A 62,251-nucleotide genomic window follows, 5' to 3' on the forward strand; every position below is an offset into this window, starting at 1 on the left:
TATCCAGGGTGTCCAATGATGGTAGATGGTGTAGTTATGCCAGCTAATCTTATCCCATTAGATATTGTGGATTTTGATGTTATTTTAGGGGCAGATTGGTTGCATTATAATCGTGCCCATATAGATTGTTACGGGAAATCAGTTACCTTTCATCGTCCTGGACTACCAGAAGTTACTTTTGTGGGTGAAAGAAGTGGGGTGAGACATGGTTTTATTTCTGCCATGAGAGCAAAGAAGTTGTTATCAAAAGGTTGTCAAGGATACTTAGCACGTGTGGTGTTAAATGATGTTGTTCCTAGCAGTGTGGAGGAAGTTGGAGTAGTCAGACACTATCTTGATGTATTCCCAGATGATTTGCCTAGATTGCCGCAAGACAGAGATGTGGAATTTTCTATTGATTTGCTTCCAGGTACGGATCCTATATCTTTGACTCCATATAGAATGGCTCCAGTTGAATTGAGAGAGTTAAAAATTCAGTTACAGGAATTAACTGATAAAGGTTTCATTCAACCTAGTACTTCACCTTGGGGAGCTCCGGTGTTGTTTGTAAGAAAGAAAGATGGAACTTTGAGATTATGTATTGATTACAGACAATTGAATCGGGTAACGATTAAAAACCGTTATCCATTGCCTCGTATCGATGATTTGTTTGATCAGCTTAAAGGTGCATGTGTGTTCTCTAAGATTGATTTGAGATCTGGCTACTATCAGTTGAAGATTAAAGAGAAGATGTACCTAAAACAACTTTCAGGACCTGTTATGGACATTATGAGTTTTTGGTGATGCCATTTGGATTGACGAATGCACATGCAGCTTCCATGAGGTTAATGAATGAAGTATTCCAGCAATATCTTGATAGGTTTGTCATTGTTTTTATTGATGATATTCTAGTATACTCTAAGTCGAAAGCAGATCATATTCAACATCTTAACTTGGTATTAAAGAACTTGAGGGAACATCGGTTGTATGCCAAGTTTAGCAAATGCCAATTTTGGTTGAATTAAGTGGCATTTTTGGGACATGTAGTATCGGTTCAAGGAATTCAAGTAGATCCTTAAAAGATAGCAGCAGTGGAGAATTGGGAACAACCACGAACCGTCACAGAAGTACGGAGTTTTCTTGGTCTAGCAGGTTATTGTCGACGGTTTGTTCAAGATTTTTCTATGATTGCTTTACCACTAACGAAGTTAACCAGGAAGGATGTTAAGTTCGAGTGGAATGAGAATTGTGAGCAAAGTTTCCATCAGCTGAAATATTGCCTCACTCATGCTCCAGTATTGGTACTTCCTGGCGATAGCGATAACTTTGAGATTTACTGTGATGCTTCCTTGAATGGTTTGGGATGTGTCTTGATGCAGCATAATAGAGTGATCCCCTATGCTTCTCGACAATTGAAGATTCATGAAAGGAATTATCCTACTCACGATCTTGAGTTGGTAGCCATTGTCTTTGCTTTGAAGTTTTGGAGACATTATCTTTATGGTGAGAAATGTAAGATCTTCACAGATCATAAGAGTCTTCAGTATCTTTTTACTCAGCATGATCTTAATCTTCGTCAACGAAGGTGGATGGAGTTTCTAAGTGATTATGATTGCACTATTGAGTATCATTCGGGTCATGCAAATGTGGTAGCTGATGCATTGAGTAGGAAACCTCAAGGTCGACTTAATGCTTTGTATGCTTGCCGTGTTCCTCTTCTTGCAGATTTGAAAGCTACTGGAGTAAAGTTGGAGTTAGAAGAACGAAGATAAGCTTTTCTTGCTAGTTTCCAAGTCAGGCCAGTTTTGGACGATCGTGTACTTGAAGCTTAGATGGTTGATGAAGAGATCCAATAAATGATCCGATTGAGAAATGAAGGGAAAAAGAAAGATCTCAGGATTCGAGAATCGGATGGCATGCTTATGCAAGAGAACAGAATGTATGTGCCAAATAATGAGGAATTAAAGAAGGAAATTTTGGATGAAGCACATTGTTCGGCTTATGCGATGCATCTAGGAGGAACTAAGATGTACCATACCATTCGACCATTTTATTATTGGTCGGGTATGAAAAGGAAATTGTAGAATATGTAAGTAGGTGTATTGTTTACCAGCAAGTCAAAACAGAAAGAAAGAAGCCTTTTGGACGGATGCAACCACTTCCCGTTCCTCAGTGGAAATGGGAAAATATAACTATGGATTTTGTGTATAAGCTTCCTCATACACAGAATGGATTTGATGGCATTTGGGTGATTGTAGATCGGCTTACCAAGTCAGCACACTTCATTCCAGTGAGAGAAAAGTATCCCCTGAATAAATTGGCTAAGTTGTTCATCACGAAGATTGTGAAGTATCATGGAGTTCCAGTGAATATTATTTCTGATCGAGATCAAAAATTTACTTCTAAGTTTTGGATAGCTTTTCAGGAAGCTCTTGGTACGAAATTGCTTTATAGCACTGCTTATCATCCTCAAACCGATGGACAATCAGAGAGGACTATTCAGACGTTAGAGGATATGCTGAGATCTTGAGTGTTATAGTTTGGTGATTCTTGGCATGATCGCCTAGACTTGATGGAATTTGCCTACAATAATAGTTTTCATTCGAGCATTGGTATGCCACCATTTGAGGCACTTTATGGTAGAGCTTGTCGTACGCCATTGTGTTGGTCAAAGGTTGGCAAAAGAGTGCTAGAGGGCCCAGAGATTGTGGATGAGACTACTCAAAATGTTCAGGTGATTAAGTCTAACCTGAAAGCGGCCCAGGATCGATAGAAGAGTTTAGCAGATAAACATGCCACTGATCGAGTATATGATGTGGGTAATTTAGTATTATTGAAATTGTCACATTGGAGAGGTGTAGTGCAGTTTGGAAAGAAAGGCAAGCTAAGTCCTAGGTATATAGGACCTTATGAGATCACTGAAACGATTGGTGAAGTTGCTTACAGATTGGAGTTGCCTTCGGAGTTATCTAAGGTGCATAATGTGTTTCATGTCTCGATGCTTCGACATTATGTTTCAGATCCTTCACATGTGATTCCTCCTCAACCTTTGGAGATTAATCCGGATTTGACGTATGATGAGGAACCAGTGACTATCTTGGATTGGAAAGACAAGGTTCTAAGGAATAAGACAGTGAGCTTGGTAAAAGTATTGTGGATGAACCACTCAATAGAAGAAGCTACTTGGGAGACAGAAGATCGAATGAGAGAGATGTATCCAAGGTTGTTTTATGAGTATTAGTGGATTGAGTGTTGTATGAATTTCGAGGACGAAATTCTATAAGGAGGGTAGATTGTCACAGCCCGTCCTGAAATTTCATTTATCGTGGATGTGAAATGACGGAATTGCCCTTAAAGGTTGCTATGGTATGTGTGACATGTTTATTCGAATATTGCATACTCTCCTAAGTTCTTGGAAAATAACGTAAGTGGATTAAAATTGTATACATTTTTGTGTGGTTATGGACTTAAACAAAATTGGATTGTGGTTTGTTATGGGTGGACCACACACACACGGGACACATACCCTCACCCCGTGCCCTCTCTCTCATCTCTCTCAGTTCACTCTCTCTCTCTCCCTTTCGAACTTGTACTGACAAGAGCAAAACCCCTCAAAAATTCACAGATCGACGTCAAAAAGGTGAGTTCCTTCATCCTTGTAACCTCCTGAATCGATTGGTATTATTTTTAGAACTGGAAACCCTCGAAATCACGTTGAAATCGTAACCCAGTTTGATGTCACAGTTCATGCACACATGAAATGTTAGTTTTCAGGGAATTCTAAGCCTATAGGGAGCTTAGTGAGGTCTCAAGGAAGCTCGGAGTACTTAGTTTGAAGGTTTTGGAAGTCGGGATCGCAGGGTTCGAAGTTGGCCGGTTTTCTTAGATTTTCTCCGGTGAGATTTCATGTGTTTTTTAGCCTTAAATTAGTACATCGTGATTCTTCATGTTTAAGGCTTCATTTTGGTGAAAATTTCGTGAAAAATGGTGCAAAATCAAGCGAGAAAAGGGCGATTGCAGGGGATGACACGCGTGGGGGCGCGTAGGTCAGTGCCTCTCCCGGCGCGTGGGGGCACGTGCGGCATTGAAATTTTTTTCTAAAAATACCTCAACGTCCGTGACGTCGAGTAGGTCATTGTGGTATATTCATATACCTAAATTGAGTATCGTATGAGAAGTTATAACGTATTATTGGTTGTGCTTTAAAATAACGTTTTTATAGTTATTTCATATAGGTGAGACCTATCTCCAGGACGAGTGCGTTCAAGGACGTCACGGGGTTACGACCCTTCGACATACCAGTGAGTGGGCAGCTATTTTCTGTTTACACCTATATACTACTGATTTTTCCCTGAAATTGAATTTAAATGGAAGTATGTTTTAAAATGCCATGCATACATAATATATGAATTATATGAATTAGTATGTGAAATGGTGTTGTGGACGCACAGGTGAGTATCAGGTGAGTTTTATGTGTTCATGTGACTTATTAATGATATGAATTGTGTTGAGAGCTCATAACCTGCACCCCTGGTGTTAGTGCTTATGTTATTCACCCCGCACCATACGCTCACCTTGGATCCAAGTAGGTGCATGTCGAACAGACCATTAGAGGTGGTTCCGACTTGTAGGTGACTTTAGATTATTATACAGTTGTTGATGAGAGAAGCACTAGAGCGTATTCTTACACCATTCTTGTCGTACAGACTACTTCTGGTAGTTCCGATTTATGTGCAGAGTAGTGCCGTACAGGTCATAATGGTGACTCCGGTTGGGTTGGATATTGAGCTATAGAATTAACCGTACAAGACAGCTGCAAGGTCTCTAGTTGATTCCTCATTTCACTTGTTATATTGATGCATCCTTATCATGTTTGAAGCATAGCATGGCATATTTCTTGAAAAGTGTTAAAGACTTGTGATTTGAGTTTTGCTGTTATATATGGTTATTATATATGGTTATATATATAGTATTTTTCTGGGAAAGTATACAGGTTTTACAGTGAGGGATTAAAAGTGTTGTTAAATGAAATATTTTCAAAAAGCGTTGTTTTACTAACCCACTTAATCTTGTTTTGCGCCCCTCCAGGTTCTGGTTAGCAGTGTTGGTGGCCCATGAGGATTCCCACGGTGTACTGATAGACTACTTAAATGTAGGACTCACCTTCGGGTGTTGTAATTTAGTAATGATCCTACTTGACTGTACTTAGTACTTATGCTCTGAATATATGTGTTTCACACTTAAACTCACTCTAGCATGTTAGTTGGATATTATTGCTAGTAGTTGGTTTTTATTCCTTTGTATTTCTTTTATTTTTTGATTCCGCATCGCACTTTTGGTTACGTCATGCCCACGTGACGGCCAGCACACCTTGATTCTAGGATCGGGGTGTGTCAGTTATAACTGATAGGAGTGCTTAAGAATAAAATTCAAATGCAACGGCTAGCTGACGTTAGCTAGCTGTTGCATTTGAATTTTTTTTTTTTACATTTTGATTATTATTTTTTATTTACAAAATTTTTCCTATAACTTCTATTTTTCATAGTTTTGTTTTAAATTCTATTTTTTTTCCTATAACTTTTATTTTACAAAATTTGTTTCATATTTTTTTTTAAATTCTATTTTTTCCTATAACTTCTATTTCACAAAATTTGTTTTATTTTATTTTAAATTCTATTTTTTTCCCATAACTTCTATTTCACAAAATTTGTTTCATATTTTTTTTAAATTATATTTTTTTCCTATAACATATTTTTAAATTATATTTTTTCTATAACTTCTATTTTACAAAATTTGTTTCATATTTTTAAATTATATTTTTTTCCTATAACTTCTATTTTACAAAATTTGTTTCATATTTTTTTTTAAATTACTTGAACTTCTTCATCAGACTCCTCATCTTCTCGTCTCATTTGCTCCCATTTTGCTTCTCTTTTAGAATATGAGGACCCCCAGTTGGAATTCATTGCAAACTAGAATTGAAAGAGATTGAATCGAAATAGATTGAATTCAAAGTTGTGTGAATTATAGCCCAATATCCACCCTATTTATAGCAAAAAAAATATAAATTCAAATCTAACGACTAGCTGACATCACCATGATGTCAGCTACCAACGGCTAGCTGACGTCACTTAGCCGTTGGATTTGAATTTAAGTTGTTGTAGTTTTTAAATTCAAGTTAATGTTGTTTTTAAATTTAATTTGTAGTTTTTAAATTTAATTTGTAGTTTTTAAATTTAATTCATCATTTTTAAATTTAAGTTGTAGTTTTTAAATATAATTTGTAGTTTTTGAATTTAAGTTGTTGTAGTTTTTAAATTTAAATAATAAATTATGTTTGGCCATTTGGCCCTTGGTTGGAGACGGTTTTTTGTGACAGGACTAAAACGAGCCCTATAGCCCTTTGACCCTTTGGCCCTCGCTTAGAGATGGAGGCAAATATGACCATGTACTGTTCATTAAAATATTAATATCTTGGAGGGCCAGAGGGCTAAAACGAGCCATCTGGCCAGCCATCAGTTGGAGATGGCCTGAGCTCACTCCTCCTAACTCCTCAGGAAACAAATTAAACTTCCCACCTCCCAACTCCCACCCACTTTCCCTCCACCCTCGATTCATATATATATATATATATATATATATATATATATATATATATATATATATATATATCTCTCTCTCTCTCTCTCTCTCTCTCTCTCTCTCAAAATAGAGCACAACCCAAACACAACCCCACTTTCACAGAGCAGTAGCCGAAGAAGTGAACCAACACCGATTCCAACTCACCCGAGTTCGGGTTTTGGAGAAACCGCTCTTGCCGTCAGCTAAATAGAAACTCTTAAATGGGTGATAGTGCCATTCAACTAGGTCTAGTAGCAAGTTGAGGTCCACATAAGTTTTCTCCTTCTTCTCCTTTTTTTTTTTTTTTTTTTTTTTGTATTCAACAATTAATCAAAGCATGTCATACTTATTATGGCAAAATCTCAATATCCAACATGCTTAAAATAACAACAAAGTATCCATGATCAAAATTATGAGAAATTATTAAATGTACCTATATAAAAACACCTCTTTACTTTTAAATTGTTTGTTAAATTTTTATATTATTGAAATTAAAGGTTTCATTTGTATTACATTTATCGATTTTGAAATTGAGGGACAAAAATAAAGATAAGCCGATTTCAATGATCATTTGTTATAAAATCCCGAAATAGAATGCAGCTATACTATGACAATTTATTTTGTATCATATATAGATACATGAATTAGGCACGCCAAGTTACGGTACTTGTTTTAAACTTATCACATGTCGGCTTGTGTTTTGACGTTCCCCCACGGCACTTGATAGGGTTTTATGTCTAGTAATAAAAGAACCAGTCTGCGTGCTCATCTTTATGACTATCTATTCTAGATCAAAGTATAATTTTGAGCATCTCAGAATAAAAAGAGCATAACTTTTGAGCAGATGCTTTAACTAAGAACACATACAGGTAGACCCTTAAAGAGAAAATATGGGCCCTTTCTTCATCGCAAAGTGTTCACATGAGAAATGAAGAAAGACCAAAAAGCAACCAATCCCTCACTCTCACTCTCTCAAACCATCACCACCAAACCACAAAACAAAAACAATACAAAAGGAAAGTGATACCAGATCGACAAAAAAAAGCAAGGGAAAAAAATGGTCATGAACAACCTTCACTTACACTACTCTACACAGAAAACAATCTTAGCCCAGAGAATAATAACCTCCTCTATTTTCTTTCTCTTTTCTACTCTAATCACTATCCATGGCTACCCAATCAAATCCCGCATCTTCATCTATGCAGGCTGCTCCCAAGAAAAATACCAACCAAACTCACCCTTTGAAGCCAACCTCAACTCTTTTCTATCATCAGTCGTCAGCTCATCCTCTCAAGTCTCTTACAACAATTTTGCAGTCGGAAATGGAAGCTCAACACCAGAAGGATCCATCTACGGTTTGTACCAGTGCCGAGGTGACTTAAAGATTTTCGACTGCTCAAAATGCATCGTAAGCGCAGTGAATCAAATCACTTTGGTATGTCCCTACTCGTATGGGGCTTCCCTGCAGTTAGACGGATGCCTTATAAGATATGAGCATGTTGATTTCTTGGGCAAGCTTGATACAAGCCTAAGGTATAGAAAATGCAGTAAAAGTGGTGGGACAGATGATGTTGAATTCTTTCGGCGAAGGGATGATGTGCTTGCTGACTTGCAAGGAGCAAATGGTTTTAGAGTTAGTAGCTCTGGTTTGGTTGAAGGGTTTGCTCAGTGTTTGGGCGATCTGACCCAAAACGACTGCTCTTCTTGCATTGCTGATGCTGTTGGAAAGTTGAAGAGTTTATGTGGATCAGCAGCAGCTGTGGATGTGTTCTTGGCTCAGTGTTATGCTCGGTATTGGGCTTCTGGCTACTATAAAGCCTCAGGTACAATTATACTCATCTTCTCTATAGTGGCAGCATTGAAAGCAAAACCATGATAAAATCAGATTAAGATTGTCCTTTGGATCATAAATTAAGAATGATGTAATAGAGAATAGGAAATTATCTAGGCTTTTTAGCCAAAATGGTCCCTAAGATTGGCATAACTTCTCACTTTGGTCTTTGACATTGAAAATCGATAGAAGTTATCCATATGTTTGTCCACTATCAATCATTTTGATCATTCGGTAGAAAATCTTTGTTAATGGGAAAAAGCAAGTTAATGAGTTGAATGGACAAAAATACCCTCAATATAAAAGAAATTTTTCATAGAAGGACAAAAATGATTGACGGTGGACAAACGGGGACCAATTGTACCGATTTTCAATGTTAAGGACTAAATTAATTGTTATGCTAATCTCAGAGATCATTTTGGCTAACTTCATTTGTTAGATAAGTTTTTGAAATTAAGATAGTTCAATTATTAGGGCCAAAATGTTATATAATTAAAATAACATGTTGACCACTTTAATTATTGAAAGCAAAACAGGAAAAATTTATCAAACCAAGGTCAATAAAGTAAAAGGCCAAAGCACTAAAGGGGTGGTACGTAGTAGTAGTTTCTTTGATCATTTTCTGATTTGCTTCAACAATTTGCTAGCCTTATAGTTGATTATAAGCTTTGATGTACTGATCAAAATGTGTTGCTCTATTCTTTTAAGTAACAAAGAAGGAAAAGTCCACATATTCCACACTCACTGATTTCTAGATATATATACATATATCCCCGTGTATTAAGTTTATTAGTGAATCCCTTAAAGCTACATTTTGTTGAGAAGGAGTGCTTCAAAAATGTTATTTAGACTGTCTTAAAATAAGATTATGTGTGACTTAATGACATGTGTATTATTCATTTTGTGTTATCATGAATGCACTCAGGTCGGAACATTATATAAGGTAAAATTAGGTGTTAATATGTTCCGCTCAAATTGCTTTTAAGAGAGGCTGAGTAGCAATTCTCGAGATAGAAATTACGGATTTATTAAGGAAAAAGAGAGTATTGAAAAGTTGTAATCACTCTTGTACATGCGATGGTGGCAGCTTTTGCTTATCTTCAATCAAATGTTTACGTATTATGGATAAATACTACTATTCCTCTCACTTTTTCTTTTCATGTTTGTATAGATTTCTCTAACGAAGACAATGCGGGAAAGACAGTGGCCATTATTGTTGGGGCAGTAGCAGGTTTAGCTATTCTAATTGTTCTTCTCTCAATTTGCAGGAAAACGATGGGTAAATAAAATACAAATATTTTCCCTCCACTTTAGTAGTTAATTGTGTGTGTATATATTATCATTAATCAATCATTGATTATGGGAATTAATCATGCTTACAGGTTAATTAAGCGGATGGAGAGATCTCTCTGGTACTTAGAAGATATGGAGAATGCATAATCATTGTGATGGAAGACCACAAATTGGTGTTGGCTTTAATATTCTTGTGAAAGCTCTATGCCCTCAGTTTTTTTTCTCTTCTAATACGAAACAGTATTCTTCAAAAGAAGGTGGTGTTATCCTATAGCATAAAGTAGCTAGCACTCAAATTTCCATCAACTTTGAAAGGGCTGCTGATTCTGTCTAGCTTCATGCTGTCCAACAAAAACCCACATCACTTTATTTTAGGTATTTAAGCAACTTTTCTTTTTGTAAACGGCAAACCCATCATCTCTTTGCTTTTTCTTTTGGTGGCCGAAGTTCTCTAAAATGTGTGTCTTCGTGTGTACTTTTCTTTTTCCTTTTATAGTTTTTGACTAACCTCACCGTCATGGGAACTTTCAATTAATAATCGAACTCGAAGTATAATTTCTTTTTTGAAGAACAATTCATTAAAAAGAGAAACTATGAATACAACTGTTTCCATAACTATAAGTGTAAGAACAGAAGAGGCAAAACTTGGGGTACAATAATCCCAAATATAACAATCCGAGATCAAGAGACCCTAACGGGCAAAAGTATCAACCACAAAGTTAGCTGTTCTGAAAATGTGGTTCCACTTGATGCTACTAAATTTGGCGGCCAGCCACCTGATATCTTTATTGATATGAACAAGATTCGAGGGGATCAAGCATAGACCTTGAACTGTAGACCTGGTATTCGTGTCGTTTTCATGTCATACCCGACACGAATAATAATACAACAACATGTTAAGTAAAATTTATCCTGGTAATGATAATAAGGAACTCTCATAATAAAAATAAATAATGACTAAAACTTTTTTTTTTTAACTTATATAGAATAATAATACAAAACTATATATTTAATATAGAATATATTGTATATATTAATATGGCTATTGTATTTTATAATAAATCTTTTAGTAATTAAACTTTAAAATTATCAAAATAATTTTTTTCTTAACAGGTCGAAACGGGTTACTCACATGTTACCCGCGTGTATACCCGTAAAGAACCCATTAATAACGGGTTCATAATGGGTCATCCGATAATGACCCGATTAGTTATCGTGTTGACCTGAAATCTGTTATTTTCGTGTCGTGTCAGAAACTGCCGAATCTATTGAAATGCATGAATGACAAGCTTAGAGTCGCCTTCCACCATAATATTTGAAATTTCTTTCCTTAGAGCAAACAAAAGCCCCTCTCTTAAACCCCTCGCTTCCACTTCCGAGATACTAGCCCCATGAAAGTTAACAGCACCACCACCAATAAGATGTCCAATGTCATTTCGGATAGCAAAACCAGTTGTTGCTTTGTCCAGAGCTACCAAAAAACCATCAAAATTTAATTTGACGTAGCCATGATCAGAGGATGTCACTTAATTATCGTGGAGTTATCACAAGTACTTTTATTTACACTTCTTAGCATTGGATTTAAGATACATATCACCAGTAGAGATAGCCAATAAAGTCGCACGGGTCGGAAATGGGCTGATATTCCGGATTTGCCAGCAAATTAAGATAACCCCGCTAAGGTCACTAAGCTTCTCTCCATCAGAGTGATTAGATGCAAATATTGGAAATTATGTAACTTAAATTAAGGGAACTCAGCAACCCGGGTAGGATTAGCTACCACTGACACAACTCGACATAATATCGAGGCATGCTGACCATCATGTGAGGGTGACGTAGCCATGTGCACAGTGCGAAAGCAATAATGATATAAGAAATGCGAATAAATAAAAACCAACTGACTAAAACACTAGATGAGATAAGGTGAAAGTGCGATATTAAAAGTGACTACACATAACCAGAGTGTAGGTAACCTAAGTGTAGTCCAGCAGGACGAATACTAATTATACAATACCAAAGATGGTCTTACATTTGTGATAATCTGTTAGAGCTACCGTGAATTCCTCGTGAGCCACCAACAAGCACTCTTAACTAGAACCTAGAGGGGCGCAAAATAGAAAGTGTGAGTGGGCAAAAATAAAGCTTTTCAAAACCATTTCACTATCAAAGTAGTAACCCCTCGCCGTAAAAGCTGTATATAATTCCCAGAAAATATCATATACGAGTATATCTCAAAATCATATTCAAAATAGCAAGTCCACCAAGTATACCATGTCAAATCTCAGAAAGAAATAAGTAAGTCAAGTGCAATAAATCAATATAAAATAGTATGCCAGCCGGAGTCACCTAAAGTGACCTGTACGGCTGGGCCCACAACTCATTAATCAAATTCTGCACACGAGTCGGAACCACCTAATGTGGTATGTACGACAGGCTAGGTGTAAATAAATACGCTCAAGTGCTACGGTCAAGTGAAGGCTGTGCGAAGTATCACAAATCACCTACGAGTCGGAACCACCTAAAGTGGTCTGTACGACAGGCTGGCACCTGCCTTGGATCCAAGGTGAGCGTGTGGTGCGGGAGGTGAACGATCACGTGAAGGTTAGGCCCTGTCCTCGGGCGAAGCACTAACACCGGGGTGCAGGATAATAAGCTCGAAGTACATCTCAGCACTAATATATTCACAACCATCAATATACTCACTTGAAGCTTACCTGAGCGTCCACAGCGTCGAGCAACAATATATATAACCATACTAATGCAAAATCAAACATAGAGAGCATTTGACATGACATTTCAAAGTATCAAACCATTTAATTAAGTTTTTTGGGAAAAAATACCAAGTGTATATATATACTGAAAACCAAAAGCCCACTCACTGATATGTGGAAGGGTCGTAACCCCCGAACCTTGCTTGACTGCGCTCGTCCTCAGGACAGGTCTCACCTATATGCGAAACAACTAATTAAACGTTATTTTTAAGCACATAATCAAAACTAGGTAATAACTTCTCTTACATTGCTTAATTGGGGTGTTTGAATATACCAACGTGACCTACTCAACCTTAGGAACATTCCCATATTTTTAGAAAAATTTTCCGATCACTCACGCGCCGTCACGCGACGGCCAAGGCATGACCAGACGCGCGGCCCACACGCAAGCACGTGCCTGGCACATTGACGGATTCCTTAACGGCATTATGGAATATTCCGTTAAATATTAGAATATGCAGTTAAATATACCTGACACCGTTAGAATATTTTGTCAAAGTTGACAGAATATTTGCCTTCTTCTCCGGCGAGTCACTTGATTCCCTCGCCGTCACCGTCTATGTCACCGAAAACTGGAAAAACTTCAAACCTTAATATCTCTTCCATTTCTCAACCAAATTTAATGAAATTTGTACCAAATTGAAGCTTAGGATGAGAGGAACAAAACCTTACCACTTTTAGGTCCTAAAACTCACGGGATCTCGCCGGAAAAATTACGACAATCCGGCCACCTCTGCAACTCACTAAACCCCGAGAGTTCTTACATCAAAACTACTCCAAAATTGATCCAACGTGCTAGAAAAGCAAGAATAATACCTTCTTAGGTCTCAAAACAACCTAAAACCTTCGCGATCACGTCGGAGAAAATTCACCCTTCACCAGAGCTCGGTTAACTTAAGTTCTACAAGTCCTCACGTCTAGCCAAGGGTATGCTTCGACTCTTGAGCTTGCAAGGAGTCCAAAAACCACCTAATCTAACTCAATCCGCGACTGGTGAAGCTCGTTGAGAGATTGACTGTACAATTGTACGGAAAAGGAAAGAAAATCCGAGAGGGAATGAGAGAGAGAGAGAGAGTCATTGGATGTATGTGTGTGTTGAAATGTGTGGTCCAGATTTGGGCAGCCAAACCAAAAACAAAGAAAACCTAAGTTCTAATTGGATCCAATTACTTAGGAAGAAAATAAATTGGTCCAAATCCTTAGCGCATTTACACACACCACCACCAAACACTCAAGGGCAAAGTAGTAATTTTCATGCTCTCGAGGACAAAATAATATAAACATTCGGGACGGGTTGTGACAACCACCCTATCAAGCCTTTCAAAGATTACTGTATTATCTAGATGGCCATTAATCCAAGTAAACGGAACACCAGAAGACCCTCAAGGAAACAAGGCTCCCAAGAATAAGAAAATTGATGAAGTTACTCATGTCCGTAGTGGTAAACTGACTACCACTAGCCCGGCAGTTGCTGACACGACACGGTGACACGACACGAAAATAACGGATTTCGAGTTAACATGATAACTAAGCGGGTCATTATCAGGTGACCCGTTAAGAACCCTTTAATAATGAGTTCTTAACGGGTATACACGTGGCTAACCCGTTTTGACCCGTTAAGAAAAAAATTATTTTGATAATTTTGAAGTTTAATTACCAAAAAATTTATTATAAAATTCAATAGCCATATTAATATATACAATATATTCTATATTAAATATATAGTTTTGTATTATTATTCTATATAAGTTAAAAAAAAAAGTTTTAGTCATTATTTATTTTTATTATGAGAATTCCTTATTATCATTATTAGGATAAATTTTACTTAACATGTTGTCCAAAATTAAAATAAACTAGTATAGTATTTGTATAGGCAAGAACTAAGAAGACATACATACAAGTATGAAAAATGTGAAAGAATATATAAACACTTGTGATTCATCATTATTCTTCCATGAGTAGATAATGGATACACTTACATTATCGTTTAGATTTTTAAAATCCTCCAAACCCTCATGTTTTATATTTGAGGGCAAAATTAATAAAATTAATAATAATTATTGTAGAAGTGTAAAAAATGTAAAAAATAAATATACAATCACTCATAGTGACAAGCATTACAACTTTCATGAAGGGGTCAGCTTCGAAATCCAACACTATAATCCATAAACCTTAAATTTATATTTACTCATCGATTGTCATTTACGCTCTATTCTTTTTACTGAATTTCATTTTTAAAATTTTCTTTTTTGAAAACATAATCATCTGGCGGATGTAAGAAGATGAACGGTTCAGATTTTTGATATCACGTTTCGATATTTACAGTTCACTGAAATATGAGTCAATGTCATATAGTTTGTAGAAACTTTATAAATATCAAACAATATTTTCACTAACCGTAAAACTCTGAATATAATATTAACAATTCAAACCGTTCATCTTCCTGCATCCTCTAATAGATCATGTTTTCAAAAAAGAAAATCTGAAGAAAAAAACAAAATTTGATGAGAACAATGAAGCGTAAATGTAAACAACAATCAACGATTAAATTTTGATCTATGATTTATGTGATTATAATGGCAAATTTCGAAGTTAAGCTCTTCATGAAAGTTGTAAAGCTTGTCATTACGAGCGTTTATATATTTTTTCTATATTTTTTACACTTCTAAATTAATTAAAAAACTATTAAAGACTTTACTTAATTAATTAAGCTATTAATTAATTTATACCCATTTTGTTTTAGAAGCAATGGATGCTAGAGATTCAGATTCAGTAAACCTTAGTGATGAGGAGCCCGTGGAGATTATAATGGGAACAAAATGAGATCTTGGAAGCGAAAGTATAGACAATACAAATACGAGTCTTGCAAAGAAAAAAGCTAGAGCAATCAATTTAGGTAAGCGAAAATATACTTAAAAGAAAAATGCGTTTTTATGTTTTGAATGTGACAATATGGTATGTATATACTTATTTAGTATTATGTTTTTCATTTGATTATTTATTGGTTTAAAATATATTTTCCTTAATGAGTAACGGGTCGGGTCGTTTTACCTGTTTATTTTAACGGGTGTTACACGACACGACCTGTTAAGATATCAGGTATGACACGAAAACGACACGAACACGAAAAACACGACACGAATGCCAGATCTAACTACCACCAGCCTTCTCAAAGAGGTTAACAATATTATTAAAATCTCATATTAGGCACCAGGGTTTATTCATTGGATTCAAACTAAGTATCTCTTCCCAAGAGAAGGTTGCATATGTTGTGGAAAAGCACAAATAAAGGTAACTACTTGTTCACGATTATTGGTTAAATTTTTAATCACACATTGAATAAATTTAGTAGAAGATATAATATTAATAGCAACAATAGTATCATTCCAGCATAAGCAAAGACCCCCAGTTCATCCCACAGAATCACAGCAAAATACATTGTCAAAATGATTAACATAAAAGTTCTTAGGGACCTTATCAAGGGACACCTTAACTTCAAGCAAGCAAAAAAAGTCCAACTTAACTAAACTCCATAGAAAATTAAAATTACTACTAAAGTATTTCCTCCTAATACCCCTACAATTCCACGATAGACACCTCATAAATCCAGTTCTTTGAGATAGCTAGTTCCTTCCTGAGTTGCCAACTCCTCTCAGATTTTCTTCCTTGGGCTCATCATTCCAACAGTGGCTCTAGGAGTAAGCCAAGACCCCTCAGCAGCCAAACTTGCATTCACAGCATCCCTAGAAGACTCACCCATGTTCTCAGCAACCCTACTTCCTCCAACAGACCCTCTATCCTGATTTTGAACAAAAACACACATAACAGCTCACTAAGTAATTAACATAACTAGCCAAGCTAAACGTATACAAAATTAAAAAAAAAAAAGAAAAAAAAAAAAAAAGACAATAGAAGCACTCCATAAAAAAAATACCTATGCAATGAAATTGAACATACACCAAACAATTAACGAACCCAGGGGGAACAAAGGCCCCCATAAATTCCACCCTAAATAAATTCTAACTATCTTGCCTTCGATGCACAATAAAGCAATTGTAGTTATCAATAAGACTTACCTTTTGCATATTCTCAGCATTCTTTGCAGTACTCCTCCAATCTTTAACTAAATCTGGGCGTAGCACCCATTTGTTCTTAGCCACCTTCCTTACTTCCTTACCAACATCTCTATGAATTTTAATCTTCTCATCTTCCTATGATTCAACCCCAGTCATTTGTCCAACTACCTCCATCTCAACATTATCTTCCTCATGATTCACCACAGATGGAAAACAAAACACAACATCTTTTTGCAATTCATCCTTCACATCGTCATCAACCTTAAAATCTTCAGGAAATATTAGTGGTTCATCGTCAAACACCCTGTCAATCAAGAAACATCCACCATTCACCTCTAGCTCAGAACACACATGTCCCTCCATTCTTCTTCGACCACAGTAGAAACAAACTCAAATAACTTTCATAGCTAATCAGGATAGGATGATCCTTATCCTGATTAACAATCATCACCCTCTTTAAGGGGAACCGTAAATCAACCTCCACCAGCACTTTCACAAAGACCTTATTTAGTCTCAGCGTAACCTCATCCACATGTAAAACGTTTCCTAGAGGCTATGTAATCACCCTTGATAAGATTCTCCTCCTTAAATCTAGGAAGCCTCACCCAAACCATTAACTTATTATTTGAATCCAGATCACCGAACTCCATAGTCCAATCATTCAGATAGAATATTTGGCCAAAAACATACCTGGGCTGATTACCCATGGCATACTTTTTATCGGCATCATCATTCATAAATTCAACCGTAAACCACTTCCGCCTAAAGTGGTCCAGGTAGAATGTATTCTTGACTTCATACTTCTAGAGGAGGCCAAGCGTCCACTTAATTAGCCTTGGTTCCGAAGGTTGTCCAAACATCTTGCCCATAGGCACCCTACTTTGCATATTCTCAACATTTAGAGTAGAAGAAAGGGTGTACGTACTCACCCTGGCGAGATAAGGAAAATAACTGTTAGGGACTGTTGGTCTATTCTCTCTCCTAGATTAGATCACAGCCACACATCTAACAAGTAATCAAAACATAAGAAATTCACATGGCTCTCATGGCCTTTACAAATCAAAACTTTACACTTGGCATTCTAAGCATATGTGGATACACCATTTAAATTATAAAACTCATTCTATCAGCTTATAACTTATAATTCAACACTTCCCTTTTATTTTTGAGCTGATTCCACACCAATCATGTCTTTGAGATAGTTGAACTGATCCTTGGTTAGGGCTTTAGTGAAGATGTCTGCAACTGGATCATTTGTTAGACAGTACACTAGGTCAATAACCCCTTCTTATAGTGCATCCTTGATGAAATGATACCTTCTATCAATGTGCTTGGTTTTCTGATGGAACATCGGATTATTGGTGATTGCAATTGCATCTATATTGTCACAGTGCACTGGAGTTGCTTTAGTTTGTAATTCACCAAAGTCTTCAAGGAAAAACCTGAGCCAAATAGCTTGAGCAACACAATTTTGTTTCACTGAAGCCCATGAAAACACCCCACTGCCAAAAGAAAAAGCATATCCAGAAGTGCTTTTGCTGTCATCAACCGATCCTCCCCAACTACTATCACAAAACCCAATTAGCATTGCATTCTTTCCCTTTACATACTCCAAGCCATAATCCAGGGTGCCTTTAATGTATCTTAGCACTCTTTTAGTAGTACCAAAATGCTTATTTGTGGGACTGTGCATGAACTTAGCAAGGAGACTGGCAGCATACATTATATCTGGTCGAGTGGCAGTAAGATATAGCAAGCTTCCCATAATTCTTCTATATTGTTCCTCACTTGCTGATCCACTACCATCATCTTTACACAACTTATCTGATGGGACGAGGTGTGAATACATATTTGCACTCACTTAGGCCAAATTTATTCAACAGATAAGCAACATTCTATCTTTGGTGAATAAAAGTACTAGAGTGAGTTTGAATAATTCCCATGCCAAGAAAATGATGGAGAAGACCCAAATCAGTCATTTCATACTTGACCATCATATCCTCCTTGAATTCTTTCAACAGATCATTGCTATTCCCTGTATACACTATGTCATCCATATAAATTGAAACAATCAGAATTTCATCTCCCCTTGCTTTGGTGTAGAGGGTAGCCTCACTTAGACTCTTCATAAAACCACATTGTGCAAGATAAGTGTCAATCTCCCTATACTAGGCTCTAGGTGCCTGTTTGAGACCATAGAGAGCTTTATGAAGTTTATACACCTTGTCTTCCTTTCATGTGATCACAAATCCATCAGGTTGTTCTACATATACCTCTTCTTCCAGAACACCATTCAGAAAGGCAGATTTGACATCAAGCTGATAGAGTTTCCAACTCTTTTGTGCAGCTAAAGCAATAAGAGTTCTTATTGTATCCAACCTAGCAATAGGGGCAAAAGTCTGATTGTAGTCTATTCCTGGTTTTTAGGCATATCCCTTCGCAGCAAACCTTGCCTTGTTCTTTTGCACAGTTCCATCAAGATTGAGTTTGGTCTTAAACACCCATTTAATTCCAATTATAGGCTTGTTTGATGGTCTGCCTACCAGTTCCCAGGTTGCATTTTTTTCAATCATGGAGAGCTCATCCTTCATGGCTTTCATCCAAGACTTATCCTCAGTAGCATCTTCATACTTCTGAGGTTCTATAATACATAAGTTGCATTAAGCAAGTACATCATCCAAGTTTCTCCATTTCAATGGAGTATGATAAAAAACTTGAAAATCTTTCACACCTTCACATGATCTGCTAGAAGACTCACTTGACTATACTTGTGGAGTAATCTGAACGTCATCAGTACCACTTGGAGTTTCTCTCAAACTACCAGGTGACAAGGTATTTGAGACTTGAGTCTCATCTTCTGTGAACTCACTTCTTGGTATTTCAATAGACTATCATTCATAGTTGGGCATAGTTACATGTTTCTCTGTGCTTCCTTGCCAGTCCAAACTTGAATCTTCATCAAACACAACATCTCTCGACAATATTATCCTTTTAGAGAGTGGATAAAAAACTATGTACCCTTTCTTACACTTTGCATAACCAACAAAAACTCCCTTCAGACTCTTAGCTTCTAGTTTGTGCCTTAGCTCAGATGGAGTGTGGATATAGCAAACTGAGCCAAAAACCTTCAAATGAGCAATTCCCGGTTTCCTTCCACTGTAGGCTTCAAAGGAGGTTATGTTGTTAAGAGACTTAGTAGGACATCGATTCAGAATAAAAACTGCAGTATGCACAGCTTCTACCCACATATAGTAAGGCATCCCTTTATCATGTAGCATAGACTTGGCCATTTCAACCACATTTCTATATTTCCTCTCCACCACTCCATTTTGTTGTGGAATGTATGCAAGAGAAAGTTGCCTTTGAATGCCTTCTGTATCACAAAACTGATTGAATTCAGTAGATATGAACTCCCTTCCTCTGTCACTCCTCAGACATTTCACCTTTAAACCAGTTTGCAACTCAGTCATTGCTTTGAACTTCTTGAAGCAAGAGAAAGCATCAGATTTATATCTAAGGAAGTATACCCAAATAATTCTTGTTGCATCATCCACAAGCAGCATAATATACTTGTTTCCTCCAGTGGATTCATTTCTCATTGGCCCACATAAATCAACATGAACTAATTCGAGTGGAGCACCTGCTCTTTGTGCTTGACCACTAGGAAAGCTTTCTCTGTGTTGTTTACCATATTGACAACCTTCACAGACTTTATCATACTCTTCTAGATATGGTAGACCATGAACCATGTCTTTATCCTTCATCTGTTTAATTCCACCAAAGCTTAAGTGGCCTAATCTTCTGTGCCAAGTCTAAGTACAGTGAGCAAAACTAGTCTTCAACACAAGTTGGTTCTCGGGCCTAAGAGATAGAGGATAGCACTTGTTTCCTTTCATTTTCACACTGATAATTTGACATTCCAGAGAAGGACCATAAAAAACAGTACACATACTTCCACCAAACACAAGATAATATTTGTGCTCATCCATTTGTCCCACACTTAGTAGATTATCCTTTAAACCAGGTAAGTACATGACTTCTCTGATGTATTTCCTCCCTCTATTAGTTTCAATTGCCAGTGATCTCATTTTGCCACATTCACTAACACTTTTGTTGGCATTTGAACTTTCCCTGTAACATTGGTCTTCACATCAACAAGAAGATCAACATTCCCTGTCATATGGTTGCTGTATCCACTGTCAATATACCATTCCCCATTAATTTTTGATTCAGCAACAGCACAATTTGCATAGAATAAGTTTCCAGTCACTTCCATTTGATTTGCATATTTTGCTTTATGAACAGCTTTTCCAACAGTACATTCTTTGCCCCAGTGCCCAAATCTATCACAGTTATATCATTTAGATTTCCCCTTATGCCTACATTCACCATAATGAAATTTGGAGCACACCTTGCACTGAGGTTTTGTACCATCTTGACTCATGATTTGAGCAGAAGTAACATTCTGTGCAGCATTAACAAATGGCTTTTGTTGAAACTTGAGTTTTGAGTCCTACTTCTTGCCCTTCTGATTATAATTTCTCTGTGACTTAAATGTACTAGATTGAGCATACCCTCGATTCTGTCCTTTTGGATTAATAGTAAGAGAAGAAAATGCTCTCTCAGTTGCATCAGAGGAGTGCAAATCAAACCTCTGCTCTTGACTCCTATTTAATATAGCTAGTACCTCTTACAACTCAACAGATTCCAAACATTTGGTGTTTTCTATCACTAAACATATAGGATCATACATCTTAGTGAGACTAATTAACACATTCTAAACTAATTTAAACGAGTAAGATACCCAGACAAGGATTCATCATCACGCATTCTAGTGTATTCAAATTCTCGTCTATGATTTTGGAGTTTCACAAACCTTACCTGATCCCCACCATGATATTCACTATATAATAGATCCCACGCCACTTTTGCTGAGTCTGCGTTTGCGATTCGAGGGAAGATCTGATCGGAGACTACGCTTTGAATGATACCGAGGGCTTTTGCATCTTTCATGAAGATTGCAGCCATTTTCTCATCATCGTCACCATGAGCGTCTGTATCTTCATCAGGAGTCGTAATCCCTTTCTCCACCAGATTCCATAGTCCATGTGACTTGAAAATGGTGACCATTTTGATTTTCCAAAACTCGTAGTTCTCACCGGAGAAAATCTGAGTCCTCACTTCAGCAGTCCCATATCCAGCCATCGCGAGCTTGTGTGAACCCAGAAAACTCAACACTGTTGATGTTTGAATTGACTGTGCACGCCCAGTTCTAATCGCAACCCGACTCCGAGGCCATGTTAGATTGAATCAAACTGTGATTATTCTTATGTTGAATAGACTTGAAGAAGATGATAAAATTGGAAAAAAGTTTCTTCTCACTTTCTACAAGTTGTAGAGGTGCTCTCTTAGATTTCTAATATATCCAATCTTCTCTCTCACACAAGTCGTGAGATAATGAAAATAACTGTTAGAGACTGTTGGATCTATTCTCTCTCCTAGATTAGATCACAGCCACACATCTAACAAGTAATCAAAACATAAGAAATTCACATGGCTCTCATGGCCTTTACAAATCAAAACTTTACACTTGGCATTCTAAGCACAAGTGGATACACCATTTAAATCATAAAACTCATTCTATCAGCTCATAACTTATAATTCAACAAAAGTCCCAAAAGCCTTCATAACTACCACTAGATCCTTCCTTGATTGAGGAACATGGAAAGGGTTTGCCCAACTAGGGATATGAACTAGTTAGTTCAAATTCTAGGCCTCCAGAAGTGAAATGAGTTGGTGGAGGCAGTAACTTGAGAATTGATCATTGGAGAGAAAGGAAATTTTAGTAGGCGAATTAGGTTTGAAGCCAGAAGGAAACCAGATTATATAGACTATGTCAGGAGGAACCCAACCGTAAAAAAATGGAGAACTACTCAAGGTAAACCACCACTTAATCCACTTGTACAGCCTTAGAAAACACATGATTGAGCATTAAGGCAACTGATTGGTCTTCAAGCTTATGATAAATGAATTAATGATGAAATACCTTGTATATAAGGCACACACGCATTTGCAGTGGCCAAGGTAACTCGGAAACCAAACAGTTGCTAGAAAATAATAAATAACCCAAACAGCAGGTTTAAGGCAAAACACCACTGATACACAAACACAGCATACCAAAGGCACGAGTAATTATTGGAGTACAACCTAAAAATAAAGCAAAACCACCTCAAGAAAAGAAAGAGCACACCAAGTAAACCAGTAGAATATGAAATGTAATCTCTGCAACATAGATTAAGGCACACCGTACAAAACACCCTAAAATGATTAGTCAGACTAACACCCCTACGAATCCAATTAGCTTTGAGGTAGCACCAGTCCTAAATCCAAGTGAATCGATTTACCTTTGCGAGAGGAGTTTGCGACGTTACATGCCAGAATATCAATTTTGAACAATGGTTCTGAATTAACCGTTAAAGAGGCCCTTTATTCACCTTGTTTTGGAAGAACGCTGTTAAGCTTTAAAGATATCGGAGATAATAATTATCACATGAAACCTCTAAAAGAACATGGAGATGAATTCCTTTGCATAACTTCCTATGAATATAGTCTAAAACATATTCTAGAGAAGATGGAGCGCCTTCCAAATGGATTGTACATTACAACCATCCGTTCCATTAAGGTCCACTATGTGGTTGGCCCTAACTCTGGGCTTGCATTGGAAACTATGCTTTGGTATGATCATTTTGGACACCCTAAACGTGTTATGATGCGTTGTGTCCTCAAAGTTCACGCAGGTATCTCCTAACCTGAAGGTTAGGCAACGTTCATCATAACTTTACATGCCTAACATGCTCGATGGGCAAGCTAATTACTCGTCCATTTACGAATAAGATCCAAACAGATCCTCCAAAATATCTTCAATGGATTCATGGGGGACATGTGTGGACCCATTTAACCATCTTGCGGACCATTTCGATACTTCATGGTATTGGTTGATACATCTCCATGTTGTTCACACGTGTGCACTTTTTCCACACACAATGTTGCATTTTCCAAATTCCCAGCACAAATTATTAAGTTAAGTGCTCACCATCTTGATTATCCGATTAAGTCGATTCGACTAGATAATGCTGAAGAATTTACATCAAAGACTTTCAATGACTAATGCATGTCAGTTGGGATTGATGTTAAACATCATGTACCCCATGTTCGCACCCAAAACAACCTAACATAAAAGTTCATTAAGCGTCATTAATTGATAGCTCGAACTTTGGTCTTGCTCACCAAACTTTCGGTATTTGCTTGGGGTTATGCAATACTTCACACAACCATGTTGGTTCGCCTGAGGCTCATCTCGGACCAACCTTATTTTGCACTTTAGTTGGTAACTAGATACGAGCTTGACATCACACATTTGTGCGCCTTTGGTTGTGTGGTTTATGTGCCGATTGAGTCGCTCTAACGTGCAAAAATGGGTCCCCAGAAAAGATAGGGAATCTACATCAGTTATGATCCTCTTTCTAACATTAGATACTTAGAACCTTTGACTGGTGATCTCTTTACCTCTTGTTTCGCGGATTCTCAGACAGTCTTCCAGTTGTTAGGGGCAGATAAGAACGTCAAGGTCCTTGAAGATGCAAGATACTTTTACTGATCTTGCAAAAGCGTCGATACCAGCTGCAAACGTGCCTGCAAAGATAAACGTGCCTAATGGACGTCAAACCATTGTCCCAGAAGAATGAGATGCCATTATTGTGTACCAGATAACCCTCGAAGATAGGTTCGCCACACCTAGTCGGCGAACCAGTACAATGGCGGCTAGCCAATTATCTGTTGCTAGCCAAAAGAGTGGCAGACCTATTGATTTAAATGATTCACAAACCCAGAAGAAGAACATCATGGCACTAACTAGTGAACTTAGTTCAAACCCTACCATCGCTAACTCATGCTTTCCAACACATGAGATTATTCTAGATTACGAAAGCATCGTTGAAGAGACGAATTCACCTCTTGAGAATCGTGAAATTTTGTTCCATTATGCTAGCTTGGATGTACTTTAGAATAGGAATCTCTCTTCCCCCAAAACAGAAGCAATGTCTGGAAAAAAAATTAAGGGTTTGATGAGTGGATCATTAATTCCAACCTTTTCTAGGTAAGGACTGTGATAAACTAAAGAAGATTTGGGCAGGAATTGATCACTGATTTAATGAATGGGTTGGGTAGGTTGGGACGGGAAGGAGAGAGAGAGGGATGAGCTGAGTTTGAGATAATAAATCTTTTGTTTTTATTTTTTATTTATTTTTATTTTAGTTTATGTAGTATTTTTTTTTTCAAGTTTTATATTAAACTTAATAAAGAGAATTTTATATTAATTTGGTTTGATACATGGCAAGTTCTAATTGATGGTGGAGTACTGATGTGGTCATATTCATATATATTTTTATCATATTTTTTTTTTGAATTTTGAATATATGAATGGGTTAAATACACTAAATTCTATTATTTTATTTTATAGGCATTCAATGCCGGAGTTATGCGAAAAAGATGAAGAAAATGACGATTTCGGGTATATACAGTAATTTCAATGGAGCAAGAGTGTAATTAACTGCATCAAGGCATATGAATACAATAAGAAGTGGAAACATAGCGGATTCGGAGATCAAAATGGATATGAGAATGCTATTCAATGCATTTAAGGAGAGACATAATTATTTGTTTTTATTATTTCCTTTTATTTTCTTTTTATTTAATAAGGACTTTTCTCTCAAAAAAGGACTTAAAGTCCGGTTTTTTAATTGTTATTTTTCTTTCTTGCCCTTTCTTTTGCCGTGGGTTTTATAAGTAGGATTCTTTCTCCTTAATAAAAAAAAAAGTGAGCCACCAAAACACAATTTTCAACTGGGGCTGCGGCAAGCAAGAGCAAAAAAGGGAAGAATTTTTCTAGTTTTTCTTTCTTTGCTAGGCTAATATATAGCCTAATCATGAGTACTTAATTACCTTGTGACATTGTTATTATCAAGTTTTTATTCCATATTGAGTATCTTTTGCTATTCTTAATGCGCTTGATTTTTATTTAGATGCTTGATCACCATCTAGGTTTTAATTGAGTTGATATGATGTAAGTTAGAGTAGATGCCATACTTAACTTGGATTAGTTTCTTGCAATTGATACCAGAAACACATATTTGTAGATATCAAGCAATTATGGTTTGTGTGATGTTCCAACGATTTTCTTAGAGTTTAATGGGTTCTTATTTGTTTAAATTCATCAAGATGCCATAGAGGATTAACATGTAAGGATACTTTTGATGTAACCAAATAGATGCCAGATCGTTGAATAATTTAGGGATAATCAATATTGGGGAACTACTTTAGCATAATATAATAAGGGATTTAAGTTGAATTGGTTACACTAAATTCAGATGTCTAGGTCTTCTTTCTTATGTTGCCATTTTATTATTTTCATCTATTTTGTTTTCAAGCTTTGTTTAGTTTTCAGTTTATTCAAAATCTCATTTCTTTTTCATTAAAGCTTCTCAATTATAATTTGTTTCAATTTAGTTAGTAAGTCTTTTAGAATCAATTTGATCTCTGTGGAACAATATTCGTGCTTATATGCTATACAATCCTCTTATTCGTATACTTGTGAGCTCTAAAAATTTGAGACTTAATGAGGTTAATTTGGGTTATCTAATTTTCGCAACAAGTTCCTGGTGTCGTTGCATCTTTTAATTGGTTTAGCTTTAATGTTAATTATTCATTTTTTTTAAATAATAAGTTATTTCCTAATTGTCTTGTTTAGCTTACCCATTGTTTTGTTTTTTTTTTGGCAGGTAAGTGGAGCCACTTTCCTTGTTGCCAATACAAAATTCAAGTTTGGGGTTGGATTGCCATTTACATCTTCACTTCCTTGTGACTAAACCCGGGAAGTTTCTTTGTCCAAGAGTTTTACTCATTTCTTTTTTCTTTTTCTTACCTTTGTTGTCTATTTTTGTTATCATTTTTTAGTCTTTTTGTTTTAATTTTGAAAAATATAATGAAAATACATAAAAAAAAAAAAAAATAGAAATTTTGAAAAACGCAAAACAGTTTTATTTTTCTTTGAGTCTTGTTCTTATTAGCTACTTCTCAATTCACTGACAAGATTCGGTTTTAATTTTCTCATAACTTTCAAGAAATTTAAACTCAACATTAGTTCTTTACATTATCTCTTTGTTTTGATCATCATTTTGATGATCCTGATTTGGAAAACTTATATGCACATAGCCTTTTGGATGTGAAACTAGATCATTATTTAAAGCTTCATATGTGAATATAGTGACTTTATATGACTCTTGTGAGCTTTTGAGCCTATTATATAATTGAACCACCATGCATCAATCTCATTTATTCTAGTGCGCATGATCTCATGGTACATGTATTTCTAGAATTTGCTTTATACCTCTCGTTGCATTCATCAATTATTGTAAAATATTGGAAATGACATAGGCATTTTTTTCCTTTCATTTGAGCCTTTCTAGTCAACCCTTATAATTATTTTCCCTAGTTAACTCCGTTGAGCTTTTTTTTTTTTTTTTCTTTAACCCAAATATTTCATACCTGGCCTTGTAAAAAAGTTTCATACCCATCTAAAAAGCTTGCAGCGTAATTTTTTTTTTAGAGGAGAGAACTCAAAATGTCGGAGCTTAAATATTGTAATAGAAAAGAAAAAGTAACGAGAAGAAAAAAAAAACTATTGTTTGCAGTAAACAAAAAAAAAAAAAAAAAAAAAAAAGAGATAAAAAAAAAATTGATGTTATTTCAAGGTTTAACCAAATGAAATAAATTTCTATTTTGTGCTCAAGTTTTAAAGTGCTTCATGGGTTTAAATTTTCTCTATCTCTCAAAGACAATTGTAATGCTCTACAAGTTATTTAAACTTTGTGCTTTGCATACCCTTCATTGTTTAGCTACTTAACCCTCAATGATACACCCCAATCCGGAATGTCCACCAGAATCCATGAATCGAGCTGTGCTGACCGACACCACGAGGATGATGAAGTCATGAAGTGTAGTGATGTGGAAATGTGAATAAATTTAAACCTAAAAGTGCGTAAATGTAAGAGTGCGCTTGTGAGCAGGAATGAACCCATTTCACACATAATGTCAAAGTATAAGTAAAGTACTGTAAAAGTAGAATGAGAATTATACCATCGACGATAATCTCTAATAACAACATTTTGCCAGAAAGCCCTTGTCACACAAAAGCTCTATTACTAAAACCTGGATGGGCGAAAAACAAGGGTGAGCAGAGGCGGAGCCACCAAGGGACTAGGGTAGTCCCTGGCCCATCCTGACTTCATCTGAGGTGTGAACCTCATGGAAGAAGATGAAGCAAACAACGTCATTAAACTGTTTTGATTTTAAATCTTTTCGGCTATCTAATGAAATGATAAGTTTGGCAGGGGAGTTTTAAAAGAGATGTGCAATTTTAAATGGAAAAAGCAACCCCACTTCTGGTTCGATTATCTCACCTAACAGTAATATACACCCTATAATTTTCTAAAGCAACCCACCTTTTTTATTTGCAGACCTCTCCCCCTTTTCCTTCTTTTTCTACTTCTTTTTATTTTCCTTAGCCTTCCACAACCTACCTCTTACTTGGTTGTCTGGGTTTTTACATTTTTTTCTTCTTAGTATTGAATTTAAGAGAGTTTTTTCAGTTTTGTGAGGATTACACAAATTGAATATGTCAACATGTTATAAATTCAACTTTTTACACACACTCATATATATACATATTTGTGAAAAGCCCCTTCTCATTCAGAATTCTGGCTCCGCCACTGAGGGTGAGTGGGCCTAAAAATAAAGCTTTGTAAAAACCTTTTCGAAAACATAATAACCTTTCGCCGTAAAACAAGTATAGTTTCCAAAATAGATATAATACGTATAGTATGAAAATACTTACCATAGCCAGCAATATCTCAGGAAAGCAATACGTCACAAACTTTCATAAATAAACACACGACGTCCGTAATTACGTATTCTCGCATAAACAAACATATCATATTGAGTACTCATTGACATATGTTAACACACGAGTTCATGCAGAGATATTCTGACATGAACAAAACTGGGTGTATTAATGACTTATGCTCTAGTACTACAATCATATGAAGACTGACGCTATGCGCATCACATACGAGTCTTAATTGCCTATAGCAATCTAGAACAGGATTGACACCTACAATGGATCCAAAGCGAGCGTACGGTGCGATGTGAATATACACGTGAAAGACTAACCCTGACCCGGGTGAGTACACACTAGTGCAGCACATGACAAGCAGATAACACAAATATGATCATGCAATGGTAAATCGATAATTCGATAATTCAATAACCCTAGTCAATGAAATACTATTCATAACTGTAAATCTCTAATATTAGAAAGTCAAAAGTCAAGTTTTGTGTCTTAAGGCTTCACCAAAAATAATTGCACCAAAATAACCCTGAAAAAAAAAACGCATTAATTGAAAAGAAATGCAAAGAAATTATTACTAAGGGTAGTTTTGTAGAAAAAAAATAACAATTAAAAGAGAAATTAAATGTGCAAAAAAGAAACCTGATTGTGGAGGACTCGAACTAAACTGCCACAAACTAAGATAAAATAGAAAGAAAAAAGAGAAGAAATTGAACGTATAAAAAGGAAACCTGATCGTAGAGGACTCGAGAGTAAACTGCTGCAAACTGACTGAGAAGATGAATAAACTCCCAATAACTCACAAATCCACATTCAGTAATTCACAAATCCAACATTTGAGAAGGAAGGAAGAAGCTTCAATGTTCCTGCTACTTCGAATGGTTTGAGAAAATTTTTGTTTTCAATTTCATTCTTCGACGCTGCCAACATTTACTAGATTCCAGGAAAAACATAAATTGTGCATTGTGAAGCTCATCGTTCCTCTTCTATATTTGATTCGGTCACAGTTTAAGACCGATAGATTGTTTTTATTCTACTTTGTTTAGTTATTGTATTTCTATGTTCTACATCTATGTACATATTGATTGGATTCTATCAAGCACTTGCCATTTCATGACTCTTGAGAAATCAACTTTGTTTTGCAGGTTCTCCCTTTTTTTTTTTTTTACTATAAAAAACATCATGGCCTCTTCCCATTTGTGCTTCGCCTATTTTTTCATGATGTTCATGGTTACATTTTGCAATCTACATGGAGCACATCCTGGTATTGCAACTCTCATTTCTGCTTAATTATACATACACATAGAGACTCTCTTTTGTAGAAGTTTTAATCTACAAACATGATAAACCTCGCTGTGTAGACGTGTAAACGAAGGAGGGAAAATGAGAATGTGTGAGAAAACTGTTTCGTGGAAGCGGAGAAATAAAACTTAATTATACATTCTTTAGTTTTGCTCCATTGTGAAATTCGAAAGCAAGCTCTTCTCCACTGATACCCAAAGATTTTTATGTGAGTTTTAGTTTTGCTTAAGTTTGGTTTACTTAACCATTCTCCTTTGCTTATATTACTTGCTTATCCCTTCTGGCACTTCTCACACAAGAGTGATCTTCTGTCCTTTTGATCTAGTAGTCGAAAGAATACCATGATTTGTTATTGATGTTGTTCGTTTGTGTTTTCATCAATTTGACTATCTATCGAGCACTTATGGTATTCCTAGCTTGGCTATTCCTCAGTTCTCTGTCGAATCAGAATCATAGTTTTAATTTCAATTGTATTTCGGTTAGTGCAGGTTTGGGATGATCGTTTTTGGATTTCTTTACGTTTGTTTGTCCGACTATAGGCAATCTACCTGTCTCTTCACTTAGTTCTAATGCTATTCTATTGCACAGGCACCTTTGAAGCATGAACAGCAAGAGATGTGGTTTGATTATGTTAATTCGTCTTTTTGAAACCAGAAACCAATGTGTTGCAGGAAGAATTCTTTGGCACAAGGAATTAGAAAGAATATAAAACGTGGTGAGAAAATTGTTGCGGCAAAAGGAAGAAATCAGGATCCAAATTTGATTAGAGTCGAATGTTTGAGTGAGTTTGTTCAATCAGCATGTACAGGTTTGGGAGTTTGTATTCCTAACAATTTTGAAAATTTATCTTCTATTTTATAGGTTTTCAGAATGTTGAAAGATAAAAGTGGAATCATTTTATTCTCATTGGTAGTTTCTTGACTTGCTTACTAATTTGTATGGTACATTATTTTCATTGGAGTATGCATGATTCCTCTGTCTCATCGCTTCTTTCACAACTTAATTATCTTGTGGCATTGTTATTATCAAGTTTTTATTCCATATTGAGTATCTTTTGTTATTCGTAAAGCACTTGATTTTTATTGAGATGCTTGATCACCATTTAGGTTTTAATTGAGTTGATTTGATGCAAGTTAGAGAGATGCCATACTTAACTAGGATTTAGCTTCTTGCAATTGATACCATAAACACCTATTTGTAGATATCATGCAATTAGGGTATGTGTGATGTTCCAACAATTTCCATAGAGTTTAATGGGCTCTTACTTGTTTAAATTCATCTAGATGTCATGGAGGATTAACATGTAAGGATACTTTTGATGCAACCAGATGTCATGGCCATTGAATAATTTAGGGAACTCGATCATCAATATTTGGGAACTTACTTGAGCATAATATATTAAGGGAATTAAATAGAATTGGTTACGGTGAATTCGGATGCCCTAGGTCTTCCTTTCTTATATTTTCATTTTATTATTTTATGTATTTTATTTTCAAGCTTTATTTAGTTTTCAGTTTAATTCAAAATCTCATTTCGTTTTCATAAAGCTTCTCAATTATAATTTTTTTTCAATTTAGTTAGGACTTTTAGAATCAATTGGATTAATCTCTGTGGAACGATATATGTGCTTATATGCTATACAATCTTCTGATTCGTATACTTGCAAGCCCTAAAAATTTGAGACTTAATAAGGTTAATTTTGGTTATCTAATTTTCACAACAAGTACCACTTAACAAAGTCCAATGTCAAGTTAAGCCCTAGACATATTATATATCTTTTCAACAATCAAGTGCATTTCTAATCCTCCCTCTAATTGTTATAGTCTATTCTAACAATATTTACAATTAATTGCTTTGCACATGCAAATCCCCTACCCAAACATAGCCTAAGATTCTTTCTCGCCCTCATAATAAGAATTAAAAAAACCCTTAATTATCAAAACGCTCCTGAATTATCACAAAATTATCACTTCAACCCCTGCTTTTGCAACCCTATCACTTTCGCACCCCTAAACTTTTAACAAGTGTCTCACATTAGTACGATTCATCATTCAACGGAACAGAAAAAAGTTACAAACTATGAAAATAATTTAGAAGAAGAGGAGTTTTGAATGCGGAATGTATAGGTGAAAACCCAACACCTTATTCACTAAGAGATTAACCACACACAACACAGTTCAATCAACTTCGTCTATTAATTGTTTACTGTTTCGTCACAGTAGCAACATAATATCAATAATACGGATGACACATCAACGACAATCGAGTGTCCCGTAATCAAAAGATAACAACCCAATCACCAAATTGGCGAAGGTAAGGTCAAACATAAAGTGAAAATCCAGGTGGTAAAGTGGTTCAGTTACAAAAGTAGTGTAAAGTGATACTTATGGTATAGTTCAAGAGGCATTAGATAAATAAGCCCAAGAGAAAAACAAGAATTAACTCTAGGTGAAATTTGCACGATGCTATTCTACATTTAGTCCATACAAGCCTCCCAAGCATGCCAAGCAGTTGGCACCCATTGCTCTAGAGATGACAAACAAGCACATCATCAAATGTTGCCTCGTTATATATGATTTTGGCACACTGAATGCGCAAGATATTACCATTAACAATGACAAATTCAAATACATATTCCCCCCATGTTAAATTCGAGGCACGAATTCAACGTCTAATCGAAGAGAGGCGAGAAAGTAAAACGAAAGCCAGGAGACAAGAACAATCCTTTAAACCTCTTTTTCTTTCTTATTATCAACAAATACAAAGAATATGTAAAGGTTAATGTACAGGAGATCAACTTACAACATAGACACGAGAGAATGTACACCCTTTTTTTCTTCTAAAATAATTGGTTTACTACCAAAATTAGAACTGGCCATTTTCTACATGTCAAACCCCACAACTATCTTTGCTACAAACCACCAGAAAAGCAAACCTCGCTAACGTTCCTCTTCAAGTACACAGCAATAACGATACCGCCACCACCAAAAAAAGTCCAATGCACCTTCCTGTTACACCAGCCCGAGAACTTCACAAACTTAGCTCCCTTTTTTTTCCCAGTAGAGTATCCATTTTTTTTACAGCTACAAGTATGCAGCAAAATATTCATGGTTACTTCAAGCGAAAATCACGCCTGAATACTGTCAAGTTTTGGGTGAACTTGTCTCTGTTCTTTGTATCCAAGCTTCTAGTAACATCCACCATAAGCTTGTCAAAACACTCGGAAAGCCGTTGATGTTGATCCGCTTGCTGCAGGCCAATATCAAAAAGTGTCATGTACATGTACTCGTGACAGTAGCAATTTAAAACAGCAAAACAATAATAAATTCAGCGTTGCTCAAACACAAAAGTTAAGGTTTGACCCATCATATTAGCTTAGTCCTTTATTATTCGATTATATAACTCAAACAACCAATAATGGAAGGCACAACTAACCTGTGAAGCCAAGATATGAACTTTCAAATCGGAGAATATCTGCAAGTCAGATACAGCCATCAGAAGTGAAAAAATTTAAGACCATTAAAGAATTCCCTTCCAGCAAATGCAAGCTTGAAATGTTTAGCAAAGAAATCCAATGGTTCAGCAAGTTTTTTAAGGTTTGTTTCTCTCTACTCTCCCTTCTCTCTACCTCACTTATTTCTCTCTCTCTCTCTCTCTCTCTCCTAAAAATAAAAAGCGGTATAAAACACAACCCAAGTAATTTGTATTGTCAGCTAAATTGAAGACGCTGATAAAAGAAGGAAAAAACAAGTTGGCCGACCACAATGAGCTGAACAAAAGAAGTAAAGCACTGAATTCAAAGATGCAGCTTCTGTACTGAAACACAAACAAGAGTAAAGGACGGTATACTGTTAAGACAGGATGCAAACTTACAATATTCTAATGTCAAACATGTAAAGGACAAACAGTGGAAGAGATGGAACCAAGATTTACAGTTAGAGAAATAGAGAGAGACAGCTGCATTGTTTCCAAATATATTCTAAAAGATGTAAGCTAAAAACCAAAAACCATAAAGAAAAATGAAAATTTAATTTGAAAATTGGCAGAGATGATAAGCATAAAGAACATGTTTACTTTTCCTGCAGGTAAGATGATTTAAAACAGAAATGGCTTCAGGAAGCAGTAACACAAACACATGTGCGTATACAGACTGAACAGGAAATATATAGTGTAATCATGTGAAGGTGGACCGTGGAACTGATTAATAAGAGGCATTTAAAAAACGATGTTGCAGACGAACATGTTGTGTATATGGCTAAAGAAAAGACTTGAACAAGTTACAATATACATGCACTCAAATAAAAATACTACCTGCTCATTAATAAGTATCAAGCTCAGCATTGGTCTGCTAAAATTCCACTGGTTGTTACTTTCCTCGAATAAAACAATCTCAAACAGTGTCTTCAGTACCTTTACATATAAAATAACTCAGATTAGTCACATAACCAAAACAGTTTAGTAACTATGGAGAATAACCACAAAATGTTATCAGAGTTTGGCAACATAAAGAAAGCATAAGCAAATTCAATTCACCTTGCTTGCATGGAGAATGATTTCATGCATAACTTTGACACATAAACATATAAACTTTTTTTTCTCAATAGCTTTACATTTCTTCAAGCAAACCAAAACCAAAGTCCCCAAGGCATATATAAATCTAGACCTAATCCTCTCAAGGGTCAGGCACACACTTTCTTAATACAACAATGTATTTACACCAAGCAGTGGGGGAAAAATTGGCATCAAACTCGCCATCCATGAGATTCAAACCTAAGACCTCTCGCTTACAAGTCAAGGCATGGGACTAGCTGAACTAAAACAATGCACAACACATGTTTACAATCCAGTTGGGCTTATGGATTTCCGCAGGTTATTATGTGACTACAGGAGTTCAATGCCATTAAACTTTGAGTATATCACACTTGTCATAGTTTCAGTTTTATTGTTTACTGATAATCACCAACAAGGTTCTGAAGTGTCACCTTATATAGCTGACTGAAAAAGAAAACTAAATACTAATAGAGCTACATTGTTTTCTTTTTTGGTGAACAAAAACCCATGCATCTTCAATATGTTAACATCACAGAAGATAGATCTTGACGGTTTTTAGAGCTGAGTCTGATTTATAATGGAATAACAGTAAACAAACATTACACAGATAACCCATAACATAATTTAATTTAGGGCTCATTTGAGAAATGCTTTTAAATTACTGAAAGCACTTTTAGAGAAATGCTTTTGAAAGCAATCCTTAATAAAAATGCAAGTTTCTCCTGGAGAAGCACTTCAAAGTGCTTTTGGAACCCATAAACATTTTTTTCTAAAAGCTCTTTCAATTCTTTAAATGTTATTTTTTCGGGTTACAACCATGTTAATATTTAACAAAAATATAATTACTCAACCATAAGAAATGCACATCTTAACAAAGAGTCTAGGACAAATAACAAAAAAGTAATACAGCATAAACATCCTTACTTCTGGAAACAAGTTGGGGCAGTCTGAAATGTGACGAGCAAGATTGACTGCAGTAGGTGATGTGGGTGCCTCACCCATGGTTATGTTGTTGAAGTAGAAAGCAGCCAAATTTTCAACCGCAGATGCACACTGGAGCAAAAGGTGAATAGAGAAAAAAATGTAAAATTAAAGTGGAAAATGCAGACAAAAAAACTGGTGCGAGTTGGTAACACAGGATCATGTTGTCAAAAGACTTCTCCAGTGCAATAACTTTTTCCAAAATTTTTAACATTTGTATAGCTTGTAAATTAAACAATTGTACTGGGAGAGAGCCTGGCTAACCAACATTGCATGTTGGTGATGGATGCACATATCAAAAGAGATAGAAGAAAGAACAAGACCTTGAAATGTCCAAGACCTAGATGGTGGAATCTAAAAGGGGAAAAACAAGTCACTTTCAAAGGTACTCGCCCAATGCGTTTGGGATACAGAGGGAAATGCTAGCCCAACGTGGGATTCCATGACTAGCTATCCGAAAAGTTGTAAAAGGGGTATTAGGAGAGTCCAAGGACTTTGCTCCACCTCAAAAGGAATTTTGGTGGTGGAAGGAGGAGGTACAAGAAAATGTTAAGGCTAGGAAGGAATGCTGTAAAGCCTTGTACAGAACCGATGAAAACTGTGAAAGATATAAAATAACGAAAAATGAGGCAAAGAAAGCAGTGAGAGAAGCAAAGGTAGTGGTTTTTGACGGTATGTATGGTACATCAAAGATGAGAATGGAAATGTTCTAGCTACGGAGAACGCAGTAAAAACAAATGGAGAGCTTATTTTCATAATCTTTTCAATGAAGGACACGAAAGGAGTACTTCTTTAGTGACTTGAGTAACTCGAAAGAGTGTATAAATTACTCCTACCGCCGAATCAGGAAAGAGGAAGTTGTAACTTTTTTTTTTTGGTAATGGAGGAAGTTGTAACTTTGAAAAAGATGAAGCAAAGAAAAGCAGTGGGTCCTGACAATATACCATTCGAGGTGTGCAAGGTCCTGGGAGAGAGGGATATAGCATGGCTCACAATCCTTTTCAGTAAGATTTTGAAAATGAAGATGACAAATGAGAGGAGAAAAAGCACATTGGTGCCTATCTACAAGAATAAAGGCGACATACAAAACTACATGAACTACAGGGTATCAAGTTAATCAGTCATACAATGAAGCTTTGGGGAAGAGTAATTGAGCATAGACTGAGGCAAGAAACACGAGTCTCAGACAATCAATACGGGTTCATGCCAAGGCGCTCGACTGTGTAGGCAATCTATCTCTTACCAAGATCAATGATATAGAGATAGGCAAAAAGATTTGCATATGGTCTTTTATAAGACCATAAATTTGGAAATAAACGTATGAAGAGTCCTAAGAGAAGTTTTGGAGGATGTAGATGAGGAAGGAGTACGAATAGCATATATCCATGGAATAAAGGATATGTACGATGGAGCAAGGATTGTAGTAAAAACTTATGAAGGAGAAACTAAAAGCTTTCCCATAACCATTGGGTCAGACCAAGGCTCTGCTTTAAGCCCTTATCTTTTAGCATTGGTAATGGATGAGTTAACGGACATATACAAGATGATCCCTAGGGGTATGCTTTTTGCAAATGATATAATGTTGACAGAGCGGAAGGCAGTAAATGCAAAGCTTAACCTTTGGCAGGAAGTCTTCGAATCTAAAAGTCTTCGCCTAAGTAGGTCAAAGACATATGGAGTGCAAGTATAGGGGTCCAAATAAGATAGGGGTGAGGATTGGAGATCAAAAAGTACCAAAGAGTGAGCACTTTCGTTATCTTAGATTTATCTTGCAAAAGAACGAAGAATTAGATGAAGATCTCAACCATAGAACACAAGTTGGATGAATGAAGTGGAAGAGTAATTGGGTGTTGTTGTGTGACCGACGTGTGCCACTAAAGCTCAAGGGAAATTTTTATAGGACGCCAATAAGGCCAACAATGTTTTATGGCACACAATGTTGGGCAGTCAAGCATCAATACATGCAAAAAATGTGTTGCAGAGATGAGAATACATCATTGGATGTGTGGGCACACGAGAAAAGATAGGATTGAGATAAAGTAGGAGTGGCCGCAATTGAAGATAAGATGAGAGAAAATCGGTTTAGGTGGTTTGGATATGTGAACCGAAGACCTATAGACGTTTGAGTTAGAAGATACGATTAAAGATAGGGGCTCAGGGCAAGAAGGTAAAAGAGGACCTAGGAAGACTTGGAGAGAGAATCTGAGAAAAGACATGGAGTACTTGGAGCTAATGGAAGACTTGGCGCAAAACCGAGTGCAGTGGCGCTTTAGGATTCGTACAACCAACCCTACTTAATGGGATAAGGCTTCGTTGTTGGTGTTGTTGTCCTCTTCTATAAAACTCCTACAACGTTCAATGTTTGGAAGTTTAACACTTGGCACTTAGCAATGGCCAACTGTTGATCATTTGGGGTTTTTCCACTACCTCACAGTAACATATTGAAAGTTTCCGAAGACTGATAAGGGATGGGTGAGAAATTAGACTTGAGGGAGTACAAATGCAGGCAACGGAAGGTTTTAAGTTTATTCCAAAACATGACTTATGTCCTCAATAGCACAAGATGATTTCTAAATTTCAGGTTAGTTTTACTTTTGCTTGGACACATTTTTCCATCTGGCCTTCTAGTTCTGAACTGAATAGAGGAAAACAAATGCAAAAGAAGTGCAGTAACAAGTTATTCTTTGAAAGTGAAGCCTTAAATTTGAGACATGGGGATGATGATAGAATTGACTTTGTTCATAAAATAGAGACCTAACACATACCTGTGATGCAATACCTGTATCTAGACCTTTAATTCCAGATTCAAGGGATCCAACTATATGCAGAAAAGTACTGGTATCCAGATTCAGTATATAAACTATATGGCTGTTGAATACAACCTCCAAGAATGCAAAATAGGCCTTTGACAACTGCGAAGAGTAAGAAATTCAAATAAAGAACACCTTCCAAATTTTAGGCAAGAGGAAAAACTTAAAGAAAGATAAAATTAAAGAGTTTTATATCTGCAATTTATTTTAATCAAGTAAACAGAGTAAGATTTTAAAGCGTCAAAAAGCATCAGCACAACAGAATTTTTAGCAGGGACAAACTAAAAAATAGGATAGCATAAATTTCAGACTTCATAAATTGCACACTCAGTGTTCAATTTCAAGTTTTTGCTCCATACATTCACCTTCATTCTCCCGCCGAAATCATATCAAACAACTCCAACCAGGTACTCAAAACTAATAGATGCAAACACTAACAAGCATGAGTAAATGTACCTTCCGGAATGCCAATACATCAGCCAAAGGTATTGATAATGTCATCTTCAGTGCAATATCAAGTGCATCAGCAAGCGCTCTATCACCATATAGCTCGAACACCCCAAAGTTGACATAGTTTCCAGCAAGAGCTATCAGTTGGCAAACATCCTAAAATCAGCTCATAACATAACATTTGTACAAGGAGCTATTTATTTATTTTTAGTTCAACAGGGAAAGCAGGAGAAGAGCCACTACAGGATTTATATTTAAAAACTAGTACCAAGAATGCTGTGGTAGAGTCAAAAAATGAATTGAAAGTACATCTTTGCAAAAGAACTTTATTCTTTTGTCTGATGTTTTCAATTTGGGATGAACAGTATAAGGAAAAGAAAAAACAACTTGAGATGTTTTTCTAAAACACAGACAAAAAAAAGGCAATTGAAAAACACAAGATAAACATCAGCTTCCTTATAGTATTCCAATTCATTCACTTTTAGCTTGGCTGTTGAACTAAGAAAATTGATGGGTTTCCCCTAATATTTTAATCAATAATACATGTTCAGCATCTTTAAGGGGCTGTTTGGAATCCTTATGGTATCCAATGTTTTGTTTTCAGAAAATGATTAATGAAGCTAAATTACTTAGTACATTACTTCATTAGTTTCAAAAAAACAAAAATTGGATCCAAGTGAAGAAAGTTGAGGCACCATAAAACCAATTGGCAACATGGGGAGTAGCCCATTACCATGAAGAAAGTCGAGGTTCACCATAAACCAATTGGCAAAACGGGGAGTCGCCCAATTACTTATAAGCACATGCAATGTCCCTTCTTTCCCCGATGTGGAATTAATACTCTCACCACCAAGCATACCAAACAGCTGCTACACTTTGCACTAAATTCAATCCAAATGCTAAAACCTTACATGATTCTATTAATCCTTTCAAGAGCCAAAGTTTTAACTTTTTTTAAGCATAAACATCTTATTGTTTACTCACACTGACCACCATTCTAAACCAACAAACCATAAACAACCTTCACTGTGTACCCACATTAGTAACAAGACTCACAACTTGAGATTGACAAGTTTGCAACACCAAGTTTGTAAACAGTTGAAGGATTACCAAAAAAGTTAACAGTCCACTAGCCAACTAATAAATTACCATTTATTCATATTCTTTATAGACCCTCCTTGATTAGATCTAGGTTGTTTTACTGCTTATCCTGCACCCAGAAATGTGATTCTAACTATCTGCAGACTACAGTTTAAACCATTTGGAAGCAGTACAATTTTTTTTCCAACCAAAGTGAACAATAAAGAAAAAACCCACAGCTATACATCAGATGTTCAAGAATATATAAGCAAGAAGTGCAATATAAACAGAGTGATAACTGTCATACAAAACTGATAAAACATTCTTGAAAACGTAGCTACTATTCAGAACTGAATAGAGATACGAGTATACCTAGTGAATAACCATGCAATTGATGATCCAACAAAGTGATTACTGTTGCAAGAAATAAGAAGTTTATGGACTCACCTCTTGTAAGAATAGTTAAAGAAATCCAAATTCCCTTGTATTTGAAGGCATATATATCAGCAACATTTGGAAGAGACAAAATTCTTGACCCATATGCAACAATCAGTTTACTGACTTCTCGAAAAAGAAGTATTCCATTAGGAGAAGATGAATCAAAAGTCAAGCGTTGGGCTTTGTTCAATGCAAACTCAGCCATGAATTTCAACAAAGGAGTGGTCACCTGCAGCATTAATTGGGCAAATATTGAGAAAACATAACACAATTAACTTTGCAAGAAATAAGAAAGGAATCAAATGTAGCCGAGAGAGATCTGCTTCCTGTTTCCATGTATTCTAAAATGCTCAAAAAAATCAAGAATATTATCTAACCCTACCTGATCTCTTAGCTAAAAACTATAATGCAAACAAGAAACACAGACTTATGTTTCAAAAGACTTTCATTCATTTATTTATTTTAAAAGCCTTCTGAAATGTAGAATTCTCCAACTAGTAAAAAAGTTCAATTTCAAGGTATGAAATTTTAGATAATGCTTTGTTTGCTTAACCACTTAATGCAGAACTCTATTGAATTTTTCAACAAAGGAAGCAGTTATCCTTTACCTCTGGTGTATCGGACCAGTGCAAGATGCCTTTCAAAAGAAGTGGCATGTGTGCAGGATACAACCAATCAAACAGAAAGCCATAAGTTCTCCGACTGAAGATATCCAAAGAAGAGCATAAGAATAAGAAATTGTTAGGCCTTAGATATTTGATACAGAAAATGAAAAAAGTACCTACCTATTTGTGGCCATGGCAATTCCTCTAAGATCTCTCGTCAACGCAATTAATCCATACTTTACAGCATCAGTACGAAACATTGAATCAGGAGTTGATTCCAGATTGACGAAAACCTGAAGAACCACATATAGTACAAGAGTAACAATCCATACAATACCAAACTAGACAGTATCTAGTGTGTGTGTGTGTGTGTGTGTAGTTAAGCATTTTAAAGAACACACAGGAATATCTGTGCAGATTCAGCAGCATGCACATATGAAACATTTTTTATTGCATGTTGAGAGAGAGTACTTGCAAAAGTGGATCCATGGAAGATCTAAATTTGACAGGGCTGTCTTCCATGAATATTAACCAGCCAATTATGTAATAGAAAGTTGTTCTGCTGCGAGAACATCTATACTCTTCCAGAAAAGGGAAATGCTCCCTCTGAAAAGAGAAATTCAAAGTGTGAACTTTTCACGCGAGATACAGGATTCTGTTCAAGATATTCAAATCAAAAGTGTAAATGCAAAAGAAAGATATTTCAGATATGGATTTACAGTATGATTCGCAAGTATAAATTTGACAGTATCCAACTTCAAGAGTAGCTTGCCACTCATGTATCTGCCAAAATAATTACTCTTACAATAAGCAAAATATGATAATGGAAGCTAGGCTCTCTTAAGCCACCAAGCACTCCAATGCCCCAAAAGACATACAGAACAAAAAGAACTAACCCAGATGCCAGCTCCAAGAACAAACTCAGGGTGTGACCAATGACCTCCTCATTCTGAAAATAGGCAAGAATTAAAATGCAAACTTGATATCCAAATATATTTAGTGTGAGTAAAGCATGAAAAAGATTTCACCTCCGTGTAACATTTCAGGTTTGTAGCAATCTTGCCAACAATGACATTTAACATTAAAAGATGATCATGAAGTCCAAGAAGCTCAGAAAGGCGGGCATATAACTGCTGCAACAAATGGAGAAGCCTCAAGAAGAATGTTAACTTAACTGTAAAGAATGCCAGGAAAAACTTAATTACCCTTGAAGAATGCATGGCCTGATCACCCACATATGACTTCCGAAAATGTTGAAAAAAGGTAAGAATTGCACGATCAAGTCTTTGCTTGCTTGTTTCACCATATCTCTGCCAAATGCCAGGGTTGAACAGTTTACATTAATTTTGATAGTAAGAAAAATAAATAAATTGGCAATCTTAAAGTTGAATATCACTCTTAACACCGAGTAATTTGGTTGAATATATTAACCAAAGTGCTTGATGCCCATTGCAGAGTTTTAAAGTGCACACATTCATTTATATCAAACCATGACAAAAACAGTAACATTTTAGGTAAAGAAAGATAAGAAAAATCTAGATTTAGAAGGTAAGTATTTGACTACTATATCTAATATTCAGAAAGAGGTCATTCCTGCTGCTGTACCTGGCTCTGTACCCCACTGTCAGTGACATTTATTAATTGCAAGATGCGTGCTGAAAGTTCTGCATCAAGTGCTTCTTGTGATTCGGTACTGCAAGGAAAAAATAAAACAATAAAAATCTTCCATGGTAGCAATGAAGGGAAAAGCAAAATGAATGAAAAGGAAGTAAACGCAGGTTTTTTTGGTCAAGAAAGTTGTTTAATTTTCTTTACCTGCACCCAGTACATTGTTTTATCTTGAGAATTGCAGCAACTATGTGAACAATCCAAGCAAGTTTTGCTTCAATAATAGAGAGGTCACTGGTATCACTGGTCTGAACTCGAGCTCTTTCCTGTTCAAGTTAGAAGAATTGGTTAAAAACATGAAGTCCAGAAATTTTTCTTTTCAATTTCCAAGAGGCATCCATCAATATAAATACCCATACCGTGTAGACTTGCAAAAGAGGCTCCACTATGCTTATTATATACAAACTACTGCTTTCATACTGCAACAAAATAGAGAAGGTCATAGAGGCAACTAACAAATTCAGATCAGCTCCACGTGTCTAAGTTAAAATATGTATTTTAAATGCATTTTTATCAAATAGAAAATAGTTATTTGACGAATTGCAAAACCATAACTTCCTCAGATAGAAAAAGAGAAGCACATAAAGAGGTGAACCTGGAATCTACAGAGGTATGTAAAACAATCCAACTGATCTTGAAGAAGTTCAACGTTGTCTAATGGGTTTTCAGAAAGATCATCAAGCGAACCATCCTGTAAAATAGTAAGAAGATATAGAACTTTCTTAAATTTGAACATAAAATAACAGTACTGGCAGTAAAAGTTCTGGTGTTTACCTGCACGGAGTTAAATCTTGATGTGATGAAACCTTCAGTAATCTTAGGTACAAATTCATCGAGCATGCTGGGTGCATCACCTTTCAAGTATGGTACAGATGTCACCAATCTAGACCAAAGTCCTAAAAGGTAGTATACGCTGCTGCTGGCCCACTGAAAAGAAGATAAAGTTTCAGTAATGCAAGTTGTAATTTTTCAACCCACATAATTAGTTCCAGCTACCAAGCATTATTAGGTACCATAGTCGATGACATTCATGTATAACGGCACTAACTGTCATTAGGACAACCATTCGTTGTTGGATGCAATTAGGACTGTATAGCTAAAGCAGAGAGATAGTCTGTGTGTTAGAGAAATAGTGGAAGTGACAACTGGAAACTATAAGATAAGAGTAACTACAACTAAAAACTACAAACGACTAGATGCACCTAACCAAATGAAGATTAATGTAAACAGAAGGTAAAGGATTGCAAGCCCAATCAAGACTCACATGGTATGAAGCCAAAACCCATAAATCTACAAAACTAAGATTTAGGAGATTGTAGAGACCGACTAATCGTCGAAGTGTTTTCATTTAACAGCATAGTATACAATATTCTTTTCCTAATGCTTAGAAAAAAGTTATGAAAGCCATTCAACCTTCCAGGAGTGCAAAGACTTTAACGTGAATTCTGCTACTAAACGTATCCAGTCACTATAGCCTTCCACAGTCACAAGCTCTGACAACTGCGGCAAATTTAGAAGTTCAGTAAGCACAAGCAGTAAACTAGATCACCTCAAGGAAAGATTACATACCAGAAAATAAATTTCATAATAACCACAAAGAAATTACAAACTATCTACGTAAAATCTCACGTCATAATCAAAACTACATGTGTAAGGCGTAAGTTTCATCTTTTCAAGGTACAAATCAATGTCATCTAAATATAAATCCAAAACGAAAATGTAGGTATATTTACGGAGTAATTTACATCTGTGCAATATTCATTAAGCTCACTTCATTTAGATGAGTGACCCAAAATACCAAGAAAGACTAGGGTACTTCTTACTAACGAAAAAGCCTGATGTCAAAATTACCAAAAAGAAAAAAGATTACCTGATAATTCACTCGGAATCGTCCAAGAAGACGACAGTACTCATGGTAATTATCATGATCAGCAAGACCTGATTTCCAGTTCAACAAATCATTATAAAAACCCAACAGATAAAAGAAAACACACACTAGTAAAACATAAATTCAGGGCCGTTGATTAAGGATTTGCACTTAGTGGGAAAAGGCTTCATTAAGGATTTGCACTTAGTGGGATAAGGCTTCATATAGCCGACCCCACTTAGTGGGATAAGGCTTTGTTGTTGTTGTTGTTGTTGTTGTTGTTGTCTGTTGTCTGTTGTTGATTAAGTATTAGCACTCACAAGTGCCTAAAATTCAGATAATATCCACCTTAAAGTATAATATAGATACAGGACCAACCAATAAATAACTACTACAATCTAGAATAAGTATAGGTACCTTTGTTGCACCGATACTAGAAATTTGGGCCAGGGTTTACCGATACCCCCACGATACAGTCTAACACGTAGCAGATATGCAAAGTATTGTCGATTTTTCCTATTTTGTAAACTATGAGAAACGGCAACGATACTCAATAGGACATGGTCAAGATACGGCTAGGGGATAATAAGTTTTTGTAACTTTTGGGGATGGTGTTTTGAAAATTTAGAACAAGGCGAAGTCAAAGTTTAATTTTCAAAAGTTTATTCTAAAGCTATTCCTCTCTTCTCTTCTATATGGTGAAAGATGAACCTGAATCTTTCTCTTTTCTAATTTATTTTATGTTGTGAAGTATGAACTTATGATGGAATCAGCATGCTTTTTTAATGTCTTTTCTAATATATTTTATATAATTTCTGAGTCGTATTCTGTGCAGCATAGACAGGTACAAATCTGTCCATAGTTGTTATGCAAGAGTGAGAAAAGCACGAAGGGAAAACAATCAAATTTAGGAAGTTATTGAGAAAAATATCTAGGAAGTTAATAACTACCAAAAATACACAAATGCTGTACGCTTCTATCACACAAACAAACTACTTCACATTCAGCACAATTAGAGTAAGATGCATGACAATCAAAAGGAAAAAAGGGGCTAAGCCAACGGGACCTTGCCCAGTTTGTAGGATTTCTTTGGTTCCTGTGATTAAATGGGACAGAAACTTTGAACGGGCAGGATCACTTGTAAACAAAGAACGTCTAACAGAAGCTAGTCGCACCAAGCACTCCAGTGCCTATAAAGAATAACAGTAAAAACTCGATTACGATGTTAAACAGTAAAAATCATGAATAATAACAACATAAAATTTCAAATGGTAGGAAAAGAAACTTTTTACTCCAACAAACAAAGATAAGTTTTGGTTATTAAAGGACAGAACTTACACCACTGTACGCTTGCACATACAAGACTGTATGTGGTTGCAGGTAATCGAGAACTAATAAAAAATATCTCGCACCAGCAATAAATTAGCCATTATGACAAGGATCCAATTCACAATACATGTAGCATCCGCAATAAATTATCCCACGATAAACGGTTTTCTTTACTTATTCTTTTTCTAATCAAATAAGGTCCTAGAAATCATCAGCAATTAGTGAAGAAGAAAAATCACATATACTAACCTCCTTTGAAAGGGGGGGCTTTGTATTGGCATAGTAATCAAAGAAGACTTGAAGTGTTGCAGGATCCTCCAATGTTGACTTCCAACCCGATGGAATCTGTAAGATTAACAGTTACATTCTTATTTATGATTCACTGCATAAGAGACTTGTTGACAGACCTTTAAATGGTTAACAATCCAAAAGAAACAAGGATAATACCTGAACAGTACCAAATTCTTCAGAACTTTCATCAAGTGAGGTCCCAACAAAATCAAAAGATAGGCATTTAAGTGAAAGCGAAAGAGCCAACTCTTGCAATTGATTTGCAACTGTGCATAAAAAAATCAACCAGCATTAATACCAATCAAACAAGAATTACAATAAATATAAAGTAGTGGTAAGGGGTAATCCAAACAGGTTAAGATCCACTGCCAACATCTTACCATTACTTTCCAGTTGACGCAATGAAGTTAAGGATATTTGGAATATTTGAAAGAGAGACTCGTCCCTGAAGGAGCATGCAACCCTCCGATGATGCGTTGAAGGCAACCCAGGATTAGGCTGAACATTTATCAAGTAATGAAAAAACAAACAAATGTTAATCAAATACAAAATAAACAAGCACATGTTACTAGCCAAGTTAAAATTTCATTAAACGCAATGTAGTCTGCAAGTTAATTGTCTAAGTCTCCCTATGTTACATTCTTCATGGATTTGGTGTCATAAATTAGTCTTTAGAATTCCTAAGCATATTAATGCGGACCTCTGCAGATTCATGTACCAGTTAAGCCTATAAAGGGGATAATTTGTAAGCTTTTGCAATCAGATTGTTAGTGAAACAGAAATTCTGGATTTCCGAGCTTGTGTGTGAGGCACAACAACCTTGGAGTGATTCCAAGGCACCTTTTGGTGTGATGCTGAAGGCTGGTGTGATGCCGGAATTTTTCTAATTTCTCTATTGGAGTGATTCCAGTACACCTTTGGTGAAATGCCAAAGGCCTGAGTGAAGTCCGTATCTCTTCTATTTCTCTATCCCTTCCTATTGTCCTACATCACACATTTTAAAAGGAAAGGCCCTTTCAAAGAAACAAACAAAACAAGGTTTAATTCTTATAAAAATTGGAATATTACAACTCCAAAATAATAGTGAAACTAATCAAATACCAATATGCCTATAGATGTTCGACCAAGGGCAAACTTTGAGTGCTTAAACTAGCCTCTATCAGTGTCCTTGAACAAGAAAATAAATTAATAAATATTCACACCATACACTATCATCTATCCATGTAACGATGCCCTGAAAAAACTTCAGGATGATAAGTGGTTCAATTCACTCAGACACAAGTTGCAGTAAGAGACATAAGTGGTCCAAAATAATAGTGAAACTAATCAAATACCAATATGCCTATAGATGTTCGACCAAGGGCAAACTTTGAGTGCTTAAACTAGCCTCTATCAGTGTCCTTGAACAAGAAAATAAATTAATAAATATTCACACCATACACTATCATCTATCCATGTAACAATGCCCTGAAGAAACTTCAGAATGATAAGTGGTTCAATTCACTCAGACACAAGTTGCAGTAAGACGGGAAATAATGGAAACAGAGTGGAAATCTTCTGTAACCAAAAAGTAATATCTCGTATTAATGATGAGATAAAGGGGCACAAATTAAAATCAAACCTGACTCATCTCAGACACGAGTTGGTTAAGTATCTTCAAACCAATGGCATAGTGATCAGACGTTGCCTGGTAAATAGAGCCAAATAGTAAGAGATATACATGTACAAGAAGATAACCAATTAATATTTAATTCTTAAATTCCAGAATGATAGACCAGGGATCACGTGGCCACAATGTGTTAAATACAATGCAATTATGGATACAACTAAGGTAATGTTGTAGCTAGATGCACCTTTCTATAAACCAGTTAAATAATCAACGATATGACCGGAAACAAATAAGGTATTGTAAGTAATCCCATTTCCTCTATATAGTGTTTTAGTTTTTTATAGAAAATAAAAATTATTTAAATCCCAAGCAATTACAAGCATGCTGTCCATTATTAACAAAATAGCGAATGTAATAAAGCCTTAACAATCCAATGACTACCACAGAATTTAGATAAAACTGATTCTAAGTCCAAAAAAATAAAAAAGAAAGAAAGGGGAAAGTAAGGAATTTCCTGAGATTCCAAAGAAGCTGAAGCCGAAGTAATGCAAGTTGCTGAGATTACCCAGCAAAGTTAGTCTTTGTCCCTACACTTACACCCAATTTACAATCTCTAGACCAGAAGGAAGGAGCTGGAATTTTGAGCCAGAGGGAGTACTCCCATGTAAGTCCTATTTAGAAAAGCTGGTATGCGCTAGGGAATTTTTGCATCATGCATTTTCTGGTGGCAAGATTCTGGGGATTTTGTGAGATAAAGTTTCACTTTAGACCTTTTTAATGGTTATCGGTTTCTTCTGAGTTTTAGGATGTACCGTTGTTCTTTATCTATGAGAATAGGAAGGATGTTGTCGATTGAGATTCTGTTTAGCTTAGTTTCAATGTACTATGATTTTGTTTGTCTGGTCTCTGGTTGATAATGTTTTCTTGCAGTATTTTATTCAGTAGCCAGTTTGTTTACAGTCATCTTTACCTACTCGAATTTCTCTAGGTAATACTGCTTATAACGCAACAACAGTGCCATAGTATCATACAAATTAGTTCAAGATCGAAGACATTACAAGTTATAAACAGAAAGTCATATAACCTGATTCAAGAAGTTCATTGACTGTTTCACCACATCCCAGAATCGATCATCATCAAACCACCCAAACTTGGTGAGCCGACATAAGAGTTGGACTAAAGAGGCAGTCACGAATGGCTGTAACTCGCGTCCTCGAGTGGCCAAATAGTTAATAAGGTAATTCCCTACAACAAAGATTCCACATTGTTCAACTCCAATAAGATGCAAACAACAAAGCAAACCCGCTAAACGAATACAAGTAAAGGAAGATTCCTACGGATGTCGAGACGAAGCTGCAGAGCAAGTTTTTGCTCAGTGACTTGCTTCAACAAGCTAGAACTAGCCAGCATCAACGCGTAGGGAGTCATGGCATTGTCGAGAATGTACTGGCACTGCGAAATGTATTCTATGTTCACCGAAAAGCATTTGAGAGTGTTCTCGGCATGAGCCCTTTCGACCGAGTCCTGCGAATTGTACAACCTCTCACACAACGCCTCCAGTTGCCTTAAACCCTCCATCTCTTCGAAAACTCCTATGATTCATCAATCACCAATAAACCAAAACCTCAGATGACATTCTTAAACCCAACCAAACAAAAATGCAATCTTTACTAAAAACACAACCGAAATGTTCAAATGTCAGACACAGACAATCACGATCATATATTTCTCCGACTTGCATGGTTCGTCGATTTACCTTCCGACAGAGGCCCGGGCGTTTCGCGACCTAGGTTGCCGGAAGCTACTGCCGCCGACTCGATCTCCGATTGCGGCCCAACGATGCCTGACGGCCTCAATTCGTTAGGCGGCTTTGGGATTGGAATTTCTGGTGCAATGGCCAGAGAGAGCGAGCAAAGAGCAGAGAGCACGACTGAGTATTTTTCTTCCTTTTTGTACAGAAGACGGGCCCGTCAGGCAACGAATTTACATTGTCTAAAATTTATAAAGGATATATTTACCAAGTCCACGTCCGCAATAACGGTCAAAAACGATAACGATGTGTTGTAAACTTTCATAGTTTAAGTGTGATTGTATAAATCTTAGATTAAATTTGATTCTAGTTATTATTTCTTATTACAACTTGTATTCCTTGTAGATGAAAGAATTTCTTCTCTCATTTTACTACTATAAATAAAGCACTACATAGGTGGGATAACACACACATTTCCCTACAATTCTACAAACACATCTCTCTTAATCTCTCTACCCTTGTCGCCGGCCCGCTTTAACCTTGTCAGATAAAATAGGCTATAACACATTATTAACATACTCCTACCGCTACGCTTAGGAATTTGGAGAGGAAATTTTATGCCTTAAATCAGTTCATCCATTTCATCACGCAATCAGGTTCTTTCAAAACAACGGTTTTTATCTTGATGTTTTTGCAATCTTGATAGCAAGAACATTCACCATAATGAATGACTAACTTTACGTTTTTTGAATTTTAGATTCTATATAAACTGTGTATGCATTATATTCATAATTGTTGAATTATGTGAATTTGATATATTGCCATGAATTGCATCAAATATGTACTTGCATTAAAGTTATTGAATTGCATATGCATCAAATTGAATTATATATGAATTGAATTGGAAAAAAAAAAAAAAAAATCGGAAATCACAGTCTGGGTTCTTCGAACCCATGACCTCGTGCCTTGAATCAAGCCTGCAGCTTGGATGGTCGCAACAAGCTAAGCACCGAGTCCCCAAGCCGGAGTCACGGGCTCCAGATTGAAACCTAGAAACCACGACACCTTCCATGGCGTCTCCACCATTGCAGGTTGGCCTGCAGCCCATCCTCACACCACAGGTCACCATGTTTGACGGCCTGAAGCTCGTCTCCGACATCAATTGAATCTCATCGAATTTTTTTAAAAACCTGATTCGAATTTCTAAGGTTTTACGAGAATGTTGAGATTCTTTCAATCTCCGTTCATCTTCGAGGTATCTGACGACCCATAAACTCGCCCTGAGCACCATTGTCCTAAAGCACGGCCGCCTAAAGTGGTGGCACCGGTTTTCTTCCCCGACGAACGCACCCAACTACAGCTGGGGTGAATTTGGACCCAACCCGAGCCCTAGTGGGCTTTGTTACTATGCCTAGTTTCCTTTTTTTTTTGGGCTCAAACGCATTGACCCAAAACCCTTTAGCTCGGCCCACGCAAGACACCATCACGAGGGCTATGGTGTCCCCAAGCGCTGCGACTCACTGGATCACATCCTTCATTGGGCCCGGCTCCTTTTTCTTTCAAGGTGGCCCGTTTGCTACCTTGGGCTTGAACCCCTATATGGGCCACTATCTCTTGGGCCCAATTATCTCCTCCGACCCGTGAAAAAAAAAAAAAAAAAAAAAAAAAGCCTTTTTTTTTCTCCCTGTGGGCCTACAACCTGCACCCGAGACACCCCAACCCAATTTTTGGGCCTAGGTTACACGGACCGAAATTGGGTTTTATGTTTTTTCACCCACACTTTAAATTTGGCCCGAAATCCAAATAATTAAATTCAATTATAATTGTAGACCTGAAGTTCTATTTTCATATTTTTGTTGCATATTTTTGTGTATATATTTATGTTTGTCTGCAGGAACATATGAACCTAAAGTTCATAAATTATTTTGAAACCTGAAGTTTCGTAAATACATGCCTTGTTTGAAAACCTGAAAGTTTTTACTTAAAAACATCACCTATGAAAACCCAAAGTTTTTTCATGCAAAATTAAACCAATACATGTCTATTAGAACCTGTATGTTCTATTCCTATGTGAATGGATTGATTTTTATCCATTACACTAACCACATCTTGTCCATCTATTTTGTGATAGGAACATGTTGAATTTGAACTTCACCGCTTTGGAGGTATCTGGAAAGAACTACCTCAAGTGGATTCAAGATGTGAAGCTCAATCTTACTACAAAGAACTTTCGTCCCGCCATTGAAGAAGCGACGGACAACCCAGTTGGCGAAGCTGAAAAAGCGAACGTTATGATCTTCATCCGAAGACATATCCATGATGCCTTGCAAACTGAATACATTGCTGAGGAGGATCCACGTGCACGATGGGTCACTTTGGCTTATCGTTTTGATCACCAAAATGACAGATTCTTGCCTGAAGCAAGACATGACTGGCAGCATTTGCGCTTCCTAGACTTTAAGTATGTGAATGAATATAATTATGAAGTTTGTCGAATCCGATCACTTCTCAAGTTTTGTAACGAAACTTTGACTGAAGAGGATCTTCTGGAGAAGACTTATTCGACGTTCTCTGCTTTTAATATTGTCTTGTAGCAACAATATAGAGCTCAGAAGTTCACTAAGTTCTCGGATTTGATCACTGTTTTACTTCTCGCTAAAAAGCAGAACCAGGTGATGATGAATCATCAAGCTCAACCTACTAGGGGGACTGTTGTGCCTGAAGCACATTATAACACAAATCAATGACAAAAATGCCAAAAGAGGCGTGGTAAGGGCGGCTAGAAAACATCCCACCAAGGTCAACTAATGTGGTAAAAACTAACACACAAATTCAACCTTATAAATTATACAATCGTAGTATGAGTAAGTAGGGATCGTTCTATTCCGGGGATTAGAAGGGATGCTAATCAACACAAATTAAACTTATAAAACTGAAAACTAAGTTAAACTAACAACAAAACAATGAATGTGGGGATTTTGGGACGAATTTAATTAAAACAAAAGTAAAGTGCAATAAGAAAATTAAGTTGTGAATGAAATATGGATGAAATGATAACTAAAGGATTCTTCTCCACACATGAAACATATGCATACAAATCGATTTCCAGTTATTCTTCCTATAAACCATGAATGACAATGCCCCAAATCAACTATGAATAGAACTAGTTAACTCTCAGATTTTCCTAAGTTCATTAAATTGGACTCAGTGACGCAACTAAATTATTATTCTCAAGTTCCCTAACCATGAAAAGCATGATAAAGATACATCTCAAAGATCATTAAGTTTTGTGAAAATCATAAGCATTGACAAAACATTCGTAACTATGAAAAGCATGATACTCCTGCCAAGAATTTACTGAACTCAATCATAACTAGTGACTTTTACTACTTGCAAATATAAGTTCATAACGATTAGGTGGAATTCCCTTATATTCTAGCATCAAATCCCTGCATGCAAACTAAGTGTGCACCCTTAATAAACATACAAGAATAAGTTTTCTATAAAGCAAATAAGTAAATCGCATTCATGTTTTATGAAACAATAACTGGATGTAATCAATTTATATATAACATATGATCATGACTTCAAATTCACCTCTAGCTAAAAAGAAACTTAGCTACACATGTTCATCATAACTAAAAATCAATCTAAAATAAATATTGAAACTTAAAACAAAGATTGAAAGAACTCTGAAAATTCCAGCAACTTCAATGGATCAATGGTAGACATGGCACACCCCAAATCGTTGAAGGAATTTCATATATATGGGGGGGGGAATGGTTGAATGCAAGGAGAAAAAGGATTAGGTGTTTTGAGTTATTTTAGGACTCTAAGAAATAGGTGGAAAGTGTTGGAATGTGATTTGGATTCCTCCTTGCAGCTGGAGATAAGATAAGATAATGTTGGATAAGATAGGATAAGATAAAATAGGATAGGATAAGATAATGTTCCTCTCCAACTAGGATTCCTCTTTCATGTGTAATTCCTTGCCTTCCAAACCTCAACTTTAATTTCTCTAGATTTTAGCACATGTTTAACACCTCTTAAACAGCAAAAACGTCCAGCCCATATGCTATCCATGCATGTTATCCTATCCAAGTCCAAAAATGCTCCAAATTGCTCCATTTAGCTATTTATTGTCATCTTTACCAATTGAACCTGCAATAATATGAAAATAACTTAAATTACCAAAATAAATGGAAATTAACTAAGTAAATGTAAAGAAATAAGATAACAAAGTCGTATAAATATGCTCCTATCATCAACAGAGTCAAGGCCCATCCAAGGGAGGAAACAAAGCCCAAAAGCACTCAAACCTCGCTCCCAAGGCCCCGAACTTCAAGAATAAGGGCAAAGCACCTGAAACCATGGATGCAAACATGTGCTATTGCTATGGTTCAAATGACCATTGGTCCCGTGTTTGCCGAGCTCCCCGGAAGGTTGTAGCTAAATATCATTCTCGTCGTATGAAGTTTGGATTAAACTTCGTGCAAGTGGACAAACCAAATACTGCAAAGATGGAGGTTTCTAACTTTCAAGAGGATACCACCCCTATGGAAGATTGGAATCTTAGACATAAACAATTTTAGTTAGTTAAAATTGCACAATGGGGCCGAATTCCACCTAGTGGCCAAACCCCCCCCCCTTTTGTTTTTGGTTGATTTTGAACAATTTTCCTTTATGTTTGGATTATTTGTTGGTGATTTGTTTTTGGATATTAAGCTTTAATTAATTACCATCCTTGAATAAATGAATTTATTTTGAATTGATATTTTTTTTTAGAACTTTTATGCATGTGACCAATTCAAATTAATTTTTCATTCTAGGTATGACTAGTGGGGAAGTTAGTTATCTGACAGATAGTGCAACCACGCACACCGTATTGCGTGAATGCATCTATTTCACTAACTTCATACCTAATAATGCACCTCTGACAACCTTCTCAGGCCCATCCAACCTGATAGAAGGATACGGTAAGACACATATAATGTTGTCCAATGGTACAATCTTAACCATTGCTGAGGCACTTTATTCTCCATGTTTCTGAAGAATGTTGTTAAGTTTCAAGGACATTAGATATAACAATTACCATGCTGAAATCCACGTAGAAAACGGAGTTGAATTTCTATGCATAATTTCCTACGAATATGGCCAGAAGAGTATTCTAGAGAAGATGGAGCATATCTTGAGTGGTTTGTATACTACGACCATACACTCTATAGAATGCCACTATGTGGCCGCCCCTACTACTGGGACCGTGCATGAAATTACACTTTGGCATAATCGTTTGGGACATACTGGATGAATAGTGATGCGCTGAATCCTCAAATCAAATTGTATCAAATTACTTTTCTAAATATCATAATGGTCACGAATCATCAAAACATTTAGATAGTTTAAACCGGTGATTAATAACTCAAAACCTGCATGTATATTATCATAAGCAAATTGAAAAGAAACTACAAATTCTTGCTAAGGCTCATGGCCTCACCCTAGCAAAAAAGGAATTAGTTGTTGGAAATGTGCCCTAAAAGCCAATCATATGATGATACTTTACGGACATTTTACATGTTAAACTAATCTAGTTTAATATAAAGGGCAAAGATTATTGTTTAAAGCTGTCTCATATAAATGTTATATGCTTAAACTATAAGTCTAAGGAATATGTAATTGGGAGAATGTGATGTAAAGAAGTTAGATTCATGAGACCATTATTTTTCGTATACATATCCTAAACGTTCCTGATCATAGGATTGCCAATTGGGCATTGATAATATGTTAAGATCAGTACGTGCTATGTCTTCTCTTAGTGAGTGACTGGTCTCGAGTTATTGGTGTGGCTGATACCAAGACAAGCATGTAGGTGCTCAATAGAGAATGAGTCCACTGAACGTGAGGATCAACAAGGAGTTCTCATACTTATGTCACATGAAAACTCATGGTTGGGATAATGCAAAGTAGTCCTTTGACCTGAGGCATCATAATTTTCGTATGGTTAGGTCCTTGATCTTTGACTATGTCAAAGTCACTCTATCAAAGTGTGTCCATGACATAGTTGGGTTAAGCCACTTAGCCATGGAGGCAAGTGAACGCACAACAAGGGATCTATAACCTTCAAACCGTTTTAGGGAGAACACTCTATGATATGATTAAGAATCTATGGCCAGAGAATGAATGAGATTTAGGAATTCGTTCCAAATCACATTCAAGGTAATCATATAAGTAAGAGAATCACATTGGAGAGTATGAATAAACTATTAAACCAAACAATGTAGTCAAGAGTATTAGAGAAAGATCGTATTGCATTGTAATCCCAAACTGAATCAGTTCCCCACCTCTTCTGACTAACTTGGATAGCCATGACATACTGCTAGGTGTCACTCATGGTTTGTGGAAGCTCTAAGGGGGCGTTTGTTGCGTCGTACTATCTCGGACTGGACTAGCTTCAAAGACTAAGCTAGACTGGCTTAGACTAGACTAAGCTGGACTAACTTAGTGAAGCGTTTGGTGCAGTGTTGGACTAAGAAACTGGATAATAACAAATTCTAATATTATATTATTTAATATATAAATTATTTATATTTTATTATGAAGTGATCGGAGATGACGAGGAGTCTATCGGGAATGGTCGTTGAGCATGACGAGGACGAGAGAGGATAGTCTTAGCTAGTCCTACGGTTATTGGGGGGTCTCGCGAAGACTTTTTAGTGAAGTGTTTTGTCCATGCTAGTCCCTTTTAGTCTCATTAATGTTAGTCCCAGCATGGAACAAACACGATATTGGACTAACAGCTAGTCCAGTCCAGTCCAGTCCCACTTAGTGAGGGCAAACAAACGCCCCCTAAAGGTTTATTGTGAGACCTTGAAATTTTAGAAGTGTTTTTATGAACTTTGGAGTACCTACGACTTTTACAATTTCTAGTTCCTTTTAAATGGGTTATAATTTTACTTGAGTTCAAAGATTATTTTGAGGTAAAAAGATGAAAATGGATGTCATTCAGAGTTCGTAGCATTTTTCGGATTACCTTTTAGAACTAAGATGAATTTTTAAGGTGATTTACATGTTGGACCAATGAGTAAGTGACACATGGCAGCCACAAATGATGGAATTAGCCACATGTAGATCAATTTGACAGCCACCTTCTGCTAGAGAAACTAGTAGTTTATTCATGGTGATATATTGATAAGCTCCACCATGCTGCTAATTTATAAGAATTATCAAGAAGCCTTGTTGTCAACGTTGCATGGCATGCTGAAGACTAAACTATAGACCATTTCAATACTTGTTGCATGCATGGAATAAGTTTCTCCCAAACCTACACGCATGAGCTTGTTGAAGAACTAGATAGGTCCATTGGTTTTATCTTTGCCGTCACACCATCTAATCAAATTACATTGGTAGCAGTTTTTTCCCCTATAAATAAGGACTTCATTCCTTTGGTTTTGGTTACCAACTGGTGCACAGGTTGGACGATGTGGTGAGATACATGGTTACATGCAAGCATGCATGTTAAGCCTTTGTAGAGAAGAAATTTTTTATTAATCTTTTGAAATTCGTAACTTTCAATTCGGGATTCCAATTGAGGAACAGTTTTCTCCTACATGTTCAGTGAATCGAACTCAACGTTCTAAGGTAAATTTTGAGGAATTATTACTTAAGTTTGAATAATTCGTTCAGATTGGGATTTGTGACTAATTAGACCCAAATCTGCAATATCAAGCTTGTTCTTGCGTGATTTGAGCGCTTTGAAGCTTATTTGATGACTGGAGAACGATTTCTGAGACATTAAGGTAAAGATTTACATATGATCAGATTTATGGGATTTTGTACAAGTTTCATATGGATGAGATTTAGAGAAATTTGATGTTTGACTCGAAATTCATCAAATTTGGTCTTTAAAGGACGTTTGTATGGAAAAAGTGAGTTGTACTATTGATGGATTATGTTTTGGCTTGAAAGATATGTTGAGTTTCTGGGAAAACAAACCTCAAAGCCGCTGGTTTCATACCAGGGATTGAATTGCGAAAATAGTTGTTGTTATGGGAACAAAGTTTAGTCATTATATATGGACATATAGTGACATATTGTAATTGTTAAACTAGGGACACCAATTACTCACGATGCTTGTGTTTAATCGAGATATTGGTGAGGAATATTGCTTGCTTGGCTTGGAGACCAGGTAGGGGGATCCTCACTTGCCCTAGTTATGGAATTTTGTGCATGTATGTATATGTAAGTATACGAAGGCCTGTGAAAGCTACATAGATTTTGTTGTGATAGAACCATGAGGAAAAATTGTTTTGTTTTATATCATGATATGCATGTTGTTTTATGCTACCAATTAAAGTGATGACTTAAGAGTGAAGGGTACATAACAACCGCCTTGGGTTTCGATCCCCTAAACCTCCGGAGGGGCTACTACGAAGAGATTAGTACGGCTACCTTTCTTGGAGAGGTACTTGGATATCTAAGGGTAGAGCATTAAAGGACACTCTCGCTACACCTTACCATAAGTATATTCGTTCGAAGTTGGTCCATGTAAGGGGGTAGTTGGTCATTGGACCGATCATCATGCATGTAGCAACTTATTGGGATCCCTATTTTCTTTTTAAAAGGAAATTGTGTGAGCATACAATCTATTTTTGAAACTAAAGCTTTTGTTGTGCATCAATCATTCTCCTATAGTATATATAGTGTCGTATACTATTTTGAAACCTAGATGGGGTGGATTCCCTAAGGGGGAGCGATGAACGTTTGTGAAGCTCACCCTTACTTTATTATAGGACTGGTGCACTTACAAATAGACGATATGGACTAAAGTCAGGACTAGCGTTATTTGTTACTTGTCAACTTCTCGGTCGTTCATTGCCTTACCATCTTGAAGGAATCTTTTGTAGCCAAACTCAACGATTTGTAGTTTCCAAATGGTTCTAAAGAGTTGGTTTAGTATGATAATTACCTTAAACTTTTTGGTTTTGTTGTAGATTGTGAAGTTCTTTTCCTATGTAAAAGTTTTATCCAAATCCAGTTGCCCTTTTATTCTTCGTTTTACCAAAATGATTTCCGCTTCCATATTGCTTAAAAATAAATTATTTTATCCTCCTCAAATTGCCTTACGTTCTATTAGGAATGTAGTGTTATAGTGTTGGATTTTAACACTATAATATTGTGCTACTAATAGAGCGTGGCACTATTACGTGCCCTTTTTTAGGGCATGACAGAAAAATGGTATCAGAGCAACGGTTGGTCAAATTCTAGAGTTTTTTGTTGTTCCTCTTCATTTTAAATCATTTTGGCTCAGAAAAGAGTTTTGAATTCCATTTTCGATTTGCGTTTTGGATTGACTCTGCCTTACCCTTTCAATTCAAACTTCTACTTTATCTATTATCGAGTCAAATCTTACACAAGTTGTTGAGTCAATATCTCTCATTTCAGTTACTACTCTCTTGACAAGATGCCTAGTCATTTGATAAGTCCAAAAGAAAATAGGGTACCGTTTGATGCATAACAAATAGCTGAAATTTTTAGGGCTTTTCAAGCATCGACGAATGCTTATATGCACACTAATGAGGAACGTGCACATGATCGATAAATGTCTTATCTCGATCATTTTTGAAAAATAAGCCGCTCAAGTTTTGGGGAGCGTCTGAAGTTGAAAAAGCTAAAAGTTGGTTGGAACATAATAAGAAGAAGATGAAAACTCTTCATGTATCACCATAGCTTCAAGTTAATCTAGCTTCACATGTTCTTGTGTAGCAGAATTATGGTGGGGTACTATACATGCTCAGTATAACATTGAAGAGATGAATTTTGATGATTTTGAGTAACTTTTTCTCAAGCGTTACTTTCCTGATGCAATGAAGCATACTAAGATTCAAGAAATTCTTGATCTTAAGGAAGGGAATGTGACTGTGGCTGAGTATGTCGCCAAATTTACTGAGTTGAGTAAGTACTCTGATGGTATTGTTAATGATTAGAAGACAATGGAAATTAAGTTCAGACAAGGGTTTAGAGACTTTATCTGAAGGCATATTGTAGGTCAATGACCTAAAACTTATCATGAAATTGTGGAAGCAGCTTATGACTTATAGCAAGATTATTTGTTTACTCAGAATAATCAAGATTAATATAAAGGATCAAGATCGAGAAAAAAGATTAGAAGTTTTTGAGGAACCAAAATGGAGTAGTAGTGGCAATGGTGGATACGAATTTAGGAGGCCAGGGCTTTTGAATGTTATCATTGCTATGAATTTGGATATACTAGATATAAATGCTTCGCATTTATGGATCTTATGAATCGAGTATTCCAACCTTATTTGGATAAGTTTGTTATAGTTATCTATTGATGATATCCTTATTTATTCTAAGACTAAGGAGGATCATGAAATACATCTCCATATAGTCTTACAAACTTTTATGCTACCAATTAAAGTGATGACTTGAAAGTGAAGGGTGCATAGCAACCGCCTTGGGTTTCGATCCCCTAAACCTCCGGAGGGGCTATTACGAAGGGATTAGTACAGCTACCTTTCTAGAAGAGGTACTTGGATATCTAAGGGTAGAGCATTAAAGGACACTCTTGCTACACCTTACCATAAGTATATTCGTTCGAAGTTGGTCCAGGTAAAAGGGTAGTTGGTCATTGGACCTATCATCATGCATGTAGCAACTTATTGGGATCCCTATTTTCTTTTTAAAAGGAAATTGTGTGAGCATACAATCTATTTTCGAAACTAAAGCTTTTGTTGTGCATCAATCATTCTCCTATAGTATATATAGTGTTGTATACTATTTTGAAACCTAGCTGGGGTGGATTCCTTAAGGGGGAGCGATGAACGTTTGTGAAGCTCACCCCTACTTTATTATAAGACCGGTGCATTTACAAATAGACGATATGGACCAAAGTCAGGACTAGCGTTGTTTGTTACTTGTCAACTTCTCGGTCATTCATTGCCTCACCATCCTGAAGGAATCTTTTGTAGCCAAGCTCAACGATTTATAGTTTCCAAATGGTACTAAAGAGTTGGTTTAGTATGATAATTACCTTAAACTCTTTGGTTTTGTTGTAGATTGTGATGTTCTTTTCCTATGTAAAAATTTTATCCAAATCCAGTTGCCATTTTATTCTTCATTTTACCAAAATGATTTCCGCTTCCATATTGCTTAAAAATAAATTATTTTATCCTCCTCAAATTGCCTTACGTTCTATTAGGAATGTAGTGTTATAGTGTTGGATTTTAACACTATAATATTGTGTTACTAATAGAGCGTGGCACTATTATGTGTCCCTTTTTGGGGCGTGACATTTATAATCACTAAAGGGAGAATTGAAAAGTAAGTTTCAATTCACAATCAAAGTGAAGAGTTCTAATCGCTCACTGCCTAGCTAAAAGAAACCTAATGGATTGTACACCGTGTAAGGTAGAGATTGAAGAAACAACAGAGATGAGTAAGGATAATTAAATGGTTTGATTATTTATGGTTAGGATTAATTAATATGTTAATTAATGTAACAAATAAGTTCATTTTTGACCTCGGGTTAGTTTTGGGCCTCACGGCCCAATGTGCTTCGAATGTCAAGTCCAACAACTCAAGTTGTATGACAACTTGAAACACAAAGGGAATGAAAGCCTAATGAACGCACATGGCTAGCCATAGAGAGTGTGAGGGATAATTGGTTTTAATTTCAATTATGCCACTTAATGTAAGTGGCTATAGAAAGGAAATTATAACTCATTTCCTCAAAAGGGTTTTCTAGAGAGAAAAGAGAAAAACATAAAAAAGCTCTCCCTTCTCTTAGGAGGCCGGCCACCCTAGGAAGAATGGACTAGCATCCATTTCTTCCTAGGTCACTCATCTCTTCCTTAATGCTCTCCTTGGTGTGGAAACTTAGAGGTTCCATTTCTTGGGAACTTGGAGAATCCATTCCTTCATCCATATCTAAGAAGTCATGGAGCCAAGAAGCAAAGTTCCTCCATCCACATCCATGGAGACAAGGAGCAAAGAGACTAAGGAAAGAAGGCCCTCACATGGGTAAATATTCTTTGCTAAGCAAAGAGGTGTTTCAAAGGTATAAAAGTTTCTCAACTCTTTTTCTTAAGATTTGAGTTGAGTCTTGGTTCACCACAACTATTAGGCCTTGAATTTCAAAGTAAAGTTTTGTTTTTGAGTGCATACAAGTATGATTCCGCCTTTAATTGTTAATTGCATGCATAGATGTTGCTCAAATGAACTTGTTTTCACAAATTATTCCTTTATTAGTTACGCAAAAACATATTGTATTAAAATAATAAAAGATCAAAAACACCTTGAATGTAAAAGTCTGAAAATCTCTACGCTTGGCCAATTTCCTCTCCCAGGTATCGCATAGAGAAGAAGAGCAAAAAAAAAAGGCTGGCCAAGCTAATTTCTCCTACTAAATTAAACCCTCCTAATACAAGGTCTTCCAATAAGACTAGGAAACCAAATAAATTAAAATAAAATAGGAAACATAACCCTAAATTAAATAGTAAAATTCGCCCACGTTTTGGACCCATATCTACTCCAAAACCGGCTCAATATAGATGGATTTAAAACTTGGAATATTCTGACATTTCTCCAGGCCACAAACCCATCAGAGGTCATCTTGGGCTCCAAAAATTGCAATTAAGCCTAGAAACGTCACTTTCTAACATCGCGCACTGCTTCTTTATTCCATCACCAGAAAACAACCGTTTGGTAGAAAAAGCCGAAATTTTGAATCATGCCAAGGGACACACAAACGTCTTCCAATTTGAATCACTCCAAAATTCATCCGTTGTGATCATGCTTTGCCCCAAAGGAAGTCGAACATCCTATATTGGAAATAGAAAGTAAAGTATCAAAATTCTACGAAAATAATTACCAAAACATACTAAGAATAGGGTAAAATATATATTATGAAATTGACTCATCAGGGAACCAATACGGACCAACAATGGGGAAAATTATTTGGTAGTGAAGCCG

General features: G+C 36.2%; 2 protein-coding genes and 1 long non-coding RNA gene across 7 annotated transcripts; 1 reads left to right on the forward strand and 2 right to left on the reverse strand.

Moving 5' to 3' along the window:
- Positions 1-7,475: 7,475 nt before the first annotated feature.
- On the forward strand, positions 7,476-10,181 carry LOC126627923 (plasmodesmata-located protein 8-like). Its single transcript, XM_050297489.1, has 3 exons — positions 7,476-8,423; positions 9,603-9,710; positions 9,814-10,181. The coding sequence occupies exons 1-3, from the start codon at positions 7,658-7,660 to the stop codon at positions 9,816-9,818; spliced, it is 879 nt and encodes a 292-aa protein (XP_050153446.1). The 5' UTR covers positions 7,476-7,657; the 3' UTR covers positions 9,819-10,181.
- Positions 10,182-15,830: 5,649 nt separating this feature from the next.
- On the reverse strand, positions 15,831-17,013 carry LOC126630534 (uncharacterized). The gene is made up of 2 exons (XR_007626027.1): positions 16,572-17,013; positions 15,831-16,294 (listed from the first exon to the last, which is right to left on the reverse strand). It is a non-coding gene; the product is annotated as an uncharacterized LOC126630534 (long non-coding RNA).
- Positions 17,014-32,556: 15,543 nt separating this feature from the next.
- LOC126629458 (uncharacterized) lies at positions 32,557-49,491 on the reverse strand. 5 transcript variants are annotated; one of them, XM_050299498.1, is made up of 29 exons: positions 49,271-49,490; positions 48,852-49,106; positions 48,599-48,759; positions 47,527-47,592; positions 46,286-46,403; positions 46,062-46,171; positions 45,864-45,941; positions 45,352-45,475; positions 44,289-44,356; positions 43,832-43,918; positions 43,193-43,345; positions 43,014-43,109; positions 42,778-42,837; positions 42,566-42,684; positions 42,356-42,443; positions 41,956-42,060; positions 41,779-41,883; positions 41,647-41,699; positions 41,470-41,533; positions 41,222-41,356; positions 40,931-41,043; positions 40,754-40,847; positions 40,155-40,374; positions 38,634-38,764; positions 38,133-38,279; positions 35,311-35,439; positions 34,147-34,245; positions 33,271-33,309; positions 32,557-33,084 (listed from the first exon to the last, which is right to left on the reverse strand). In XM_050299498.1, exons 2-29 carry the CDS (start codon positions 49,090-49,092, stop codon positions 32,947-32,949), a joined length of 3,141 nt encoding a protein of 1,046 aa, XP_050155455.1. In that variant the 5' UTR covers positions 49,093-49,106; positions 49,271-49,490; the 3' UTR covers positions 32,557-32,946. The 5 variants fall into 5 exon arrangements, 4 of the variants coding, with proteins under 4 accessions (XP_050155455.1, XP_050155454.1, XP_050155453.1 ...); XM_050299497.1 differs by having other exon boundaries at positions 41,779-41,880; positions 45,864-45,959; XM_050299496.1 differs by having other exon boundaries at positions 45,864-45,959.
- Between the last annotated feature and the right edge of the window lie 12,760 nt (positions 49,492-62,251).

This window comes from Malus sylvestris, chromosome 7, assembly GCF_916048215.2.
Source record: "Malus sylvestris chromosome 7, drMalSylv7.2, whole genome shotgun sequence".
Taxonomy (NCBI): Eukaryota; Viridiplantae; Streptophyta; class Magnoliopsida; order Rosales; family Rosaceae; genus Malus; species Malus sylvestris.

Bases quoted from the DNA above. Each gene is read 5' to 3' on its own strand.
- LOC126629458 (XM_050299496.1), bottom strand. From the start codon at position 49,092: ATGGAGGGTTTAAGGCAACTGGAGGCGTTGTGTGAGAGGTTGTACAAT. The intron at 48,760-48,851 runs GTAGGAATCTTC...TCTTTGTTGTAG, and splicing joins GCAGCTTCGTCTCGACATCC to GGAATTACCTTATTAACTAT. The intron at 41,044-41,221 runs GTACTCTCTCTC...GTGGTTCTTCAG, and splicing joins CCATGGATCCACTTTTGCAA to GTTTTCGTCAATCTGGAATC.
- LOC126627923 (XM_050297489.1), top strand. From the start codon at position 7,658: ATGGTCATGAACAACCTTCACTTACACTACTCTACACAGAAAACAATC. The intron at 8,424-9,602 runs GTACAATTATAC...ATGTTTGTATAG, and splicing joins TGGCTACTATAAAGCCTCAG to ATTTCTCTAACGAAGACAAT.